Source organism: Pecten maximus, chromosome 1 (assembly GCF_902652985.1).
Source record: "Pecten maximus chromosome 1, xPecMax1.1, whole genome shotgun sequence".
Classification (NCBI taxonomy): domain Eukaryota; kingdom Metazoa; phylum Mollusca; class Bivalvia; order Pectinida; family Pectinidae; genus Pecten; species Pecten maximus.
The window spans coordinates 36,122,538-36,194,626 of NC_047015.1; the positions used below are offsets into that span (position 1 = coordinate 36,122,538).

Here is a 72,089-nt window from a genome sequence, read left to right on the forward strand (position 1 = left end):
GCTGTACATGTATGTATTATGTAGGAAAACTATGACTGGTCATTTAGTAATTTATAATTACAGGTGAGGGATTGAAAATATGCAGTGTAAATTGTAGGGGGTTATCTTCTGATCCAATAAAAAGAAAGGACATTTTTGAAAGGTATAAAAAGAAATATGACATAATTCTTTTAATTGATACTCATTCAACGAAGGAAGTAGAAGGCCAATGGAAATTTGAATGGGGATATGAAGCCTTGGTTTAATTCTTATACCTCAAACAGTAGAGGTGTTGCAATTCTTTTTAATAATACATTTGGCTATACACTATTGTCAACATCTAATGATAAAGCAGGTAATATTTTGATATTAGATATCAACATTTCTATAAGCAACAGAAATCTTACTCTTGTAGCAGTTTATGGTCCAAATGAAACAAATATTGAATTTTATCAGTTTTTATCAAATCAATTACAGCTACGTCAAAATACATCAGTGATTTTAGGCGGGGACTGGAATGCACCACAAAATTATATAACACACTAAAAATTATGCCAATAAAAATAATGAATCTAATCGTAAGGAAATTTTATCTATAATGGAAAAATTTGATCTAGTAGATATATGGAGGGAGCAAAATCCAAGTAAGACTTTATATACATGGTATGGTCCTCATAAAAAACAGGCTAGGCTTGACTATTTTTTAATTTCAACTGATTTATACCCTTTTGTTAATAAATCTGATATTGGTGCAAGCTATAGATCAGACCACTCTCCAATTTTTGTAACTATAAAACTTATTGATCAACCGAGGGGAAAAGGTACATGGAAATTTAATAATAGTTTATTGAATGATATTGAGTATGTTAATGTTGTTAAAAAATGTATTAGTGATGCTATAAATAGTTATGCTACTAATCCAGATGAGGAAGATATAAACCTGATTACTTTTTCAATTAGTGATAAACTGCTATGGGAAACACTAAAATTAATGATTAGAGGGAAAACAATTGCCTACTCGACTTTTAAAAATAGAGAAAGGGATAAAATAGAAAATGAACTAGAAAATGAACTAGAATCAAAACTAAAAAAATTACAACAACAAGAAGATAGAGACTTGAAGGAAATTGAAATAGTGGAAAATGAGTTAATGTTATTAAGAGAAAGTAAAATGAAGGGAATTATTTTGAGAGCAAAATCAGTGGAAAGTAGAAGGTGAGCGGAAAAATTGATTCCAAAACTAATAACAGAAACTGGTGAGGAAATAACTGACATTCAAGAGATTTTAGAAGAACAGAGAATTTTTTACAAAACCCTTTACACCAGTTCAGATGTAAATGATAATTTAATTAGTGATGCATTTTTTGATGTTGAAAATCCTTTTATAAAAACATTAACACAAGAGCAAAGTAGTCAATTAGAAGGAAAAATTAATTACCAGGAATGTCTTAAATCGATAAAAAATATGAATGAATAATAATAAGTCTCCTGGAAAATATGGTTTTACTACAGAATTTTACAAATTTTTTTGGTTAGATATAAATAGGTTTTTAATTAATTCACTTAATCAATCCTATGATGAAGGAATTTTATCTATAACTCAACGTCAAGGCATGATTACATGCATTCCAAAAGAGGGTAAATCTAAATTGTATGTAAAAAATTGGAGGCCTATTACTTTACTCAATGTTGATTATAAAATTGTGTCTTCAATTATTTCCAATAGAATCAAAACAGTTTTAAATAGTGTTATAAGTGAAACACAAAAAGGATTCCTTAAAGGTAGATACATTGGTGAATGCACTAGGTTAATTTCTGACTTAATAGATGTTACTGAAAAAGAAAATATCCCAGGATTACTGTTGCTTATAGACTTTGAGAAAGCTTTTGATTCCCTAGAGTCTAATTTTATCTTAAAAACACTTTCATTTTATGGTTTTGGTCCTTCTATTTTACAATGGATAAAAACTTTTTATAATGATAATTCATGTTGTGTATTGAACAATGGACACTGTTCTACTTTTTTTGAGGTATGCCGTGGAGTTAGACAAGGTGATCCTATCAGTCCTTATCTTTTTATTCTTTGTGTGGAAATTTTAAGTTCAGCAATTAAAATTGATCCTAATATAAATGGTATCAAAGTTAAAAATTCAGAATTCTTGATTAATCAATTTGCAGACGATACTTCTTTTACATTATCGGACGATCCAAATTTTTTAAACAATGTTCTTAAAATTTTAGATGATTTTGGTAAAGTATCTGGGCTTAAGATAAATATGGAAAAAACACAAGCAATATGGATTGGGGCAAAACGGGGTTGTGGAGAAGAACTTCTTCCAGACAGAAAATTAAGCTGGAATCACCAGGGGAAATTTAAACTATTAGGTATAACTTACAACTTTCAAGCAGAAAAAATTTTTGAAGATAACTTCAGACAAAAGTTAATTGCTGTCAAAAAATTATTGAATAATTGGTCTTTTAGAAATCTTACATACATTGGAAAAGTAACGGTCATAAAATCACTGGCATTGCCCATTTTTATTCAAACGTTCACTGTTTTACCAGATCCAACAAATGAATGTTTGTTAGAGTTACAAAAATGCTTCTTCCAGTTTTTATGGAATGACAAAATTGATAAAGTTAAGCGAAATGTAATGTATGGGGATTATAATGAGGGAGGACTACGGGTGCCTCATATAATTTCTTTTTGCCATGCTTTAAAAATGTGCTGGATCAAAAAATTACTTGACCCTTTGAATTCTTCTCCTTGGAAAACACTGATTCTAGATAAAATTGAACCATATGGAGGAGATAAAGTTTTTAAAATGAAGAGGGAAGGTCTTTTAAAAATTTCTAAATCATTAAATATTTTCTGGAGTGAGATATTTAATGAGTGGGCTGAACTAAATGGTGATGATCTCCCCACAACCCCTGAAGATGTGGCCTCTCAGCCAATATGGTTTAATAACTTTATAAAAATTGACAACAAGATCTTTATTTATAAACATTGGTGTGAAAAGGATATTTTCTTTATCGGTGATCTTGTTGAAAACAACAGTTTCTTAACACATCAATACTTTTGTGAGAAATTTAATTTGCAAATTAATTTTATTGAATATTATGGTGTTTTGAATGCAATTCCAAAGTCATGGAAACTTATACTTTTCCGAAGAAATGAGCGGATTGAAGCCAAGCAATGCATATTTATAGAGTACTTGAAGAAACATGAAAAGGTAACAAAATATTTTTATAAATGTTTAGTAAAAACAGTAACAGAGGTACCAAAGAGAAGTCAGGAAACATGGCAGGAAATTTTACATGTCAACATTCCCAAGGAATCTTGGAGTAAGTTTTATTTAATTCCAAGATACATAACTGATGACACAAAACTTCATAACTTTCAATTTAAAATTCTTCACAGAATAGTATATACTAATACAAAATTAATGCAATGTAAGTTGATTGAAACAGAAAGATGTTCTTTTTGTGGGGATGGGAGAGAAACATTGATTCATTTATTATGGGAATGTTGTCATGTACAATCCCTTTGGTCATCCTTTTTGGATCTCTTAAAAGCAAAATTGGGTATAGTGATTGCAAAAGATCCTGTCAACATGTTGTTTGGTATTTTTGAATCTGATCATGAGTGTGAATTAAATTTTTTAAGTTTATTATTACGATATTATATCTACTTGTGTAGAACAAGGGGTAAAATTCCAACAATCATGGAATGGAAAACATACATGATCTATTATAAGAAAATTGAAGAAATTGGACTCTCTGCATGTCCAAATAAAACAAAAGTTATGATAAATCAGAGATGGAATACTTTTGAACGACTGTTCATGGATACATGATCTATATAGGTACATGTTTATATTTAATTTAATTCCATACATTTAATGTACAAATACTCATTTGCCTAAATCCCCCTAAAAGACGATATACCAGTACATACAGTGGCCTTTTACTCCTTATTTATTATTATACCAAATTTAAGTATAACATTATATTATGTATTATTTGTAATAAACATATGAAATGTGACAACAAAAACCTGAAATAAAAAAAAAAAAAAAAAAAAAAAGTTTGTTCAAATGAATAAAATTTACCTTTATTCAAGGTAACAGGGGTCAAAAAGGCTAAAATCTTTAAACGACTTCTTCTCAATAACCAAACAACCCAGGGACTTGATGTTGGGTCTGTAGCATGCTGGGATGAAGGGCTACAAAGTTTGTTCAAATGAATGACTTTGACCTTCATTCAAGGTCACAGGGATCAAATAGCCTGAAATCTTTAAACGACTTCTTCTTAATAACCAAGAGCCCCAAGGTGTTGATATTGGGTCTGTAGCATGCTGAGATAAATGGCTACCAAGCTTGTTCAAATGAATGACCTTGACCTTCATTCAATGTCACAGGGATCCAATAGGCTGAAATCTTTAAACGACTTCTTCTTAATAAACAAGAGTCCCAGGCAGTTGATATTGGGTCTGCAGCATGCTGGGGTGAAGTGCTACCAAGTTTGATCAAATGAATGACCTTGACTGTCATTCAAGTCACAGGGATCAAATAGGTTGAAATCTTTAGATGACTTCTTAATAACCAAGAATCCCAGGGAGTTGATATTGGGTCTGTAGCATGCTGGGGTGACGGGCTACCAAGTTTGTTCAAATGAATTACCTCGACCTTCATTCAAGGTCATAGGGATCAAAGAGGCTGAAATCTTTAAACGACTTTTTCTCAATAACCAAGAGTCCCAGGGAGTTTGGTTTGGTTTATTTAGTTTAACGTCCTATTAACAGCTAAGGTCATTTAAGGACGGCCTCCCGTGCGTGCGACATGCAAGCGTGTGGTGAGTGCGTGTGTGGGTTTTAGGAGGCTGCGGGTATGTTCGTGTTAAGTCTCCTTGTGATAAGCCGGAACTTTTGCCGATTTACAGTGCTATCTCACTGAAGCACACCGCCGAAGACACCCAGCAGCACACCCCGCCCGGTCACATTATACTAACAACGGGCTAACCAGTCGTCCCACTCCAAATATGCTGAGCGCTAAGCAGGAGTAGCAATTACCATTTTTAAAGACTCTGGTATGTCTCGGCTAGGGGACAGAACCCAAAGCCTTCCTCACAGCGGCGAACGCTCAACTAAAGGCCAAAAGTGAGGCATTGTCAAGGGAGACATTAGGAAAAAGAAAGTTGTTAAGAAGAGAAAAGATAAGATCCCAAATTTAGTCTCCTCTTGAAACTTTAGACAATAACCATATTATAACCTGTGGAGATTGGAATGTGGCCTTGAATTATGAACTTGATACTATTAATTATCAGCAGAAAAACAATCCTCGAAGTCAAGCAAAAGTTCATGATATTATGTCTTCCTTGGATATTTTAGATATATGGAGGGAAAGAAATCCGGATATTAAAAATATACTTGGAGAGGCCCTAGTAAAAAGCAGGCTAGGCTAGACTACTTTCTAGTATCCGCAGATTTAATCCCGTTTATTGTAAATACCGACATAAGCTACAGGTCGGAGCACTCTCCAGTATCTATATCGCTTAAGATTCCTTGATCAAAAACGAGGTCGCGGGACATGGACATTTAATAATAACTCTCTATTATATGATAAGGTATATATTACACAAGTTAAGGAATGCGTTATTGACACCCTAAATCAGTATAGAAATAATGATAATACCATAACAGAAGAATATTTAATAGATAATCAGTTACTATGGGAAACAGTGATGTTAATGATTAGGGGGCCTTACCACAAAATATTGCTCCCATAAGGAAAAAACCGTGAAAGCAAAGAACAAGAATTAGAGTCAGAATTAAAAGACTTGTATTGAGGTGCGAGCGAAAATACAAATGAAGGAGCGATAACTAGAGTAGAGGGAGAACTTAAGAAAATTAGGGAGGAGAAAATTAAGGGTATGATAATTAGAGCGAAAGCTAGATGGAAAGTAGAAGGAGAGAAAACTTCTAGATATTTTTGTAACTTAGAAAAGAGACACTTCACAGAAAAGCTTATTCCAAAACTAATAATAGAAGGAGATAAGGATATTTTAGAAATAGATGAACTCATGGAAGAACAGGTCAATTTTTTTACCAAAATATACAAAAGTATAGAGACTGAAGTAGAAGATACACATATTCAAAGATTTTTTGATGAAGAAAATCCATATAACTATAAATTAACTACTGAGGAATCTGGCAAAATGGAAGGTATACTCTCCAGATCAGAATGTTTAAATGCTTTGAAGAATATGAAAAACTGTAAATCTCCTGGGCTTGATGGATTCACAGTGGAATTTTTACAATTTTTTTGGAATGACCTTCACCAACCACTTATTGGTTCCTTTAATGAATCTTTTAGAAAGGGTCAGTTATCAATCTCTCAACGCCAGGTATCATTCATTGTATACCAAAAGAAGGTAAATCAAAAATGTTCTTAAAAAATTGGCGACCCATAACTCTTTTAAATGTTGACTATAAAATTGCCTCTGCTTGTATAGCCAATAGAATTAAACCATACCTAAGTCAACTTATTAGTGATTCACAGAAAGGATTTGTCAGGGGTAGGTACATAGGAGAGTGCACCAGATTTATTTCAGACATTATTGAGAAAACAAAAGAAAGCAACATTCCAGGGCTCCTTATGTTGTTAGACTTTGAAAAAACCTTTGACTCACTGGAATGGAAATTTATTCAAAAAGCGTTAGAATTTCAGGGTTTCGGGCCTATGTTAAGACAATGGATAAAAACTTTTTATAATAATTGTACAAGTTGCATTACCAATAATGGTCATATTTCCCAATTTATTGATATTGAAAGAGGAGTAAGGCAGGGGACCCTTTGTCTCCATATATTTTTATTCTATCGGTCGAACTATTAAGTTCATCACTTAAGTTTAATTCTGATATCAAAGGCATTAAGATTGACCATTCTGAATACATGCTGAGCCAATATGCTGATGACTCATCTCTATGTTTAGACTATGATGAAATTACATTAGAGAATGTTTTAAAAACTCTTGAACTCTTTGCACAGTGCTCTGGTTTGAAAGCGATAAGACACATCTGTTATGGATTGGGGCTAAAAGGGGTTGTGGTGAGGAGAACTTGCAGGAAAAGGGGCTCCATTGGAAGCACAATGGAAAATTTAAACTTCTGGGAATTTCTTATGATATTAGTAGAGAAGATTTCACTAAACAGAATTTTGAAGAAAAACTGGTTTCAGTGAATAAATTACTGCATGACTGGTCATTTAGAAATTTAAGCTACTTAGGAAAGATAACAGTAATTAAGTCTCTAGCTCTTCAAATATTTACACAATTATTTTCATCTCTTCCAGACCCTTCAGAAACTTCTTTTTTCAAAATCTACAAAAACAATTTCTTTAAGTTTTTGTGGTCTTGGAACAATGATAAAAAAGAAAAGTAATTTTCAATACATATGAAAATGGTGGGTTAGGAATGCCAAATGTTAAGGCGTATTGTCAAGCACATTAAGATATGGGCCTCCTGTAGGAAGTCACCTCCCACAACCCTAGAAGACATGTTAGTTCAACCATTATGGTTAAATAACGAGATAACGATCAATGGTAAACATATTACATATTATAAGTGGATAGAAAAAAAATGTTTTTTTTCATTAATGATTTAATAAATGGCAGGAAAAGGGGCTCCATTTGAAGCACAATGGAAAATTTCAACTTCTGGGAATTTCTTATGATATTAGTAGAGAAGATTTCACTAAACAGAATTTTGAAGAAAAACTGGTTTCAGTGAATAAATTACTGCATGACTGGCCATTTAGAAATTTAAGCTACTTAGGAAAGATAACAGTAATTAAGTCTCTAGCTCTTCAAATATTTACACAATTATTTTCATCTCTTCCAGACCCTTCAGAAACTTTTTTTTTCAAAATCTACAAAAACAACTTCTTTAAGTTTTTGTGGTCTGGGAACAATGATAAAAAAGAAAAGTAATTTTCAATACATATGAAAATGGTGGGTTAGGAATGCCAAATGTTAAGGCGTATTGTCAAGCACATTAAGATATGGGCCTCCTGTAGGAAGTCACCTCCCACAACCCCAGAAGACATGTTAGCTCAACCATTATGGTTAAATAACGAGATAACGATCAATGGTAAACATATTACATATTATAAGTGGATAGAAAAAAAATGTTTTTTTCATTAATGATTTAATAAATGAAGTAGGGGAGTTTTTCAATCTAATTAAAATCTAGATGGCCGTTCTCACTACGTTATTGTTTAAAGATTTCAACCAGAAGTTTGAAATTAATAATAATATTGTAACTTATCAAGGAATATTGATGGCTATTCCAAGAGCTTGGAAACAGAGAATAAACCAAAATGGTGGAAATCTTGATATTATTGAAACAAATCTTATATGTGCCTTAAAAACAGAAAAAAGGGTTTTAAAATGTGTTTATAACTTGTTGGTAAGTGAATATGTATTAGCTCCTGTTAAAACTATAGAAAAGTGGAATGATAGATTAGAAAAAGAAATAACGGTAGAAGATTGGCAGTTGATTTATAGGGCACCTTTTCTCATGACAGACGACTCAAACTTACGAACATTTCAATTTAAATTGCTCCATAGGATTCTTTATACAAACACCAGACTTCTTAAAATGAAAATTGTAGAAAGTGAGCTATGTTCCTTTTGTATGGCTGGTAGAGAATCCATGGAGCATCTTTTCTGGGAATGTGAATTTTCCCGGGTTCTGTAGGAATTTTTAGAAAATGGTTTCTTGTCCAAAACCAATATCAACTTCCCAATGATGTGTATTTTGGTTCTTGTAGGTAACAACAATGATCCTCAATTTGAAGATATAAATTTCTGTATCTTGCTTATAAAAAAGTATATATATACTTGTAGATGCAATACTACTAAGCCATCAGTTGAAGGAGTAAGAGCAGTGCTCATATAGTACAAGCAAGTTGATACTCAGAGTCTATTTTATTACTCTCGGCGAAAGGCAGAACTAGTAAGGAGACGATGGTCAAATATAGATCTAGCACTTCAACTAGAACAGTAAATAAATAACAACTTTACATGATTTCACAACTTAGAATTTAATGTAGTTAAGGTCATTTGCTATACAAAGTGTTTTCATTATATATATATATATTAAGTTACTGTTGTATTGGCATATGGTTCTATTGAAATGTACACAATGTAATACAGGAATACTGTGGGAATACGAATGTTACTATTGTACAATAATAGTTACAAGATAAATAAATATTATTTCTAACAAAATAAGGCAAAATGCCATATAGTAAAAGTGAGGTCCAATAATAAAGAATTGCTCTAAAATACACATTTAATTGTTGGAAGTTACACTTTTGCTTTGACCATCCGGGTTAAGTACTTGAATGTAATATTGTTTGGTGAACTTGAAAAATAAAAAAAATGTTTTACCAGCAGGGCAGTCCCAGGGAGTTGATATTGGGTCTGTAGCATGCTCGGGTGAAGGCCTAACAAGTTTGTTCAAATGAATTACTTTGACCTTCATTCAAGGTTACAGTGGACAAAAAGGCTAAAACCTTTAAACGACTTCTTCTCAATAACCAGGAGTCACAGAGACCTACTATTTGGCCTGTAGCATGCTGGGATGAAGGGATCCCAAGTTTGTTCAAATGATTGACCTTGACCTTTCATTCAAGGTAACAGTTAAAAAATGCTTAAATCTTTGCACGACTTCTCAATAACCAAGATTCCCAGGGGGTTGATATTGAGTCGGCAGCATGCTGGGGTGAAGGGCTACCAAGTTTGTTCAAATGAATGACATTGACCTTCATTCAAGGTCACAGGAGACAAAAAGGCTAAAACCTTTAAACGACTTCTTCTCAATAACCAAGAGTCCCAGGAAGTTGAAATTGGGTCTGTAGCATGCTGGGATGAAGGGCTACCAAGTTTGTTCAAATGAATGACCCTGACTCACATTAAATGACTTCTGAATAGCCAAAATGCCGAGACATTATATTGGCCCTGTAGCATGCTTTCAATAAACTGCAGGATCCATATATGAAAAGATCACTGCATTGCAGGTGAGCGATTCGCCTCCATTGGGCCCTTGTTTCGTAAAACGCAGAAGAAAGAGTCCCCAACCAGCTTACGACTATATTGATAACTTTAACATGTTTCTCAAACTTTTAGTTAACGTTATTTTTATGTCTTTATTTATGTACCGATTTAATATCAAATGCAAATAAAACATCTTTCAACTATTGTGTTCCTCATTGTTTAAAATGCAAAATGCTACTTGAGAAGTACGGTAACACAGAGTAGACGGCGAGCACACACCATGCTGCCCTGCAGGTAGGGCGCAAGAATTGTACCTGCTGCCCCCATCGCATGATCGTAAGAGGCGACTAAATTTGGGATCTTATCTTTTCTCTTCTTTCTTCTTCCTAATGTCCCCTTGACAATGCCTCACTTTTGGCCTTTAGTTGTGCGTTCGCCCCTGTGAGGAAGGCTTTGGGTTCTGTCCCCTGGTCGAGACATACCAGAGTCTTTAAAAATGGTAGTTGCTGCTCCTGCTTAGCGCTCAGCATACTTGGAGTGGGACGACTGGTTAGCCCGTTGTCAGTATAATGTGACCGGGTGGGGTGTGCTGCTGGGTGTCTTCAGCAGTATGCTTCAATGAGATAGCACTATAAATCGGCAAAAGTTCCGGCCTATCATAAGGAGACTTAAGACGAACATACCGCAGCCTCCCAAAACACACATACGCAATCACCACACGCATGCATGTCGCACGCACGGGAGGCCGTCCTTAAATGACTTTAGCTGTTAATAGGACGTTAAACAAAATGAACCAAACCAAAGCACACACCATGTTTATAACGTGAATCATTATAGCAAATAGCACAATGGGACTTAAAGAAACGTTTCAAAAGGTTTGTTGTCTTTTCATGGTTTGTACGGTAATAACACGGAAAATACATATTTTCATGCTCGCTGGACTAAATGCAGGCATGTCAGTGCATTAGTCAGCCCAGTTAATGAACATGAGGATAAACCACGCATGGTGCTAAATATATCAGAAAATGCAGGTTGCAACTAAAACAACTAAACTTTGTGAATGTGATGCTTATAAAACCAAATATTCATGAGGTGACAGGTGTGTGCCAAGAGTGTCCAGCAAAACTGGCGACGGCAATTCGTGAATTGTTTATGTTTTCAAAATCACGTTTTTTGGGAGTTGATAAAACAGTCTGATGTTAAGGTGCCTAACTAATTGCAAAAAGATGGAGGAAGTCCCATCCAAATCACCTCGGAAGCCCAGATTGAAGCAAAGAATCAGCTTTGAAACAATTCCAAAAGTTCCGAAAAGTGACTCTAGCAGACATTTTGATATAAATTTGCAAGCAGTATGGGACTCACTGGTCACAGGTAACGGGTTGGCTCACTTGAACGAGTTCATGGTATACACCGACACAGCAGGTATGAGTGAAAAGACCTTTCATGCCATAGTTAGTTATTAGTTCTTAACGGACCATTAACACTATTAAGGTCATAAGGACCAAAACATGTACAAATTATGAATAAAATTAGCAAAAAAGAAAAACGTCAAAGAAATGAAGCATATAAAAATCAAATATGTGCACTAACAACAGTTTAAAATAAAAAAAGTGGCTATGGCTATTCAGATGTTAATATTTGGTTTGGTTTGGTTTATTTTGTTTAACGTCCTATTAACATCTAAGGTCATTTAAGGACGGCCTCCCGTGCGTGCGACATGTATGAGTGTGGTGAGTGCGTATGTGTGTTTTGGGAGGCTGCGGTATGTTTTTGTGAAGTCTCCTTCTGATAGGCCGGAACTTTTGCCATGTTAATACCATTGAGCGAGACAGAAATATGTAGTGGGCAGAAGTGCTGAAGTCAGTCTTGGAAAAAGCTAATGAGGAAGAAAAACAAATGGCAAATCATACTGGCAATTTTCATGAAGGTAATACTTGTTAAAGCATCAAGCCCAACATTTAACTACCAGATATGTTCTACAAAACATCAGTACCACAGCTATAATAGTATGCTAATATATCACATTATCCATTGGAAACCACAATAGAAATTTACATTTGCAATAATGAACTTGATGCTGCGACAACGAAATTTGTCGCCAAAAATTTTGAGAAAATGCCAAAGAATTGGAAACCATCAAGGCCAGTACAAAGATTTAGTCAATAAAGGAGGAAAAAAAGGAGATTAGGAGCGTAAAACTTGTGTCCTAAGAAGAAATCTTTCCATCCCGAAACATACATACGCACTCATCGCACGCACGCGAGACCAGCCTTAAATGACCATAGATGTTGAGAGGACATTAAACTAGTAAATAAAGTGTTATATCACATGGGCAAACGCTCAACTAAAAGCCAAATATAGGCATTTTCCACAAAGACATTAGGAAGAAGAAGGGTTGTTAAGAAAGAAGATAAGATCTCAAATTTAGTCGCCCCTTACGATCATGTAATGGGGATAGCTGCTACACTCACTGCGTCCAACTAACAGGGCATTTTTGTTTATCAACAGTTAATGATCTTCGAAATTCTTCGCCCTTTAATGAGTATTATGAGTATAAGATAACATGATAGCTGATTATGATATAGTATCGCCCTAAAGTTCCGGCCTATCACAAGGAGACTTAACACGAACATACTGCAGCCTCCCAAAACACACATACGCACTCACCATACGCATACATGTCGCACGCACGGGAGGCCGTCCTTAAATGACCTTAGCTGTTAATAGGACGTTAAACAAAAAAACCAAACCATTAAGGCACCAAATCAATACTTTGATAATCAACCATTTTGGAAGGAATTATTTGATAGTCATATCCTAAATTTAATATTGATTTTAACTGCTGCACGTATTTAAGGTATCAATTCATTTCAAATCTCTGCTGATACTTCGTATGGTCGATACTGCAGAGGCGATGTACATAACATTCACTTTTCCGTATTTTTTGGTCCCAAAATGTTGAGTTTTATTCTGCTGAAAATACTTCTATATTCACGTAATTCATCATATGTATACTCTCGTGCGTGTAAATATGAGGCTGGTTTCCAGTTCATTGACGGTTTACTTGCATTTACAAGCCTCTGAAAAAACAAAAAGTAATCATATACCTCGTAAAGTTGTGTGCCGACTGACTGAAACCACAATGGAGAAAATAACGATGATTGAACAATTCAGGAAGCGTAAATCGAGTTTATTCGGTAGAAAAAGCTATGACTGCATAATACAAATCCATGCATACAGTTTTGATACCAAAATGTCCATATCGAAAAGCAAAACAAGTAATATGAGAAAAAATCTTGTATTGATATCTTTATTATCAGTACGCTTTAAATATACAGTGTAATATATATTTGAAATATAAGTATTCACGTATATAAGTATTATAATTGAACATACAAACCTTGAGGAAAGTTTCTCCTTTGGATCTCCGAATTGCTTTAACTGCTCCGATAATGACGGATGTAATTGGCAATAATCCAAAAAACAGGCCAACTATGTGGATATATGGAGGAAAGTGGTATTCACCATATACAGGAGCCTTATAAGTTGTAAGGGTTGAAACAGCAATTATCTAAAATGAAAATTATCAGGAATTTAGTGTTAAGGGGTCTATATCACAACCCTTGTTTAGCGCTCAGGACATAGGGAGGGCACGACTGGTTCGACCGGTTCATTATAATGCGACCGGGTTAGGTGTACTGCTGGGTGTCATCGGCTGTATGCTTCAGAGAGGCAGCACAATAGATCGACAAAAGTTCCCAAAACACACTTTTGCATGCACGAGAGGCCGTCCTTAAACGACCTATAAACGACCTTAGTTTGATGAGACGTTTAAGGGTAATATATATAGCAGAATAATGTTGAATTTCAAACACGAATAAATATCTAAACATTTGCATAAAACTATACCAAAAAGTTTGTCTGGACATGTAATTCCTTAAAATTACCACTAATTTCCTGTAGATCCTAACAGTTTCTTCTGTAGAGTTACTTTGTGGTAAGATGTAGCACAGACTAATTCTAAATTACACAAATAACCAAACCTAAAACTGGTTCGCCCGTTGTCAGTATAATGCGACCGGGTTGGGTGTGCTGTTGGGTGTCTTCAGCAGTATGCTTCAGTGAGGTAGCACTATAAATCGGCTAAAGTTCCGGCCTATCACAAGGAGACTTTGCCTCCCAAAACACACATACCCACTCACCACACACATGCATGTCGCACGCACGGGAGGCCGTCCTTAAATGACCTTAGCTGTTAATAGGACGTTAAACAAAATAAACCAAACCAAACCATGCTCACAAGTATCTGTAGTACAGGGTAGGAACATTTGTTTGACTGGATTTGACTTTATGTACGTATAAAGACTTGTTCGGTTTTGACCGTGAAATGCAAATGGCGGCTTTGAATAATGTTACACAAGTATCTGTAGTACAGGGTAGGAACATTTGTTTGACTGGATTTGACTTTATGTACGTATAAGGGACCAACCAACCAATTGTTTTCCCATAGACTTTAGTGTTAACGTTTTGGAGTATTTCATTCAAATTCTTGAATTCAATATGACAATTATGGTTTATAACAAAAGTTTAGGGTCTGATATAACACCTTATCGAAAAAAAAAAGTTGGGTCCTTCAGCTCAAATTTTCTCCAGGGTAGCCATTTTGAAAATTGGTGAATTTCACAGTAAAAATTCCCAAATCATCAATGTTTACCTGTTAATTATTATTACCTGAACTTTTTTTGGGGGGGGGGGGGGGGGGGGGGGGGAATCAATCGGACTTACGACATTTATATCAACATTTGTTATTGATAGTTACCTATCAGGCTACATATCTATTTTCTCGCTTCATAACATACTGGCCAATCAGTGGCTGCCCGACATTTTATCCTTGGCTCAACTTACTATACACAGGGGCTGTTTCAAAAATCTGTTTTTTCAATTGGTTGGTTGTTCCCTATAGCATCTTTCACATTTTTCAAATATAACGTTTCTGGAACAGGATAGAACCATAGTATATGCTATCAAAATATGCAGTGCCTGACTGTAAGTCTTAGGCTGGTAGGTTAATTCTTCTATTGGTACTGGAGATGAAATTCCTTAAGAAAACGACATTAAAATTGAATTAATATTGAAATCTTAATTTTAATATCTTGGTAAGCTTTGAATTTAAAGTGATGGCTTTTAGTTAATAGCCGAGTAAAGATATCATGCTACTCAGAAATATAAACAAATGAGATATGTAATAAAGATCAGGGGGAGATAATACAATGTTATCTCCTCCACCCCCTAATTTCTGGACTTAATGTAAAAAATGAAAGAAAAGAAGGCCGGGCGAGAAAAAAATCAGGATTAGAGCCATTATTTAGATAAAAAGAGTCGAACACACAGATACAGGACACGGAACCGGTCTAGTGACAACAAAACAACCAGATATATCACCAAACACTGAACTGGGGTAGTGACAACAGAACAACCAAACACATCACCGAATACCGAATCGTGTTAGTGACAACAGAACAACCAGACACACACCCATACATTAAACCGGGGTAGTGCCAGGAGTACAGACATACCACCGGACCCCGAGTCACGCTATATACCGCTACCATTGAAATACAAAATGTATGTCCGTATCTTCCCTGGTCTATGGTCCTCCTTGTAACTCTACATGGGTCATATTTTCATTATAAATCCCCCCTGAATCTAAATTCCTCTCTAAATTCTGCTACAATGCCTCCAAGATGAGAATCCCATCCGAAAATGTGCTAGTCTGTCCCATCATCTGGTTTCCAGGGACGCTGGATGGCACAAAATGTCATATGCGGTAGCTCGCTATAGGGACCAACCAACCAATTGTTTTCCCATAGACGTTAGTGTTAACGTTTTGGAGTATTTCATTCAAATTCTTGAATTCAATATGACAATTATGGTTTATAACAAAAGTTTAGGGTCTGATATAACACCTTATCGGGAAAAAAAGTCGGGTCCTTCAGCTCAAATTTTCTCCAGGGTAGCCATTTTGAAAATTGGTGAATTTCGCAGTAAAAATTCTCAAAAATCTTAAATGTTTACCTGTTAATAACTATTACCTGAACTTTTGGGAAAAAAATCAATCGGACTTACGAAATTTATATCAATATTTGTTATTGATAGTTACCTATCAGGCTACATATCTATTTTCTCGCTTCATAACATACTGGCCAATCAGTGCCTGCCAGACATTTTATCCTTGGCTCAACTTTCTATACACAGGGGCTGTTTCAAAAATCTATTTTTTCAATTGGTTGGTTGTTCCCTATAAACACTTGTTCGGTTTTGACCTTGAAATGCAAATGGCGGCTTGGTTTGGTTTGTTTTTGTTTAACGTCCTTTTCACAGCCAGGGTTATTTAAGGACGTGCCATGTTTTGGAGGTGGAGGAAAGCCAGAGTACCCGGAGAAAAACCACCGGCCTACGGTCAGTACCTGGCAACTGACGTAGGTTTCGAACTCGCAACCCAGTGGTGGAGGGCTAGTGTTACAGTGTCGGTACACCTTAACCACTCGGCCACCGCGACCCCATCAAATGGCGGCTGTGAATAATGTTACACAAATATGGCATAAAGGGATGCATTTCAATCAATAAACATGCTCCTGCAGTAAGAAGGAACTTTTTAAGATAAATTGTTAAACTGGTGAGATTGGGGCCTTTTTTCAGAAATATACATATTTTTCATAAATGAAATGGTTGAATTTTTATTCTCTAAAAGCAGTCCTCTTGCCATGTCTAGAATTCATTCAAGTATCTATCAAGAGCATTTTTGATGTTTGAAATACCTCCTTATACGTCAAATTGTTTTTGATATCATTCATAACCGCGTTTCACATTCTTAACACGAACATACTGCAGCCTCCCAAAACACAAATACGCACTCGCCACACGCCTGCATGTCGCACGCACGGGAGGCCGTCCTTAAATGACCTTTGCTGTTAATAGGACGTTAAACAAAATAAACCAAACATAACCGCCATTTGCATTTTAAGGTCTGGATAATAACTGTGCTTAAACATATAATAAAAAAAATCCGGTCAAATCAAAGATCCTATTTTGTGCTTTAGATACTTGTTAGCAAACCGACATCACTGTTTGTACCATAAGCTATACAAATGAGCTGATTATGTCCCCTGAAATATGCATTTTTCTAATGTTTTGTGAAAGGACCTGTTACAGGTTACATTGATTTTTGCCCACGAGCCAATTTAATAATCAATTCCTAAGCCTATAGATTCCTACTTTGGTGCAATTTAACAGAAATAACTTGATGAGCTTTTAGCATGTATCATTACAAACCGTGGGACATGCTGTTGATATGTAATTTGTTAAGGTGTTTGTAACGGACGTGTTACAGGTTACATTGATTTTCGCCCACAAGCCAATTTTAATAATTTAATAACCGGGTGATATTTGTAGTACTATATGAAACAACCCATGAAATATGTTTTAAAAATTCAAAAGGTCCCAGGGGCCTGTTCCATGACCAATTTAATATCACCCTGCATGGGAGTGTGACAGTGTTCCATTTTTAGTCAAAATAACGCACATTTAACTCTTTTTGCTTCAAAAAGTTATCATTTTCTTTAGAGTGATATTTACTGCAAATCATAGATGCATTTATGCACCAAAAAAAATCTATTAAAAATATTACACAATCTTAAACCCCAAAAATACATCAATTTTTAAGCCATGTTCACTTTTTATGGAATTGGTACAACTACTTCCTGTTCTTGTACACCCAAAATATTTCGCAATCATTTGGACCATCATGTTAAATATCTAAGGTGAAAATTGTAGAAAAATTGAAAACTGGTAAAATTGTCACATATAAAACAATCTGCAGGGAGGTACTTTTCAAATTAGACCTGCAGGTTGGGCGTAAGCATTGTACCTGTTGCCCCCATTGCGTGATCATAAGATGCGCCTTAATTCCGGATCTTATCTTTTCTCTTCTTTCTTAGCAACTTTCTTCTTCCTAATGTCTCCCTTGACAATGCCTCACTTTTGGCCTTTAGCTGAGCGTTCGCCCCTGTGAGGAAGGCTTTGGATTCTGTCCCCTGGCCGAGACATACCAGAGTCTTTAAAAATGGTAGTTGCTACTCCTGCTTAACGCTCAGCATATTAGGAGTGGGACGACTGATTCGCCCGTTGTCAGTATAATGTGACCGGTTGGGGTGTGCTGCTGGGTGTCTTGGGCAGTATGCTTCAGTGAGGTAGCACTATAAATCGGCAAAAGTTCCGGCCTATCACAAGGAGACATAACACAGACATACCGCAGCCTCCTAAAACACATACGCACTCACCACACGCATGCTCTGAACATCTCCCTTGTGTCCAAACACCTTGGTATAAATCATATAACACGCACGGAAACAATGCACCATAACACAGTGTTTACAAAACATTTTTGGCGACAAAGCGAGTGTAATCCTAGATGGAACTTACATTTACCTCAACAAAAGTTCGCAACATGCTTTTCAGAGGTCATCAATTTGTGGACAGAAAAAAACAAATTACCTCATGTTGATGTCCATTGTTTTACCAGATGGCTATGTATTGGACACTATTGGACCTTACTTCGGAATTGTCAATGATGCGTCAATTACCAAACTCATCATTGACAATGTTGAATTGCTGAAGGCTTGGCTTGCCAATCATGACAATGTCATAGTTGATCGTGAGCTCAGGGATGTCCTGGATGTTCTTGCTGATTTGGGGTATGATACAAAGATGTCATCCTTTCTGCCTGCTGGAAAATCCCAGGTTGATACATTCCAGGCAAATGAAGACAGAACGTGTACTAAAACTCGTTGGGTTGTCGAGGCATACCATGGTCGTTTGAAGAAATGGACTTTCTTTAAAGAAAACTTCCTTCAAATGTTCTCGTGCCAGTTATTGGCAAACGTGTTCGCATTGCAACTGCATGGGTTAATGCTTTCAGAGTACCAATATATAGTCACGATCCTCTTAGAGAGCAGCGTGACACAAAAATGGCCCAACGCATGATTTCAATGTCAAATAGTGACAATGCATTAGCATAACGTGTCGCAAATGATCCAAACAGGACCCGTAGAGTTATGAGTGAGGGCAAAAGCTGGAGGCCTTGAAAATTTCATTGATTGTGTAATAGATATTTTTTGTTGCATAAAGGCATCTATGATTTGCAGTAAATATATATCACTCTAAAGAAAATGATTTTGAAGCAAAAAAAGTTAAATGTGCGTTATTTTGACTGAAAATGGAACCCTGTCACACTCCCATGTAGGGTAGTCCCTGTAGGTAGGGCGTAAGAGTCGTACCTGCTGCCCCCATTGCATGATCGTAAGAGGCGACTCAATTTGGGATCTTATCTTTTCTCTTCTTTCTTAACAACTTTCTTCTTCCTGACGCCTCCCTTGACAATGCCTCACTTTTGGCCTTTAGTTGAGCGTTCGCCCCTGTGAGGAAGGCTTTGGGTTCTGTCCCCTGGCCGAGACATACTAGAGTCTTTAAAAATGGTAGTTGCTACTCCGGCTTAGCGCTCAGCATAAAAGGAGTGGGACGACTGGTTCGCCCGTTGTCAGTATAATGTGACCGGGTGGGGTGTGCTGCTGGGTGTCTTCGGCAGTATGCTCCAGTGAGGTAGCACTATAAATCGGCAAAAGTTCCGGCCTATCACAAGGAGACTTAACACGAACATACCGCAGCCTCCCAAAACACACATACGCACTCACCACCTACATGCAGGTTGCACGCACGGGAGGCCGTCCTTAAATGGCCTTAGCTGTTAACAGGACGTTAAGCAAAATAAACCAAACCAAACCTAACGTCTCCCTTGACAATGCCTCACTTTTGGCCTTTAGTTGAGCGTTCGCCCCCATACCGCAGCCTCCCAAAACACACATACGCACTCACCACACGCATGCATGTCGCACGCACGGGAGGCCGTCCTTAAATGACCTTAGCTGTTAATAGGACGTTAAACAAAATAAACCAAACCATGTAGGGTGATATTAGAATGGTCATGGAACAGGCCCCTGGGATCTTTTGAATTTTTAAACATATTTCATGGGTTGTCTCATATAGTACTACAAATATCATCCAGTAATTATTAAATTGGCTTGTGGGCAAAAATCAATGTAACCTGTAACAGGTCCGTTACAAACACCTTAACAAATTACATATCAACAGCATGCCCCACGGTTTGTAATGATACATGCTAAAAGCTCATCAAGTTATTTCTGTTAAATTGCACCAAAGTAGGGAAAATCAAGGCTTTGACTTGATTTGCTGTTTAGATGCCCAGATGTTAGATGTTTAACAATGATAAATCAAACCCAAGGCTACTAAAATAGGCTAGTTATGTATTTCGTTTGTTTGATTTTCGTTTGTTTCGTTTAATACCCCCCCTTTTTACGTAACATTTATTGGCCTTAATGGCCTTTTTCTGTGTTTAGGGGCTGTTGATAATGTAATGATAGTTATTATATATGATCACGTCACGAGTTCTAGAAACGCAAGGGTATCAAAATGAATCCTTATCCTGGATTTACTGACCAGAAGTGTACTTGGGGCAATGAAGCAAATCGCGATCCGCATGAGGACTGGAATGCCACGTCCAAGCATTAACTCCGCATCCCGGGAAAAACGTTCAGCTCCTGCAGTAACAAGCACAAATTATAGAGACCAACCAACCAATTGTTTTCCCATAGACCTTAGTGTTAACGTTTTGGATTATTTCATTCAAATTCTTGAATTGAATATGACGATTATGGTTTATAACAAAAGTTTAGGGTCTGATATAACACCTAATCAAAAAAAAAAGTTGGGTCCTTCAGCTCAAATTTTCTCCAGGGTAGCCATTTTGAAAATAGGTGAATTTCACAGTAAAAATTCTCAAAAATCGTAAATGTTTACCTGTTTACTATTATTACGTGAACTTTTGGGAAAAAAACCAATCGGACTTAAGAAATTTATATCAACATTTCTTATTGATAGTTACCTATCAGGCTACACATCTATTTTCTCACTTCATAACATACTGGCCAATCAGTGGCTGCCGGACATTTTATCCTTGGCTCAACGTTCTATACACAGGGGGTGTTTCAAAAATATATTTTTTCAATTGGTTGGTTGTTCCCTATAGCATCTTTCACATTTTTCAAATATAACTTTTCTGGAACAGGATAGAACCATAAGCTATGCTATCAAAATATGCAGTGCCTGACTGCAAATCTTAGGCTGGTAGGTTGATTCTTCTATTGGTACCGGATATGAAATTCTTAAGAGAAAACCACATTACAATTGAGTTAATTTTGAAATGTAAATTTTAATGTCTTGATAAGCTTTGAATTTAAAGGGATGGCTTTTGGTTAATAGCCAAGTATAGAAATCGTGCTACTCAGAAATATAAACAAATGAGATATAGAATAAAGATAAGGGGGAGATAACTCAATGTTATCTCCTCCACCCCCTAATTTCTGGTCTTTTTGTAAAAAATGAAGAAAAAAAGGCCGAACGAGAAAAAAAAATAGGAGTAGAGCCATTATTTAGATAAACGAGTCGAAACACAGACACAGAACACGGAACCGGGCAAGTGACAACAAAAAATAACCAGATATATCACCAAACACTGAACTGGGGTAGTGACAACAGAACAACCAAACACATCACCGAATACCGAATCGGGGTAGTGACAACAGAACAGCCAGACACACACCCACACATTGAACCGGGGTAGTGCCAGCAGTACAACCAGCACACCACCGTACCCCGAGCCACGATATATACCGCTACCATTGAAATATAGAATGTATGTCCATATTTGTCCGGTCTATGGTCCTCCTTGTAACACTACATGTGTCATATTTTCATCATCAATCCCCCCTGAATCTCAATTTCTCTCTAAATTCTGCTACAATGCCTCCAAGATGAGAATCCCGTCCGAAAATGTGCTAGTCGGTCCCATCATCTGGTTTCCAGGGACGCTAGATGGCATAAAATGTCATATGCGGTAGCTATATGTAGAGACCAACCAACCAATTGTTTTCCCATAGACCTTAGTGTTAACGTTTTGGATTATTTCATTCAAATTCTTGAATTGAATATGACGATTATGGTTTATAACAAAAGTTTAGGGTCTGATATAACACCTAATCAAAAAAAAAAGTTGGGTCCTTCAGCTCAAATTTTCACCAGGGTAGCCATTTTGAAAATAGGTGAATTTCACAGTAAAAATTCTCAAAAATCGTAAATGTTTACCTGTTTACTATTATTACGTGAACTTTTGGGAAAAAAACCAATCGGACTTAAGAAATTTATATCAACATTTCTTATTGATAGTTACCTATCAGGCTACACATCTATTTTCTCACTTCATAACATACTGGCCAATCAGTGGCTGCCGGACATTTTATCCTTGGCTCAACGTTCTATACACAGGGGCTGTTTCAAAAATATATTTTTTCAATTGGTTGGTTGTTCCCTATATTGGGAGGATGATTGACACCATAGAACAGAACAAGGGCCAGATTCCAGAAGAACTAACATGCGAAATACAAGTATGAAGTTTTGACTTACCATATATCCATCCAACGATTATACATTCGATGAAGGCAAATAAGGGAACAGCCATAGCTACATACCAGTCCATTACTAAAAACACATACATTCCTCCCTGTTATAAAGAACAGTGACAGTTAAATCAAGAGGCCCAATGGGCCTGTATCGCTCACATGGCTCTACAGCAAATTTGCAGTTGATTGAGGTCATTTCTACAGATACTATGCTGATAACCACTTTATTTGAATAGAGTAAACTAGGTTTATTCATGTCAATATATTTTCTAGTCCTTCATTCCAGCATACTATTGGCCTAAGATCGTGTCTTGGTGACTCTTGGCTCTAAGCATGCTACAGACAGGCCAAATATCAATTCCTGGGCCTCTTGGTTATTGAGAAGAAGTCGTTTAAAGATTTTAGCCTATTTGACCCATGTGACCTTGACTGAAGGTCCAGGTCATTTATTTTAACAAACTTGGTAGCCCTCCACCCCAGCATGCTACATGTCCAATATCAAGTCCCTTGGCCTCTTGGTTATTGAGAAGTCGTTTGAAGATTATAACCCATTTGACCCATGTGACTTTGAATGAAGGTCAAGGTCATTTATTTTAACAAACTTGGTAGCCCTTCGCGCCAGCATGTTACATGCCCAATATCAAGTCCCTGGGCCTCTTGGATATTGAGAAGAAGCTTAAATGAAAAAGTTGACGCAGGACGGACGGACGACGGACGCCGCACCACGGCATACGCTCACTTGCCCTTCGGGCAGGTGAGCTAAAAACAACTCGAAATAATTAATACAAAACAAGAACAAGATAAAAACGGAAAAATACATGGATAAAAGTAACGAAGTAGAGAAAGGATACGACCGAAGTGTAAGGGCATTGTATTTTGCTGGCAATTTTTGTGTATAGATATTTGTAAAATAGTTTTTGTAATGAATATAAAATATTAATAAACGCCAATATAGTTTCAGACTTTTATTTGACATTACGAATGAGACACGTGTAAACTTACTTGAGTGCACAGTATCAGTCCTAAAAGGTACCAGAAAAAGCAACCAATACCCTGAACGAGGACCCGTCTTCGACGTAACACGGGGAAATGGTCCAACACAGCTGATATCACGGTCTCAACACAAGATAACTGAGGTTTTGTACAGAAGATAGTATTTAGTGATTACAATGGCGGAATTCAGAAAAATCGCAAACAATATTAAACATTACTATACTAAATATATCTCAATAAAACGTTTTGTACAACTGGAATTAGAAACTGGAAAATCCTTGTTAGAATATACATATTTTTCATTGAATTGACTTAATTTATGATCAGTAATCAATAAACAATTGTGTAATCAGGAAATCGTTCAACAGAAGCCGCTTAAAAATAAGCACATGGGTTTTTCTACTTCCGAGATGCCGCTTTAAATTATACATAGTTTCTACAGATCAGTTAAGATTCTTTCGTTATATAAGCATGTAAAACTTTGACGTAGAGTAATATATCTATATATTCGTTAACCGTAAACATACATATGGTAATGTTTGTTTTAGAGGTATTTGTGCTGAAAACATTAATTAGCTGTTCTCAGTTCCGCTGTGCTGCTGGTAGCGCGTAAGAACTCCGCCACCTGCCCTTATTGCATAATTTTGAGAAGCGGCGTTCTCCCCTTTGTAAACGATTTTTATTTCTGGCAAAGAGATACCGGAGTTTATGCTTAGGGCTCAGCATTTTGAGAGTGGGACGACTGTTTCAGTATAATGTTAGTTAGTTGGTTAGTTAAAATGCTTCACGGCCCATCAACACTATAAAGGTCCCTAGGGCCAAAAAATGATGTAAAAATGTAGTGGTGGATGAGGTGTCATGCTGAATGTCTTAGGCAGTATGCCTCAGTGTGGTAGCACTATAAATTTGGCATCATTATTGTCATTATTTACAGAGTATTAGTACGTTAATTATAACCTTACCATATTTGATATTAAAACAAGAATCACATGGAAGTTATATATTGATGACAGTTATCGCACAGAAATATTTTCTTTTATTAGTAACAGTGACCTTAAAAAGTTCAGACCTGAAATGCAAGCCAAAGCAATCCCCTTTAGTAAGGAAGGTCTGTATGAAGTTTGAACTTTATCAGCCCAAGGAACCGGAGTGATGGCACGGAAATTAATTTTGTATTTAAGTAACCCAGACTTTGACCTTGAAGTCTGAAAAACAATCCCATACAAGCACTTTTTGTAAGAAATGTATGTATGAAGTGTTAGCTTGATCAGCCCAAGGAGTCTTATCGCACGGAAACCTATTCTATTTATAGTAAAAGTGACCTTGACCTTTAACCTCCGAACATGAATTGCGAGCCGCTTTGTTAAGGAAGGTCTGTAAGAAATTGGTACTTGATTAGCCCAGGAAACTTGAGCTATGGCACTGGAAACAAATTTCTTTTTTCAGTAACGATGACGTTTGACCCTCAGGCCTGAAAAGTTATCCCATGAAAACTGTGAAGGAGGCCTGTATAAAGTTTGAGCTTGATCAGCGTAAGGAAAATTGAGTATGGCACGGGAATTTATTTTCTTTTTTAGTTACCTTTGACCTTCTGGTCTAGAGAGCAATCTCATGTAAGCACTTTTGGTAAGAAATGCCTGTATGAAGTTTGGGTTTGATCAGCCCAAAGAAAGATTAGTTGTCCCCCGGAAACCTCTTGTGCGGACGCCGCCGCCGACGCCGACAGGCGACACACATATATAATACATTACCTGGCTGTCCATGCCCACTGTAACCATCATGACAAAGAATAGCACTGTCCAAAAATTAGGAATAGGGAGATGTGCGAGAGCTTCAGGGTAGGTCATGAACACGAGACCAGGTCCTAAGTGAATATAAAATTAGGTTTGTCATCATTTATATTCTATATTTGTCTTACATAAGTCAACAAAAATTCCGTAATATTGCAATTTACAACCGTTCTCAAACATTAAACTTCACAAATAACATGTCTTTTATGTATCCTACATAAAGAATTTCAAAGACCTTGTCAAAGCCCTTGGTTCTTCAAAATCTTCATACTAACATAAATATTTTCTTTCTCTACTCGTACAATACAACTAACTCTGACATTACGAACGCTGAATATGTAATAAGAACATATTTTAAAAGCGATAAACTGTCTATTTTGATTTTTAAGTCAGCAAGTTTGAGACATTAAAGCTCATACATGTAATAAAATCACAGGTAATAATGGCTGCCAAATAAATGACCCTATCAAAGAATGGTGAAGGAACCTAAAGTTAATATCATGCGGTATTCTTGTACCTATCCTATGTATGTAGATTGACCAAAATAGCACAGACGTTTTCTGAATAAAAGTGCCCTCGAGCTGTCATTTTCCTTGGTGGCGAACATGGGAATCACTTCCAAATGGAGATGTACCTGTGTACTTTAGGAGAAATCTGTATCATGTTAATGAGGTGGAAGAGTGATGTCTCACATACCTGACGTAACGACATCCGATACGTGCATTCCTGTCTGCTGGGCCATGAACCCGAGCACAGCAAATACGACAAACCCACCATAAACACTGGTCCCTTCAGAGATGAAAACCATCAGGATGGAATCTCTATAACCGACGAATAAAAAATGGATCACAAAGAAAGTATTTTACTTTTCTATTGTTTACTATCTATATTCATCTATGGAATATGATTAAAATGTTGAACTCGGTTGAAAACCTTTTTGAGTTCTTTGATTTTCCATTATACTCAAAACAATCTTAACTAAAATCACACTAACTTGAATGCACTTTGATGTAATTTTTTACTTCATATAAAAGACATTAAAAGGTATTAATTAATCGTTTCGAATTGGAAGAAATAAACATTTCAGTTCTTGACTATTTTTTATCATAGCTAGCATGGCTATATTAAAAAAAATATTTGACCGCGGTGAAGTACGATTAAATACCTGAAGCAGTTGTTATGGAAATTGTTGTAACTAGCTAGGGTGATCAAAGGTCCCCAGCCGGGTCCTAATGAATAGAAAACTTGTAGCGATGCCTCCAACCATACCTTCAATAATATGATACTGAACGGTATAAACTTAAATTGATATCAATACAGTAGTGAAATAACTAAAAAAAATATCAACAAACATATTATATACACCAGATACAATTATTAAAATATCTAACAGAGTTGTCTCATTTTGATATAAGTACTGGCTTTATGCGCGGCGGTAGTCACGTGATTTTCTGCAAAGGTATGCATTCAGGCTTCCCCCGTCGGTAGCAACCGGGCAGAAATATTGTCTGCTTAAAGCATTTTGCCATCTAACAAGCATTGATGCGTTGAACCAGGATATGTTTTGGACGGTAGAATAGTTAGTCGGTATATCTTTGTTAAATGTAAGATTTTTTCCGTTTCTGGGAATTTAAAGAAAGCCAGAACGTTGAAGAAGGCGGCTGCAAAAGAACTTAAGGCAAAATCAAATCACGGAGTCTGCCCGCTCCACTTTATCCAGTCACTACACTTTCTGCAGAAATGATTTTAGGTTACAAAAAGCAGTCACAAAAACGACCTCTATTACAAAACGACAGGTAATACCCCTTCCAGTGAAACGTATACTGTAAAATTTCTATACCTATGCCGTCTGCGGGCAATCTACCGGAGCGGGCAATACGCAAGAAATTACGGTACGAATTTCTGCATAAAGTGAGTGTATGTCTTTGATGTTTCCTTAAATGCATTTTTGCTCAACATTTATTTACCTGTTATATGGTGATGGGTCTTTAAAAATGTAATAAAATAACAACTGTTTAATAACATTGCATACTTATGTTGATATGTTAATAGCTAGTCGGTAAGACAGATTTCATCAGACAGCTGTGGGTGGATATTTTGCTGTGTAGACAGACTTATTCATGTGCGATAAACAAGCTTTTACACAGAAACTAGCAGACCTGAAACAGAATCTAGGAGACAAGGATGTCACTCTGCCTATTTAAAGTATTTCCATTAGCAATTAGAGTTACGAGAAAATTATAGACACTTTAGCTAAAAAAAATGTATAGATAAACACGTAAATGCAAACCTCGAATCTAGTAGAGACTCCATCCAAATAAGTTTTTTTTTAAATCCTGTCAACATGTTTCCAAATGTTTTTTCAAAGACAACATGTATAATTGATTGCACAAAATTCCTTTTTTTTTTTTAAATGTATCATTGTTCATACAAGCAACGGAACACTTTCAAAGCTCTGAATAGGATTGTTCCGCTGTATCATAATTATCATCATTTTCGTTCCATTTAGTTTGATCAATTTTATTTCAACTGTATGGAGTGGTGATGCATCTCGCAAGTACAAAAAAAGTGTATTTTTAGTAGATTGATACAATGAAATTTGAAAATGTTGTAGACATGTTTCTTTTATTTGAAATTTATTATTAAACCTATCTGGCATTTGGAATATCTGTTACGTGTGTGTATAATCTTCATGTAATATTGGAGGAAAAACTATCAATCGTAATATATATTTATCTGTCTGTCTGTCCATTAGCATTTCAATGTCAAACATAATAAATGTTTATCCTTTTATAGAAGCCAAATCCGGTCAAACAAATGTCCCTGCTGTGGAAACCTATGAGCATAAAAACATGGTAAATTTGTGCAATATACATGATGCAAATGAGTCTACTGTGTTCTCCTTAAACGTTAAATTTAACGCATGTTTTGCCGCCATTAACAAACAGCTTTACAAATAACATGTAAACAGCGAGGTCAATGGTGCTGCATAATAACTATTAATCAAGTTGATTATTTTCTATTGCACCAGAATAAGGATTTATAAACTTTAGAAAAACTGTAAGCTAACCCATCCTCTGCTGTCCATGAACCTCTATGTACCAAGGCAAATATGTTTTTGTTAGTCTTTGGCACTATTCTTCAGTGAGGTAGCACTATCAAGCCGGCATAAAGGAGATAAACACGAACATACAGCATGCAAAGGAGACCGTTTTTAAATGACATTGGCTGTTGATAGGACGTTAAACAAATAAAACCAAACCAAATCTTGCCGAGACGCATCACTGACACGATGGTCCACGCAGAGTTTGTAACCATTATAGTTTTTTTTTTTTTTATTATTGCTTTCAGAAAAAAGCTGTCATTCATACTAGCCGCAAACGTTCATGAAACACCCGAGTATGACAGTTTCTCAATTAGGGGTAGATGTCAGATCATATAAGACTTTAACTTGCTGATGTCATCCAATACAGTTGAATTAACAGAACGTCCGAGGACAACATTCAAGTCCAACACGTTGGCTAGCGTGCACAGTCCAAACGTTATCGTGTTTACGGTAGGATATGCATGTTATACATCTCTTTTGCAAATAATGTTTAAACAATATTCGCAGGTCGAATACCATATATTGTTATATCCTTTGTTAGGGCCCCGTATCTGATACGGATGCCTTATGGCTATCGCACAGTCTGTTCAATTGCCTATCTTTTACTCTTGACTATAAAATTGGTATTTATTTACCGATTCACATAAAACTTCTAAAAGTCTAGATGTTCTTTTCACAAACATGCACACTAATCTAAAGAGTCAAGGTCATTAGGTTCAAAGGTGAATGTCAAATTTTGCATCTTTTTTCTGATTAACATTTTGTCAGGAAATAATAAAACAAGGAGTCTACTTACAGAAGTTCAAAATCATCTGGTCAAAGATCAAGGTCAAATTTTGTACCTTTTTCGCGATATTCAAGTCTACCAAACGAAGTGGGGGATTTATTGATTTTGCTCCGTTTCTTCTTCTTCCGCCGTGGAATTTTGTCCGGATTATTTAGGTCACCTGAGACAAAGTCTCAAGTGACCTTTGTCTGTCGTCGTGCGTCCGTATTTACATTTTCAACTTCTCCAAAACCACTACACCAAATTCAATGTTTGGCAGAAAGCTTCTATGGGTGAATTATATGCCCCCCCCCCCCCCCCAGGGGCCTGAGGGATGGGGCCAAAAAGGGTCAAATTGACTAAAACTTCAAAAATCTTCTTCTCTACTCTGAGGGGGCCGCGGTGGCCGAGTGATTAAGGTTTCCCGACACTTTAACACTAGCCCTCCACCTCTGGGTTGCGAGTTCGAAACCTACGTGGGGCAGTTGGCAGGTACTGACCGTAGGCCGGTGGTTTTTCTCCGGGTACTCCGGCTTTCCTCCACCTCCAAAACCTGACACGTCCTTAAATGACCCTGACTGTTAATAGGACGTTAAACAAAAGCAAACCCTGGGGAGGGGATAAACTTTACTATAGGTTATATAGGGAAATCACATTTTTGACTATTATTTGTTAGATTTGTATTGGAATTCATTCTAACCTGGGTCGGCCCTGCAGGTAGGGCGTAAGAATTGCTGCCCCCATTGCATGGCCGTAAGAGGCGACTAAATTTGGGATCTTATCTCTTAACTTCTTTCTTATTCCTAATGTCTCCCTTGACAATGCCTCACTTTTGGCCTTTAGTTGTGCGTTCGCCCCTGTGAGGAAGGCTTTGGGTTCTGTCTCCTGGCCAAGACATACCAGAGTCTTTAAAAATGGTAGTTGCTACTCCTGCTTAACGCTCGGCATACAAGGAGTGGGACGACTGGTTGGCCCGTTGTCAGTATAATGTGACCGGGTGGGGTGTCCAGCTGGGTGTCTTCGGCAGTATGCTTCAGTGAGGTAGCACTATAAATCGGCAAAAGTTCCGGCCTATCACAAGGAGACTTAATACGAACATACCGCAGCCTCCCAAAACACACATACGCACTCACCACACGCATGCATGTCGCACGCACGGGAGGCCGTCCTTAAATGACCTTAGCTGTTAATAGGACGTTAAACAAAATAAACCTAAACCAATGGTTTATCACCCCGTAAGCAGATCGCCACGGGTAAGGAGTATCAAACCCCTCGCCTTCACCTGAATTTTCACTTGAGGTTCTATGACCAACAATCTTACCTAGTGAGATATTACAACCCCTTACTAGGTTAATGTCAAGGTCATTTGGGACGAAAACTTAAAAACAAAAGTGGATCTTGTGGAATATGGCCCTGACCATTGATGGGGAGGTTTAAAATATCTAATCAAAGCGACAACTGAAGATTGCATCAGTACTTTTATTTCTTTTACGCATCACTGTTATATTGTCCTCCATTATATAGGCACCTTAACGTCGACGCTAATTTTCCATTGTGTTTATTTTCCTGGTTACAATGTTGCACATTTAAAATGATAGTACACTTGTCCTTTGTATAACGACGGTCCTTTCAGGTCGCTTGCGTATTTAGTTAGGTCACATGATTGGTAAATGCAGCAACATTAACACCGTCTTATAATTTTGCAAAGTGTAACCTCTTAATAATTCCTTTTCAACAAGGTATCTGGGATCAATGGAAAGAGTATATCAATATGCATATGAAAATAATAATTTCCTATCCAAAACGTCTCATTTCATATTTTTAAAAGTATGATACAAGGTTGCACTTATTGAAAAAAACTATGATCGATATCCGGATACTGGAACTCCCGAAAGGCGACATAGAAACAAACAAAAATCACTACACGAATGCAACGAATCATAATTGATTAAATATGATATTTATAGATAATTTTCAAAGACATAATGTATTATGTCGAACGTTTTCAGTTATACGAACAAGTTGGTCAATTTAATATTGTGCTAAAAACCACGGCCTCAAGCGTTAGCTGTTAATAGGACGTTAAACAAAATAAACCAAACCAAACCTCAAGCGTTGTCATGACAGTCGATCCCGGCTTTGATCTTAAGCTAAACGGGCAGATTTCTTTTTAATTTTTGCCCTTGCTGACTTGCCATTGTTCTAGTATTAAAATACGATTTACATCACCTTAATAATGGCTATCTTGCATGCTATCAATGTAATTTTTCACTACAAAGTCAATGAAAACAAGTTTAAAATCTTCCATGATATAATACATTTTGGAAAAAAACAGTTTTCAGAGAAACAATTTTACATCATGACTCCAATTCATTTATCAGTTTCAAAGAAAATAGTAGAAAATATTAAGACCTAATTCAAATACTGAAATAAACCAAGGGCAATAACTTTTGCAAAAATAGTTGAATCAAAATTTCCGGAGAAGCACAGCAATATATCATGTTTATTAAGCTTACCAAGTTTCAAAGAAATTGGTTGAAAGATGGAGATGATTTCCGAAAAAAAAAAAAAAAAATGAAATAAACAGAACTTCATACACTTGGAATTCTTTTCGATAAGACACAACTTCATATCAGTACAATAATGTCTTTCAAATTTCAAAGAGATCACTCAATAAATGAAGGAGATTAAAAATACTGAAATAAAAAAGGGCAATAACTTTTCCAAAATAATTCATTGGTAAAATGTAAGAAATATAGATAAACCCAGGTTCGAACTCTGATAACTCTAAACGCTTACATGTCTTCCTTGTTGGAAGGACGTTCAACAATAACAAGAGGCCCAATGGGCATGTATCGCTCACCTGGCTCTACAGCAACTTTGAAGTTGATTGAGGTCATTTCTAAAGATACTATGTTGATTACCTCTTTATTCAAATATCATTGTAAGCTAGTTTTATTCATATTGAAAATTTTCTAGTCCTTCATTCCAGCATTCTATTGACCTAATATCAGGTCTTGGAGGCTCTTGGCTATCGCAAAATTATTGTTTACAGATTTAAGCCGATTTCACCCCTGTGACCTAGAATGTAAGTCAAGGTCATTTATTTGAACAAACTTTGTAGCCCTTAACCCCAGCATGCTACAGGCCCAATATCAAGTCCCTGGGCCTCTTGGTTATTGAGAAGTCGTTTGAAGATTATAGCCTATTTGACCCATGTGATCTTGAATGAAGGTCAAGATCATTTATTTGAACAAACTTTGTAGCCCTTCACCCCATCATGCTACAGGCCCAATATCAAGTCCCTGGGCCTCTTGGTTATTGAGAAGAAGTCGTTTGAAGAGTATAGCCTATTTGACCCATGTGACCTTGAATGAAGGTCAAGGTCATTCTTTGAACAAACTTTGTAGCCCTTCACCTCAGCATGCTACATGCCCAATATCAAGTCCCTGGGCCTCTTGGTTATAGAGAAGAAGTCGTTTGAAGATTATAGCCTATTTGACCCATGTGATCTTGAATGAAGGTCAAGGTCATTTATTTGAACAAACTTTGTAGCCCTTCACCCCAGCATGCTGCACCCCTTATATCAAGTCCTTGGGCCTCTTGGTTATTGAGAAGAAGTCATTTGAAGATTATAGCCTATTTGACCCATGTGATCTTGAATGAAGGTCAAGGTCATTTATTTGAACAAACTTTGTAGCCCTTCACCCCAGCATGCTACAGGCCAAATATTAAGTCCCTGGGCCTCTTGGTTATTGAGAAGTCATTTGAAGATTATAGTCTATTTGACCCATGTGACCTTGAATGAAGGTCAAGGTCATTTATTTGAACAAACTTTGCAGCCCTTCACCCCAGCATGCTACAGACCCAATATTAAGTCCCTGGGCCTCTTGGTTATTGAGAAGAAGTCGTTTGAAGATTATAGCCTATTTGACCCATGTGACCTTGAATGATGGTCAAGGTCATTTATTTGAACAAACTTTGTAGCCCTTCACCCCAGCATGCTACAGGCCCAATATCAAGTCCCTGGGCCTTTTGGTTATTGAGAAGAAGTTGTTTGAATGAAAAAGTTGACGCCGGACGGACGGACGCCGCACCACGACATAAGCTCACTTGCCCTTCGGGCAGGTGAGCTAACAAACCAAACCAAAATTAACAGTTCTGACAGTGACATTTCCTTATAAAAATATGTTCGGTTACATCGAACACCGACATTATGTATTACTTTCGTTACAAATGCAACATCTGATTAGTTAAATGAAGTGAATTACAATATTGTTCTTATATACGGAATTGGCACTGTAGCTGTTTTGCATTTTCAACTAAACCAATATACTTTTTGTATATTGTTACGTTTTTTTTTCTCGTTCTTAACCATTTTAGTTAGCATTATTGCCTAAATGACACCAAGTGTTAATGGGCCGTTAACAACTATCAACTAACTAAAGCAGAGAACATACGATACGCTAACAGAGACAATGGTTTATTTCTAACAAATTTACCTGTGGTTCTACAAGTTTTTGTAAGTTAGGTGTGAGCAAGTAGAGAATGCCTTCCCCTGCTCCTGGAAGGAGAACGGCCCGGATGAGAATTGCCGTTAGGATGACGTAAGGCAGCAAAGCAGTCACATACACTACCTAAAAGTAAGCATACAAACATTTTCATGCAAGTCGATGCATACAACAACTAACGTGACAAAACCAATTATTAACTGACGCTCTCTCAAGATGTGTTGCGGAAGTGTAAACCGTATGTGTACGACGTGTTGCCCCCGCTGCGATGTCTTTTTCACACTATTTATTGCGTGAAGAACTCGTTGTAAAAGAAATACAAAATGGAAATAGGAAGCAAGATTACTCAATTTGTTCAACATCGATTTAGATTTTGCTGAGCACCTTGTAACGCTCCGGAGCGTATTCTTTAGCACAATATTGTATGAACTCTGACATCGTCATCGGATTCTTTCTAATTAATTTGGTAACAATGGCATTCTTTCAAACAGATAAATGTAACCTGCGTGTAATGACTTATTGGCCGTTAAACGCGTTTATTGGTTTGCATTGATCTACAACTTACAGAGTTTTTACAACAGCATAGCAAGTGTAAAAGTTTTTTTTTTTTTTTAACTTTTAAAAAATTATGAATTATCTAAATGCTGTTAGGCGTGTATTACAATATTAGAGTAAGCATTGCCACTTATTTCATTTTCAACTTAATGCGAGTTTACCAATATGTATTTGCATGTTTCGTTGGTTTGATGTTTTTTTTTCGTCTTTTGCTCATTTTACTCCTACTTTTAACTAACCATTGTTTGGCTCTAACAATCTAATTAACATCTAGATAGTCATTCTCGCTACGTTACATGAACATCTAACGACACCGCATAAGGTGTAACGTCAGGATGACCTTTTTGATTAACCAATCAAATTACTACTCACAGAATATTGGAAGTGAATTACCGATGTGCGAAATAGCGTGACTCGAGTGCATATCTTGTATAATCTGTCAATCTGTTTCAAGTAATTTCACCTAACAAATCATATAGCTATATGCATGCTGTACCGAAACGGTAAGCTTCAGATGCATGATGTGACGAATGGGTGAGATCGATGGAATCCAAAAATTGACAGTTAGACCTGAAAGTGAAATATTGAGATAACAAAGGTCATCTTGACGTGACCCCTTTAGCAATGTCGTTAGATGTTCATGTAACGTAGTGAGAATGACCCATCTAGATTTTAATTCGATTGAGGCTCTGATGACCAATAGGGATCACAGAACCAAATCAAAAATAGATTTGGGGTTTTCCTCGTTTTGGTAGATTAAATAGGAAGGTGATTGGGTATTCAGGTGAGAAACGTTTCCAAAGTTTTATGTGTTGGCTGGGCAATACATGTACATGTAAAATATATCGAAAAAAAAGTTAATGATTTTCTAGCCTGTTTTTGTCAGGGGGAGTTAATTAAGTGTGTAATTTGTTGTAAATTTAGGTAAATTTTTGGTGCTGAATTTAATACAAGATGGTGGCCCCCATATAAAAAAAAGTTCAAATTGGTAGTTTTAAAACATTCTAATGCAAGATGACATTTTTCAAAATTAGGGCTAGTGGACCAGTGTTGAAAACTCCCCTTAAGCAGGACAGTGGTTAACGTAACATTATCGTCAATGGAAACTCATCTGGTCCAGCGGTTCCTATAGTGATAGGCCGTAAATAATTTACTACTAACTTATTACTGGCCTCCAATGCCCCCTGGACAGTTTGGTTTGGTTTGGTTTATTTTGTTTAACACCCTATTAACAGCTAAGTTCATTTAAGGACGGCCTCCCGTGCGTGCCACATGTATGCGTGTGGTGAGTGCGTATGTGTGTTTTGGGAGGCTGCGGTATGTTCGTGTTAAGTCTCCTTGTGATAGGCCGGAACTTTTGCCGATTTATAGTGCTACCTCACTGAAGCATACTGCCGAAGACACCCAGCTGGACACCCCACCCGGTCACATTATACTGACAACGGGCAAACCAGTCGTTCCACTCCAACTATGCTGAGCGCTAAGCAGGACTAGCAACTACCATTTTTAAAGACTTTGGTATGTCTCGGCTAGGGGACAGAACCCAAAACATTCCTCACAGCGGCGAACGCTCAACTAAAGGCCAAAAGTGAGGCATTGTCAAGGGAGACATTAGGAAGAAGAAAGTTGTTAAGAAAGAAGAGAAAAGATAAGATCCCAAGTTTAGTCGCCTCTTACGATCATGCAATGGGGGCAGCAGGTACAATTCTTACGCCCTACCTGCAGGGCAGCCCCCTTGACAGAGAACATGGGGTAAATCATATGCAACCACACAAGGGATTGAGGTTGATTTAAGAATAAGTCGCATCGTACGTACAGTGAGATACAGCAGTTAATTTCGTAGATTTAATGGTTTTAAAGGATAACGGAGCTTTGCCGTGTCATATCACAAGGGTACAGAGAACATAATTTAGCTGTAGACATATGCTGTTTCGCTATTTACCTTTCCTGAGGACCGGACACCTCGGATCAAACAAAGGAACGTCAATAACCAGGCGGCTAGGAAACACACAACTAGATGCCAGGGCATATTGCCTATTTCTTCGATACCAGGCGATATCTCTAGTAGCCGGTATCTGTAAAACCAACATTACTTCCGTGAAAAACATAGAACCTAAAACAAATCTGACACTTTGAATTAGAGGAGATGATATGCTCTAGCAAAGTCCTGTCCATTGGAATTATCATAACTTTGATAAATACAACTCCCCTTTCATTCTTTTCTTGTGGATATCAGACCAAAAAGACAATGTCCTTTAACGTGATATATCGATGTAAAACGGAGGTTGTTAAACATAGGTTTATATTTAACTGAATGTTGACTACCTAATTCAACAAGGGCCCAATGGGCCCAATTCGCTCACCTGCAATGCAGTCATCTTTTCATATATGGATCCTGCAGTTATTTGAAACCATGCTACAGGACCAATATAATGTCTCTCCGCACTTTGGCTATTCACTAAAAGTCATTTAAATATTTAAGCATACTTGATCGACGTGACCTGGAAAGTCAAGGTCATTCATTTGAACAAACTAGGTAGCCCTTTACCGCAGCATGCTACAGACCCAATATCAACTCCCTGGGAATCTTGGTTATTGAGAAGAAATCGTTTAAACATTTTAGCCTTTAAGACTTGTGACCTTGAATGAAGGTCAAGGTCATTCATTTCAACAAACTTGAGAGCCCTTTACCCCAGCATGCTACAGGCCAAATATTAGGTCCCTGGGACTCTTGGTTATTGAGAAGCCGTTTAAAGATTTTAGCCTTTTTCACTCCTGTGACCTTGAATGTAAGTCGAGGTCATTTATTTGAACAAACTTGTCAGCCCTTTACCCCAGCATGCTACAGACCCAATATCAACTCCCTGGGACTCTTGGTTATTGAGAAGAAGTTGTTTAAAGATTTTAGCCTTTTGGACTCCTGTGACCTTGGATGAAGGTCAAGGTCATTCATTTGAACAAAACTTGGGAGCCCTTTACCCCAGTATGCTACAGGCCAAATATTAGATCTCTGGGACTCTTGGTTATTGAGAAGTCGTTTAAAGATTTTAGCCTTTTGGACTCCTGTGACCTTGGATGAAAGTCAAGGTCATTCATTTGAACAAACTTGGGAGCCCTTCACCCTAGCATGCTGCAGGCCAAATATTAGGTCTCTGGGACTGTTGGTTATTGAGAAGAAGTCGTTTAAAGATTTTAGCCTTTTTGACTCCTGTGACCTTGAATGCAGGTCAAGGTCATTCATTTGAACAAACTAGGTAGCCCTTCACCCCAGCATGCTACAGACTCAATATCAAGTCCCTGGGTCTTTTGGCTATTTAGAAGTCTTATTTCTTTTAGCATATTTGATCGCTGTGACCTTGAATGAAAGTCAAGGTCATTCATTTGAACAAACTTGGAAGCCCTTCACTCCAGCATGCTACAGACCCATATCAAATCCCTGGGGCTCTTGGTTATTGAGAAGAAGTCGTTTAAAGATTTTAGCCTTTTTGACCCCTGTGACCTTGAATGAAGGTCATCTTTATTCATTTGAACAAACTTGGTAGCCCTTCACCCCAGCATGCTACAGGCCCAATATTAGGTCTCTGGGTGTTTTGGTTATTGAGAAGAAGTTGCTTGAATGGAAAAGTTGACGCCAGACGGACGGCCGGACGACGGACGCTGCGCCACGGCATAAGCTCACTTGCCCTTCGGGCAGGTGAGCTAAAAATGGTGATGTCTGTATCATCACACGCATTGAAAATCATATTACAGTGTACCAACTAGATTATACTCCTCATACATGAGTTTTTAGCTCACCTGGCCCAAAGGGCCGGCGGGCTTATGCAATAACGCAGCGTCTGTCCGGCGTCAATCGTCCGTCAACATTTTCTTTAAATTGCTACTAATCCTAAAGTATCGAATGGATTTTCACCAAATTTGGTCAGGAACATCCTTGGGGGAAGGGGAACAGAGTTTGTATACATCTGTACTCTTAACCCCAAGGGGCCTGAGGGGCGGGGCCAAATAGGGGAAATAGGGGTTAATCCTTTAACTCGCTACGAGTCATAAAGTTATGAATGAATTTGATCCAAATTTGGTCAGGAACATCCTTGGGAGAAGGGGAACGAAGTTTGTATAAATATTTACTCTGAACTCCCAGGGACCTGAGGGGCGGGGCCAAAAAGGGGAAATAGAGATTAGTCTTTAAATCGCTACTAGTCAAAGTTTTAAATGGATTTTAACCAGATTTAGTCAGAAACATCCTTGGGAGAAGGGGAACCGAGTTTGTATACATTTTTACTCTGAACCCCCAGGGGCCTGAGGGGCGGGGCCAAATAGGGAAAAGAGAGATTAGTCTTTAAATCGCTACTAGTCATAAAGTTATGAATGCATTAGAAGCAAATGTGGTCAGGGACATCCATCGCATAAGGGGAACCGAGTTTGTATAAATGTTTACGCTGAACCCCCAGGGCCCCGAGGGGCGGGGCCTGACAGGGGAAATAGGGGCTAATCATTTAAATCGCTACTAGCCGTAAAGTTATGAATGAATTTGAACAAAAATTTGGTCAGGAACATCCTTGAGAGAAGGGGAACCGAGTTTGTATAAATTTTTACTCTAAACCCCCAGGGCCTGAGGGGCGTGGGCCAATAGGGAAAATAGGGGTTAATCCTTTAAATCACTATTCATAACGTTATGAATGGATTTGAACCAAATTTGGTCTGGAATATCCTTGGGGGAAGGGGGAAAGAGTTTGTATAAATATTGACTCTGACCCCCAAGGGGCCTGAAGGGTTGGGCCCGATAGGGGAAATAGAGATTTGTCTTTAAATCGCTACTAGTCATAAAGTTTTAAATGGAAATCAACCAAATTTGGTCAGGAACATCGTTTGGGGAAGGGGGAAAGAGATTGTATAAATTTTTACTCTGACCTCAAGGGGCCAAAGGGGCAGGGCCCAATAGGGGAATTAGAGGAAATTCCTTTAAATCACTACTAGTCATAAAGTTATGAATGGATTTGAACCCAATTTGGTCAGAAACATCCTGGGGGAAGGGGAACAGATTTTGCGTAAAGGGTGACTCTGATCCTCAAGGGGCTAAAGGGGTGGGGCCCAATTCGGGAAATAGAGGTAATTCCTTTAAACCTCTACTTGTCATAAAGTTATGAATGGATTTGAACTCAATTTGGTCAGAAACATCCTTGGTGAAAGGGGAACATATTTTGCATAAATGGTTACTGTGACCCTCCATCCCATAACCATGTATAGCATCGCTGGACGTTAAGGGATAAACACATTTCTTATGTAAAAATAGGTCCAAGGGTTTTTCCCCACCCTAAGGGACTTAGTTTCTTTAAACACAATCATGTCGTCAGAATAATCCGTAGGGTCTTCAGTCCCTTAGAGAGTATATGTATTAACAAATTGGACATGAACATTATTTTGACATTTGGTCAAATCCAACCAGGTGAGCGATACAGGCCCATGGGCCTCTTGTTTTATTACTGCTTTAGGAACAAAACACAAAATAAAACAAAACGAATTAGCAGCTTAACGAAGACAGACTTATTGCATGCATAACCATATTGCGGGATATTGTTTCGCACATTCATGCCTGTTACTTACCGCCAGAACTCCTCTTCTGAAGTTACGAGCTTAAAATTGCTAGACGTTTGAGAAACATTAGTTGTGTTAGATCCGTTAGTATACTGATGGACCTTCTCGAAAGATTCTCCTGTTCTGTTAGTGCTACAGTTAGCCGTGTTCCAGTCATTTTCACAGGACGTCCAAGGTAATGGAGAAAAGAAGGAGCATCCCAGGTAAAACAGCGTCCATGCAATTATCAGGTTGTAGTAGGTGTTGACGACAAAAAGAACGAAGAGGGCTCCAGCGCCTATACCTAAAAAAAACGGTTGTACGAGGGTATGACATTCTTATTATTATTGTATATATGTTTTTCCAGGGTGCTCATTGTAGATTTTGAATATTTCTTTGATTGGCGATTTTCATTACTTAATAGCCCGTCAAAATACACGACCGAATGATAAACAGAATATCCTGTGGCAAGTTAAAAATAGTTATCCCTACTGCAAAATATCGACATGCAACAGGGGTCCTTAGTTCTACTGTAGATGAGCCGTTAATAATATAATAACTTAAATTTACTAATATAACAACTGATGTGGAATAATTACACTTTCTGATTTAGTGACTAACATTTAAAGCTGATGCTGTTCACATTTCAGTTACCTTGCAGTAACGGACATATTTGCCATGCGTGGAATGATGTTTTGCCCGAGAACTGTCCCATCACTAGGTCTATAAAGTACGTAGGAATCCCACATATCACCAAGATACAGAGGAAAGCAACAAGGAAGGACCCTGCAAAGGGTTATTAAAATAAAAAGTACACCTTTTTTTTTGATCTAAGACACATAAATACATATTATATTAAACACATATTACAAACAAATATGAATTGTATACCGCAAAATATTTCGACCTTTAGGAGTCCACGCATTGATGCTAGGCGCAAAGAAAGTGCAAACATCCTGAAAAAAGTTTTCAAAATATAACAGAATCGACCTAAAGTAATGTTGAAAAATAATGTGGAATGAATTCCACAAAGTTGTAGAGCACTGGAGGTGAATATCGAAACAAACGTTGACAATATGTTATAAGGGACATCTATAAAGTAACCAGGAATCACAAACGAATAAGTTCTGAATCTTTCCGTGTTTCCTATCTATTTTGATTCAGAAATATGTGACACATAAAATGTCATTGTAAATTATACATTCAAATAGTATACTTCCTACTTTGTAGTCGCCCCTTTCTAGTTTTTCCAAAACTAAATCTTTGAAATCCGCTTAATTAGCTTCGTGTGTATAAACAATATATACAGGAGTTTCCATTTCATGAAATTTATAAACTTAGTCTTTAGTTACTTTTCTTAATCTTTTGTTTAGAAAATAACAGGTTAATTGGTAGTGCAATGATACAGTGCGGGTCTTAGGAATGCACACAAAGTTACCATGTGCCCGCGTCTAATTTTCTGTTCAAGGGGTCAATCACCGCGATTTATCACCCTAAATCCCTATCAGGGATGATGAAAACGGCGTCATCGCGATCCCCGGTGGTAAAGTGTTCATCAAAATTCGCAGTGATCGTTTCTCTGCGAAACATCAAAGCAATTTGTCCGCCGCGAATCTTGATGATGCAGCCCCGGAGAGCCACGATTACATTCAGCACTCGGTTTTACCTGTGGTGGTGTGGCTCTTATTTGACCATTATCGACCCTTATCGTTGTATCAATTGACCAAACGAAACGAAGGTTAGTAACTCCTAGCTGCGATAACGTACGTAGCTCTGGACGACGGACGGTCAATTTCTGACAGATGGTCGTCGTCAGAGCTACGATTCCCTCCCATTGCTCGTAATGTAGCAAAACAGTGAACCTCGAAAATGCTACATGTACAAATAGCGGATATCGTTTAACTTTGGAGTAATAGTTCGTATAATTAAACATTTCAAATACAATTTTGCAATGTATTAGCCTACCGTCTAATCTAGAAATCTTAAATTCGCATATTCCGATATACTGCTCGGAGTTGTCTCCGTGATCCGCCATGATACTTCTCGAGGAACTCTCGCGAGGATTCTTACCCAAATATGGAACCCGTGATCCATATGGATGAAGCTACTACGATAAATAAATACATAATCAGAGATATTTAACCACTGTTTTGTAACTCTTGTGAAGAAAGCGAATCTTAAATTGCGTGATTAAATAATTCAGAATGAATTGAAGCTTCTTCACCGAGGTATATAACTCCGAATCTGTTTTTCTGTTGAATCTCATTAGCATCAATTTATTTTGATTTCCTTATAAGGAAATTGGCCTTTACACTTGTATCAAAGATTATAGCCTATTTGACCAATGTGACCTTGAATGAAGGTCAAGGTCATTTATTTGAACAAACTTTGTAGCCCTTCACCCAAGCATACTACAGGCCCAATATCAAGTTTCTGGGCCTCTTGGTTATTGAGAAGAAGTCGTTTGAAGATTATAGCCTATTTGACCCCAGCAAGCTACAGGCTCAATATCAAGGCGCTGGAATCCGAACTCCGAATCTGTTTTTCTGTTGAATCCCATTAGCATCAATTTATTTTGATTTCTTTATAAGGAAATTGGCCTTTACACTTGTATCAAAGATTATAGCCTATTTGACCCATTTGACCTTGAATGAAGGTCAAGGTCATTTATTTGAACAAACTTGGTAGCCGTTCATATCAGCATGCCACAGGCCAAATATCAAGTCCCTGGGCCTCTTGGTTATTGAGAAGAAGTCGTTTGGAGATTATAGCCTATTTGACCCCAGCAAGCTACAGGCTCAATATCAAGGCGCTGGAATCCGAACTCCGAATCTGTTTTTCTGTTGAATCCCATTAGCATCAATTTATTTTGATTTCTTTATAAGGAAATTGGCCTTTACACTTGTATCAAAGATTATAGCCTATTTGACCCATTTGACCTTGAATGAAGGTCAAGGTCATTTATTTGAACAAACTTGGTAGCCGTTCATATCAGCATGCCACAGGCCAAATATCAAGTCCCTGGGCCTCTTGGTTATTGAGAAGAAGTCGTTTGAAGATATAGCTTATTTGACCCATGTGACCTTGAATGAAGGTCAAGGTCATTTATTTGAACAAACTTTGTAGCCCTTCACTCCAGCATGCTACAGGCCCAATATCAAGTCCCTGGGCCTCTTGGTTATTGAGAAGAAGTCGTTTGAAGATTATAGCCTTTTTGACCCATGTGACTTTGAATGAAGGCCAAGGTCATTTATTTGAACAAACTTTGTAAGCCTTCACCCCAGCATGCTACAGACTCAATATCAAGTCCCTGGGCCTCTTGGTTACTGAGAAGTTGTTTGAAGATTATAGCCTATTTGACCCATGTGACCTTGAATGAAGGTCAAGGTCATTTATTTGAACAAACTTTGTAGCCCTTCACCCCAGCATGCTACAGGCTCAATATCAAGTCCCTGGGCCTCTTGGTTATTGAGAAGTCGTTTGAAGATTATAGCCTATTTGACCCATGTGACCTTGAATGAAGGCCAAGGTCATTTATTTGAACAAACTTTGTAGCCCTTCACCCCAGCATGCTATATGCCCAATATCAAGTCCCTGGGCCTTTTGTTATTGAGAAGAAGTGGTTTGAACGAAAAAGTTGACGCCGGACGGCCAGACGGACGGACGGACGGACGGACGGACGGACGGACGACGGACGCCGCACCACGACATAAGCTCACTTGCCCTTCGGGCAGGTGAGCTAAAAAATACTCAATGACATGATATAATGTGAAGACATAAAACAGCCGGTACATTTAAGGCAGAGAACATCCATATATGGGTGCCCTTAGATACGATATATTGCATGCTTTTGACTATGCAACCAGTACCATTAAACATAATTAGTGTTATTCCCATTTTTGATCACTTTCATATATGGAATTAGCCAGAGTTTCTATTGGCCTCCTCTGGCGCACTACGATATGAAAACGTGGAATTCTCCGACATCTCAGGTCCTGACATGTGGCATGTCGCTAAGATTTTGGTCCTAATACAATAAAATCGGGAGTGACATAACACTTCCATATATGGATAAATGAGACATTTATTTACCCCAGTATACCCATTTAGTCCCACCTTGGTGTTTTATTCAGTCCTTATAGACCCTCGCTTTACGCTAGTCAACATTTCATACTGGACTCGACGCCATTTTGCTAACTATGTAGGTGGCGGTCGGCCTAATTACCTAATCAATGCGCGATGGAGTGAAAAGAAAAAACTACAACTTTTATTTCTATAGATTTTACCGGTTTCTGCCCTGCAGGTAGGGCGTAAGAATTGTACCTGCTGCCCCCATTGCATGATCGTAAGAGGCGACTAAATTTGAGATCTTATCTTTTCTCTTCTTCCTGAACAACTTTCTTCCTAATGTCTCCCTTGACAATGCCTCACTTTTGGCATTTAGTTGAGCGTTCGCCCCTGTGAGGAAGGCTTTGGGTTCTGTCCCCTAGCCGAGACATACCAGAGTCTTTAAAAATGGTAGTTGCTACTCCTGCTTAGCGCTCAGCATATTTGGAGTGGGACGACTGATTCGCCCGTTGTCAGTATAATGTGACCGGGTGGGGTGTGCTGCTGGGTGTCTTCGGCAGTATGCTTCAGTGTGGTAGCACTATAAATCGGCGAAAGTTCCGGCCTATCACAACGAGACTTAACACGAACATACCACAGCCTCCCAAAACACACATACGCACTCACCACGCGCATGCATGTCGCACGCACGGGAGGCCGTCCTTAAATGACCTTAGCTGCTAATAGGGCGTTAAACAAAATAAACCAAACCAAACCAAATTATAATTAAGAAATAATGGATTTTTGAATTTAATTGAACAGGTTTTAGGAAATAATAAGCTTAGTTTTCTTGATTTAAACTACGTTAGAAGAAAAACACAATAAATTATATGTGGTCTTTTCGGTCCATTGCGTTCCGATTCGGGTGGTTAGTCGTACGGTCACTTACAAAATGGCAGGTCAATAGCGTGAAATTTTGACTAGCGTAAAGCAAGGGTCTATACTGACGGAATAAAACCTCTAGGTGGGACTAAATGGGTGTTCTGGGGGTAAATAAATATCTCATTTATCCATATTGGTAAGATACGTGTGATTTCACACCGGTTTTACTGTATTTACACCTTACATCTTAGCGACACCAAACGGTGACGGAAAATTCTATGTTTTCATAGAGTAGTGCGTTCTGGCCCTACAGCAGACATGCAAATTATATCCTTACTTGGATGAAAGTTGTTCGAAATGTCCATCAATCCGTGATTCTTACATCTACTACACAAGAAATAACTTCCATCAAATCTACTTTCTTTTACCGGTCAGCGACACACAGCGGAATCTTTACAGTTCTTTATATCTAAATATACTACACATTATCTATGTCCCCTCTAGACTACGACTATAGTGACAAAATAAAATAAAATATCACATATTTTCAAGCTAAGTAAAACTGATGTTTAATTCTACGGCATTTATAAGAGCTGGAAACAATTAAAACCAATGGTAAATGTAAAGTTTCCATTACGTTATACAGTACGTCCCTGGTCACATCGATCATAGCGTTGATAGGTATCAGTTATATACATGTGCAGGGATCACCACAATTTCAAAATGATGGGTGGAGGAAATTTTTTTGAAAATTTCTTCTGAACATGTACTTTTGTGGATGTCATGCAGCAACGCGGTGCGACGTTTCGAGAAACATCATCAATTATGACATTAAGAATAGAGATTTAATTATGTTTTATAGATATGCATTTTAATCATTTGCTCACTCTCTGCCATATATATCTTTTAAATTAAAACAAAATAACAGCTTATACCATTACTTGAAAAAACTACAAACATACATTCCTCATTTTGACAATCATCAATTTATTTTCACAAAACCATTTCAACCTCAGTTCTTCAATATAACAACATTGAAAAAACAAACCTCAAATAGCATCTTTTACTGTTATAAATATGATAAACATTCACATCAAGATCATAATGCATTGTCAAGTATTATAAGTTAAAACATTTCAATTATAAATTTAATAAATTGCACTATAATATTATCAGTGAACATATTAATAGCATCTACAAATCAAACTAAATAGCAACTTTTACTGGACATAATATCAGAATGTACAAGAATATTTAAAGTATTTAAAGCAATGCACAAGCCACAATATAATTTCAATTAAGATATCAATTCAACACAGTCACTATAATTTTCTCCTGAAAATAGTCTTCATTATGAACAATGGAAGCCAAACACACTTTGTCTCTCCAAATGACATGGAAATTCTGCTGTTGCACAGTCCCTTCCAGAGAGAAGCAGCTTTCTTGTAGGGAACTCCCTAGGTAGACACCATCATCAGAGAGTTCAAAATCCTCTGAGAGAGCCCGTTCCTGCTGGTGGTAATAAATAAATAAATAAATATTTTTGAAAAGCTTAATGAATCTTATTGTGGTCATTACCATATTATTAAAAAAAAAAAAAAAAAAAAAACCCAACCAATTTATTATATTTGAACAAATATTTGCATAATCAAATTAGTACATATTAATTGCAAATGTGTACATGTTACATTGTATATACTCGAGGTGCTAATTAACTTATCTTTATTTAATAATAATTAAAGAAAATAAAATACCTAGATAACACTTATCAAATAATAAATACAGAGATTTAAGAATGATTCTGAGACAATCTAATTAAAATCTAGATGGTCATTATCACCACGTTACGTAACGTAGCGTAGTGAGAATGACCATCTAGATTTTAATTAGATTGGATTCTGAGATTATTTATATTATTGGACGTTTTGAGATCGTTTTTGGAAGGGAGATCACTCTAATAGTACTTTCTAAAAATAGCACGTGACAAGAAAACTAATGCACGAGATATTCATAAGATTATTATCATTATCTATCAAATCAAATAAGGGTTAATTTTAAGCTTACCTTCGTCATCTTCATACACAACTTGTGCGCATTTCTGTAGCCGTGGCTTGCGCGATGTATGAAAGATTTCAGTCTGTTGGCTGCAGGTGTGGCGATCGCATGTCGTTGGTTTTACAAAAAAGGAGCTGATGCTCCTCTCTTCATACAATTGTAGTGACATTGCCGTGAAGTTTTCAAAAATGAATCTATGCTTATCAAACATCGGCTTAGGTATTGATATTATCAGTCTGTTTATCCCAGCTCAATATTAATTCTTGTGAAAAAAAAATCTTGTCGGACCGTCGGTTTTTTCCGATGTCGATGATGGTAACATTTTCTCTGATGTCCCGATCGACTGAAACCATACAATCACATCTGTTCCCATGGTCAGAACAGTACCTTCTACTATTGATTAAGTATTACCATCGATAGGTGTAATCAAGAGATCAATCGACCGTATCAAAACATAACGGTGAGGCACCTTACCGAGATCGCAATTCGTCAATTAGGCCTAGTTCACCTGTAAAAACAGGGACCATAGGTAATGAGTATCGGACGCTATAGAAACGGGTCAGTTTTCTGCTTGAAATCGATACAAAATAGGGGTGTTAGGTAACAATTACATGCGTGGCGGATCGAGTGAATTTGGTTGTGTAAGCGTGGCGGTACCCAGCTAAGGGTGGCGGGCCGCCACGTTAAAACAGGCAATGGTGATCACTGATGTAGTTACTCCATATCGATCCATATTACAGGTAAATTTGATCGCATGAGTAAGCACCGATGAATCCTGCTGATCCACTGTGATTCTCTGTGATCCTTTGTCTCGATCGCGGAGGTTCACCGCGGCACGCTTGGTCACCGCAATCTTTGATGATATAACCCCGGTGATTGATTGGCATAATTGGTCTATCACTAGGAAACACGGTGATTATTTCTCCATGTACACTCGTCACCATAAATCGCGGTGTGGGGGGTAGAAGTATTAAAAGCTACGGTCCTTACTGTACATGCATTTTGAAACTATTTCCATTGCAGGTTAATGAATAATATAATAGCATGCTAAGTTCGCACCAGTCTGACTACATCAATGAAGAGCATTGTGAGTTGCATAGCTATCCATTAAAGAATATTTTTTTGTATAATATTTACTGTATCAAAAGTAATTTCTTATTAAAATGTGAACTGTATCTTTTGTACAAACCTTTAAATGCAAATATCATGATACAGCAAACACAAAAAAGCATTTATATATTTGCACATGAGATCTGTGCAATTAAAAAAAAATACAAATTTCATAATAGAATATTGTTGACATTTACATACCTCCACCGTTTCGCATGCAGAAATAAGGAAATCTCCAGATATTTCCATAGCCGACACAGTAACCAATCAGGGATAAAAACGAGTCCGCTTTGCTGGCCCAATGTCCTCTTTTACGTTCATCAGCGTCCGAATCAACATGATCTGTACATTCTCCAGTTACCAGGTCAATGGTTTCAGTGATGTGTTCTGTTGTGTCCATTATCGGTGATTTCCTTTCCGTGTTCGATACTTCCTTGTCTTCGTTAAACATGCAGAATGATTTTTGACACACCTGTATAATTGCTCTTATAGCCTGTTTCGATTTTGTGTGCTGGTCTTTTATATACTCTGAATGCCTCTTATCGTAACGACATGATTGAATGTTTTATGCCTGAATGCTTATGCGAGATGGGAACTAGGCTTATATATACGATAGCAAAACCTTCTGTCAGGTGTATAGACATTAAATTTGTAACACACAATATGACACAATTTTCTATGTTTTGCCTGTTGCCTTACCAGTGTTCATCGTCTCGGACCACTTACTACAACTTGTCAACGAAACCGTTTCCCTCTCATAGGGGTGCCCTGTATTCACGCTGACTTTCCATAAAACCGATTTACACGGAATTTTGAGAAATGTTCAGTTTACAAAAGATACGCATTTAGGTAAAAACAAATAAAAACAAGAGATCCCAGAGGGATCTTGGCGCCCACCATTGAACGATCTTTATAGGTTCCATGTCAGATTGATCTTTTCTCTATTTTTCCCTTCCTTTTACTAATCTTTGTAAATTGAGAAACATCCCTCTAGTACTTTTCAAACAAGGGGAAGCTATATATGAAATTTGAGAAAGATCCCTTCAGTACTTTCTGAGAAATAGCGATAACAATCTTCAATTGTCAAAATCCAAGATGGCTGCATGTCGGCCATGTTATTTTCCGATTGGTCTCAAAATACAATATGCATAACTAGGCACCAAGGGGAACCTACGTATGAAATTTGAGAAAGATCCCTTCAGTACTTTCTGAGAAATAGCGATAACAAACTTCAATTATCAAAACCCAAGATGGCTGCCTGAATACTGATACACTTCTGCTTCACTAGCTCTCCATTCCCATTGCTGCTGCCAGCACACCAGTAAAGGTGATTGCTGATGGATCTTGCCCACCGTCCGATAAGCTGGTGATGTCTCTTTTTCCCTGTAGCTTCAAGTTTCTTGTATACCCCCAGGGAACAATACTTTTACAAATTAAATTGATACTTTTGATTGATTTTATTTCATATCCTATTAACAGCTAGGGTCATTTAAGGACTTTGAGTACATGAAGAAAAAACACTGACCTATGGCCAGTACCTGGGAAGGGCCCCAAGTGGGTTTCTAACTCTCAACCAAGAGGGCTAGTGATTAATAAATTAACACCAACTTATATTAAATTAAGCCCATGCACAAAGATATCTGAAAGAACTTCAGTAAGATATCTTTATAAAGGCAAAATCCTCAAATTTTGGACAGTCTGAACTCAAAATATACCAAAAAATTCAATACCCAGAAACCAAACTTTTACAATAAAAAGTAAATATGGATAAAGGAAAGTACGATTCTAAATGCATTTGATGTCTAAACATTCATTTCTTAAGATTTTAACCTATTATATGACATTAGATTCACTTAAAATTGGTTTTAAAAAAGCGTAATCTTCATTGTTTTAATACCTTTTGCTACATGCCAAACGTCAAACCAATGGTTAATACTTGGATGATCCGTTTGCATGTACTTCTTGATCTGGCTGTGTCGATCCGTTACTAAATCTGTAACATTAATGCCTTCATTGGTCAAGAACTGCAGTCCACGCTTTAGCCCTTCTAGCTCCATGCCATATGAATTTTTGACTTAATTTGACTGAAAATATATATACAAAGTGAGGAAATAATGCTAGGAAAATTGTCAAATCACATATCCTGATTTGTATTGTTCAAAAATATGTTAATTATATGCCAATGCTCGGTGTAAGATTTTTCAGGCAATAAATGATTGATTTTTCAACTAACTGTTGCATTTTTAACATTAAAAATTCATTTAAGACATTTAATTAAAATTTTAAAGTTTTCCCAATTTTAACTTAGATGAGCTTAACTTTTATCAGCCTTGTCATGCAATACAATCCTTCAGTAGAATTTCTTATACCAGTAATTTGATTTTTAGGTTTAAAAATGTTTTCAAAATACAGTGGAACTTCGTTAACTCGAAGTCGACGGGACCACGAAAAAACTTCGAGTTATCCGAGTGTTTGAATTAAGCGAGTTATCGTTTTTAGTGAAAAGTTTGGTCAATATTTGTCAACATTATATAATCATTATAACTTCGCTCTGTCGCTCATCAGTTTAGTGTGAAGACTGGTCAATACATGTAAATATATATGTAATGTTTCGTTATGTCACTTGTTATTTGGTGTAGTTTTGCCGATATACAGTCACGATAAAGTTTCTTTCACTTAGTCATTTCAATAACGATCTGATGTGCAAGTCATGTTTGCAAAAGGTAAACGATAAAACGGAATTCGACAAAATAACAAGTTATTAATGTCAAAACAAATAACCGTTTAAGTTTAACACAGATTGCATACAAAACGTAACAGAACCATTACCTTTTATTGGATATATATAAAATACTGTTTGATCGGCCTACTTACTTTTTATTGATAACCACGCCATTTCCATGTGTATTAGCACCGGAAGTTGGGCTGCGCATGTGCGTATAAAATGTTACTGTAACTGAGTTGGCGTTTTATCCGATTTAATAGACAGCACTGACCGTTACAGTTGTACTCTGAACACCTCGGCAGTAATTACGCTATTGTTTCAGCAGTTTAAAGATTTAATAGGCGCCGGTGACTGTGTCATTTCTACACCTGTAAAAACATCAGCCGGGTAGATCTACCGGTGTGTCAGAGATTAGTTCCGCTTGAGCGAACGGGTAGATGAGTTGTTGACTATCGTGTGTACTGATATCGGCGTGGGAAATTACCTGATGTAAGTAAAGCAGTACTTTTTATCACCAAGACTTGTTGTTATAAGATTCAACCGACAATTTCTTTTATGAATTTATGAAACACTTATAATAGCATGTAGGTTAGTAGTGCCGATATGTTCAGTATTACAAACGGAATTTAGCTCTTAAAAAATGTCGGCGTTTGCCACCGATCGACGAAAATTATACTTCGAGTTATTCGAACATTTCAAGTAGGATTTTTATTGTTGGGACCAAATTTTTACTTCGTATTATCCGAGTTTTTCGAGTTATCCGAATTCGAATTATCCGAGTTTTTTTTACCTGCACAAGTTGAATGTCAATGACCTAGTTTGTCTGTACATCCATCAAGGTATATGATCCATATTTGGCTGTGTGAACTGGTGATGAACATCTAGCATCTCCACTCAACTTCAAGTCCCTGCCAACTGATCCGATGCTTTGTAAAAGCCCCTCCTGCTTAGACTGCCATACAAACTCAATCCTGCTATTCTGGCACTTTTCAGAAAATTTAAAGTTTTTACAGGACTATTCCCAGTAACAAACAACAGCACCTGCAATGATCAGATTTCCCCATGGCATTGATTTGTGAAATGGCTGACTGGACCAGTTTTGTCTAAATCAACAATCACAGACTGAAAGTACACTCAAACATGTGTCCAGCTGTGTCTTGGTGTGGTCTAAGTTTCCCTTACCACACGCATGGCACAAATCAAGCAATTTAAATAAAGAATGTTCAAAAACAACATACTTTCTGGCTTTGTCTGGCTCTGTTTCTTCCATATCAAATATTGTGTTATCATTGGTTTCATACTCCTCCTCCTCAGCCATAGGGGTCCAATCAGGGTCATTTCCATTGATGTCTTCATCAGAAAGGAGAGACAAACTGTCAAGATCACTGACAGAGGAGTTGAGCTCTGGCTGAGTATACAGGGTCCTCATACTCTGTGTAGCAACAGATGACTAATCAGGAGTTACCTGCATTCCACAAGATTTCACAGCTTCCTTTATCTCATTCCGTATACATACATGTCGTCTTTGCTACAACAAAGTATTATTAATACATAACAGCATTACCTTGTAAGCAAATGGAAAAGTTTAATGTTTTCAGAAATCCAATTTATATAAAATGTGTCATGACTTTACAAACAATGATACTGACATACAAATGACACTTTTCAAGTGGTGCATACCCTGGTTAATGGTATTTAAAATTCAATTACCACGATTATAATAACAATTTGCAACCCATTCGAGTTTTCATCTTTTCATACAGTTTAATTGGCTACATGAAATATTAAAAAGCAGTTTAATTGGCTACATGAAATATTAAAAAGCAATGCTACGCAATCTTTAATTTCATTTGCAGATGAAATATATTCTTACCACAAGATTGTAGGATGTCTGACAACCCAAAGAATATGTCTGAATAGATCTAGATGATTCAGTGCCAACACAGCTGTCCACAGTTTCAGGTGAAGTCTGTGTTGACACATGGACCTGGTTCACTTTATACACTGGCTCCTTATAGGACACTTCTGTGGTTGGTTCATCATGATCAATGCATTCCATTTCAGCATACATCTTTTGAAATGAAATTGCAAAAACATATCAGTATACATTTTCATTAGATAATATTATGTCATGTTTGTCATGCTGCATTTTGTGCTACATGTAGATTCTATATGTTAGATTCAGATAATAATTATGAATATCAATCAATAATTCATATACCCATGAACAATAAATCTGACATGGACTAACATTAATAAAATTTAATTGATTTATTAATTAAATTTAATGAATTTTAGCTATATCTCTTTATAATTATTGTTTTGTTATTTAGATACGTGTTCGTGAGGGAATGGGTTGTGGCCAATAGTCATCAACACTGGATAACTGTTTATAACTATCCAGTAGATATCTATGTAATTAAATACATTTACGTGATTTTGGAGTTCTTGAATAAAAAAAGTTATTCTCAGAAACAAATCTAATTAAATTGGTTGTTTGAATATTGAATTAAACTCCCATATATATGATATCATCGCAGACATCACGTATCAATCGGTACTGTATTGATTGTGTGATTATGACACGCCTACCTCCTCTTCAAGAATGCACTTAGATTGGTTAGCTGTCGCTTCTTTACTTCATGAGTTTTCATGTCTCCAAAATTAAATAGTGTAGAAAACACATCAGGTTTCAGTCGGAGTAACTTCGGCTCAAAACCGATTCTCGCCATCAATCTTTTGTAAAACAAAATTCGGGTTCGAAGTGCTCTCCACACAACCTCGAGTGAAATGTCGGAATAAATCTAGCCCGTTTTACCTTTGATACCCAAACTGACCTCAACTTTACATCTTTCGGAAACGAATACAGTGCTATTCCCTGTCCACTTTTGTTTGTGCAGTTATATGCAGCACATTGCACCATGATCGGTCCATGCACTGCTGGTTACTAATGTAAACAAATTTGCTCTCGCAGACGTTTGACATATCCCGCGGCGATGTTGGCATAGATGACGTCATAGCTAAAGGGAGGCTACCTGTACACGGATTGCCCATTCTCGCCCTTTTCAAATAAAACGTGTATTTTTGTGTCTTTTTTTTTTACAATTTAGAGAAAAAAATACGAGTATGATTCAAATTGAGGTTTGGTTTGGTTTGGTTTATTTTGTTTAACGTCCTATTAACATCTAAGGTCATTTAAGGACGGCCTCCCATGCATGCGACATGTATGCGTGATGTGAGTGCGTATGTGTGTTTTGGGAGGCTGCGGTATGTTCGTGTTAAGTCTCCTTGTGATAGGCCGGAACTTTTGCCGATTTAAAGTGCCATCTCACTGAAGCATACTGCCGAAGACATCCAGCAGCACACCCCACCCGGTCACATTATACTGACAACGGGCCAACCAGTCGTCCCACTCCAAATATGCTGAGCGCTAAGCAGGAGTAGCAACTACCATTTTTAAAGACTCTGGTATGTCTCGGCTAGGGGACAGAACCCAAAGCCTTCCTCACAGCGGCGAACGCTCAACTTAAGGCCAAAAGTGAGGCATTGTCAAGGGAGACATTAGGAAGAAGAAAGTTTTTAAGAAAGAAGAGAAAAGATAAGATCCCAAATTCAGTCGCCTCTTACGATCATGCAATGGGGGCAGCAGGTACAATTCTTACGCCCTACCTGCAGGACCTCAAATTGAGGTATGTTTGGATAACATTGAAGCATGTTTCTAGCATATTTCCACAATTTTTATATCACTTCTGTTTTTAACCCTTTAAATGACAGCAGGAAAACACTGGCTCTTCAATATGCCGCCCAATTGAAATTCAACCCGAAAAATCCGGCTTTTGATCTTGTTGTCAATCCGCAATACAAAAACATATTTACTCAAAACCAAAAACTCTTACCAACATTTGGCATTAGAATTTCTAACTTTCTTCAGGAACTTAACATCAGTTTAGACAACATAGGCGAGTACATCGTAACTGATGTACCACTGTTGCTTGTCGAAACAACTGATATTAACCTTACTCTACACGAGAGGGCAAAGTCGAGTGTATTACTTGAATATCTCGTATTTTAAAAAAATGCAAAATAACATTACATTGGAGTCCGAGCCATGTCGAATTAAAGGCAACGAAATTGTTGACCGCCAAGCAAAATATGCTTTAAATCTGCAACAAACAGATATCAAAATACCATATACAGATTTCAAACCTATAATTAGTTCTGCCATCCAGAGTAAATGGCAGCAACGCTGGTCCCTCGAGACGAACAACAAACTTTTTAAAATACAACCGAAACTTAAAGCGTCCACTCCGGGTCGGAAGGATCGAAGAAAGGGAATAGTCCTCTCTCGGCTCCGTACTGGACACACATATCCTACTCATTCGTTCCTTTTAAAACGAGAAGATCCAATATGTCATGCATGTGATGCTCAATTCACAGTGGAGCATTTTTTAATAGAATGTTCCGATTTCAAACATATTCGTTATAAATACTTTCGAGTCCCGGATATGAAAACTCTATTCAGTTCCTTTGGTTTGGTTTATTTTGTTTAACGTCCTAAAATACTTTCGAGTCCCGGATATGAAAACTCTATTCAGTTCCTTTGGTTTGGTTTGGTTTGGTTTATTTTGTTTAACGTCCTATCACAAGGAGACTTAACACAAACATACCACAGCCTCCCAAAACACACAAACGCACTCATCACACGCATACATTTCGCACGCACGGGAGGCCGTCCTTATATGACCTTAGCTGTTAATAGGACGTTAAACAAAATAAACCAAACCAAACCAAATCATAAATACAAGTACATATAATATAATATAAAATTGTGTACCTTTGTAATAGTATCTATCCGATGCTCGACACATACAGAAAATAATCATGCTTCTGTATATACAATAACTGTTTACCTATTTGACCCGATAATAATGAGGATGCGAACTCAATACTTAATTTGTATATATCTTCTACACTGTATTTAAACAAGCCGCAGTGACTAGAAACTCCATATCGTCTATTTCCAATAGACAATTTTGAATGATAAGAATAAAGAAAGTTTTCATTAAAACAAGAATATGAATTAACACTTAATCAAACATTTGTTTAACGTTGCTAAGGTATAGTGTGTACTATATTCCCATAAAGCAATATTTTTCGGTGTGATGTTTCCTTTAAAACCTATCGTAAACCATATTTCTCTTTCTTGGTGCCAGATCGGAGAAGCCAATTCCGGGAGAAGGCCTAAAGAATGAAGATCATTTACATAACGAGCCTGTGAGGAAGGCTTTGGGTTCTGTCCCCTGGCCGAGACATACTGGAGTCTTTACAAATGGCAGTTGCTACCCCTGCTAAGCGCTCAGCATTTAGGAGTGGGACGACTGGTTCACCCGTTGTCAGTATAATGTGACCGGGTGGGGTGTGCTGCTGGGTGTCTTCGGCCTTCGGCAGTATGCTCCATTGAGGTAGCACTATAAATCGGCAATAGTCCCGGCCTACCACAAGGAGTTTGGTTTGGTGTATTTTGTTTAACATCCTATTAACAGCTAAGGTCATTTAAGGACGGCCTCCCTTGAGTGCGACATGCATGCGTGTGGTGAGTGCCTATGTGTGTTTTGGGAGGCTGCGGTATGTTCGTGTTAAGTCTCCTTGTGATAGGCCGGAACTTTTGCCGATTTATAGTGCTACCTCACTGAAGCATACTGCCGAAGACAACCAGCAGGACACCCCACCCGGTCACATTATACCGACAACGGGCGAACCAGTCGTCCCACTCCAAATATGCTGAGCGCTAAGCAGGAGTAACAACTACCATTTTGAAGACTTTGGTATGTCTCGGCTAGGGAACAGAACCCAAAGCCTTCCTCACAGCGACGAACGCTCAACTAAAGGCCAAAAGTGAGGCATTGTCAAGGGAGACATTAGGAAGAAGAAAGTTGTTCAGAAAGAAGAGAAAATATAAGATCCCAAATTTAGTTGCCTCTTACGATCATGCAGGGGGGGGGGGGGGGGGGGGGGCAGAAGGTACAATTCTTATGCCCTACCTACAGGGCAGCACGAACATACCGCATCCTCCCTAAACACACATACGCACTCACCACATGCATACATGTCGCACGCACGGGAGGCCGTCCTTAAATGACCTGTTAATAGGACGTTAAACAAAATAAATCAAACCAAACCAAAAACATAACGAGTTTTAAAAATTGAATGGCATGTGAATTCAATAACACGTAGATTTTCTAGTAGATATTTGAATTGTGTGATTTTAATGAAAATATAATTTTGAATATATATATATATATATATATGTATATATTCATTTAATACGGTTAATGGTTTTACTTTTGTCGCACAATTAAACTTTATGAATGAAAATCACACCAGACATCATCATAGACCGTACAAAATAAAAGTCTGCTATGTGTAATAACCCGTTCAGTCGATGTGCATATTATCAGTGATTATCTGTAAAATGTGCAAATCTAATATGACAACTGAGTTTTTTTTTTAAATTGAAATAGCATTTTCCTAGTGTATATATATAACTTATACATTCACATCATGTCAAGGGTTTATTCTGCTTTTCACTCGCCGCTTCGCTTCAGCTATCTCAGCATTCCGTAGCTTGGTGTGGTTTAGTTTTATTTTTTTAACGTCCTACCAACAGCTAAGGTCATTTAAGGACAGCCTCCCGTGCAAGCGATATGCATGCGTGTGGTGAGTGCGTATGTGTGTTTCGAGAGGCTGCAGTATATAATGACAACGGGCGAACTAGTCCCAATCCTAGTATGCTGAGCGCTAAGCAGGAGTAGCAACTACAATTTTTGAAAACTGGTATGTCTCAACCAGTGAACAGAACCCAAAGCCTTCCTCAAATGGGCGAGCGCTCAACTAAAGGCCAAAAGTAAGTATGGAATGCCAAATTAACATATATTCAATTAATTGAACCTATTTTCAATTATTTGAAGATAAGTACAATTGCATTGAACCTATATTTAATTAAATTGAACCTATTTCTTATTGAATTAATACCGCTTAATTAATTTATAAATAATTAAACACATTTATTTTGGATTTTCGTTCAATCTGTGGGAGTAATGGGGTTGGCGATAATGAGTTAATTAATTGTTTCTGTGACGTCATGTCTGAGGTCATCTGTGACGTCATCTGCTGACGTCACGGTGAATGCAGTAGCTAGCGCTCTTGCAGCAATAGTCATCGGAAAGTTCAGCCGCCATCTTGAGAATTTTGTGAATTGTGGAAATAATTATTCAAGTTTTCGGAAGATTATGCCAGTTTACAAGAAAGTGTTACCGGGGAAGAGGCCTGCTGGAACTCCATCGAGGGCGGCAGGTCAGAGGAAGAGGAAGAGGAGGATACCGAGCAGATTGGCTGATTCATGTGATGCGGCTACGACTGAGTCGGGGGATACTAGGCCTACTACTTCGTCCGATGTTACGGAGGTCGACCAAGTGGACGCTGGGGGAGATCAGATACAGGAACGACATGCCCAGGCCCAGGATCAGCAAACGCCCGTTGATAATGGTAATGTTAATTTACCTGATGTCTGGGGAATGGCTATTAATCAGAACGTTAGCGGGGAGGTCTCGCAGTCTAGCCTTACTGCTATGCCTAACGTAACACTTGGTGGGGGAGTGACGGATAGTTTGTTAGGATTCCTCTGTACCTGATTTGATCAGTTGCGTAGACGATGATGTTGCTGCTCATGTGCCCATTCAGCTTCGACAAAAAATATGGGCTAATCAGTACATTAATTTGGCATTGTTACTCAAGGGTTGCACAGAGCTTCATGATTTTTATGCTGGGAGTAATTTGTTTGTCAATGATCATGGGGTTATAGAATCAAGACCAAGAGTGCTGAAGGATAGAATTCCCAATATTGAAAAATGGTCTGACGCGTTTTTAATATATATGCACATTTACGTGCGGAAATACCCCGAAAAGACTCTAGAGCTGATACAGTACATGACTGTTATTAGGGACGCAGCCAGTAGATGCCAGGGGGCAGGCTGGCGTATCTATGACGAGCAGTTTAGACTACGTCAAGCAATCTGTCCTCAACCATGTGCCAAACTAAATTCAGACCTGTGGCTGAGGTTGATGTCGGTACCGCGTAATACAAATGGTTCAAATCCTAGTTTCGCTACGGGTTCCAATACACAGACTTACAAACAAGGCGTGTGTAATGCGTACAACGACAATAGATGTAAATTCAACCCATGCCGTTTCAAACATGTTTGTAAAAAATGTAACGGGCCTCATTCACAAATGAATTGTAGTTCTTTTCGTGCCAAACACTACGCCTCAGCCTCACAACAGTTGGGAAGCCAGGGAAATAACGGAAAGGAGCTTAGACTCAACACCAATAAAACTGATGTTTTAGAAGTCTTACTGAAAGATCATCCAAATAGAGTTTTAGTCACCGAGTTGGTTAATGGTTTTAAACGCGGTTACCCGCTACATTATACAGGTCCCCGAGAAACAACTCAAGCAAATAACCTCAAGTCTGTACGCGAGAATGACCATATTGCTAGGGAAAAAATTAGGAAGGAGATTGAGCTAGGTAGAAAAGCAGGTCCATTCAAAACGCAGCCTTTGCCTAACTTGGGAATTTCACCCAATGACTTAGTACGCAAGAAGAACACTGGCCAATTTAGGCTTATTCATCACTTGTCCTACCCTACTACAATACATCCGTTAATGACTTTTTTTCTGCCCTGCAGGTAGGGCGTAAGAATTGTACCTGCTGCCCCCATTGCATGATCGTAAGAGGCGACTAAATTTGGGGTCTTATCTTTTCTCTTCTTTCTTAAAAACTTTCTTCTTCCTAATGTCTCCCTTGACAATGCCTCACTTTTGGCCTTAAGTTGAGCGTTCGCCGCTGTGAGGAAGGCTTTGGGTTCTGTCCCCTAGCCGAGACATACCAGAGTCTTTAAAAATGGTAGTTGCTATTCCTGCTTAGCGCTCAGCATATTTGGAGTGGGACGACTGGTTCGCCCGTTGTCAGTATAATGTGACCGGGTGGGGTGTGCTGCTGGGTGTCTTCGGCAGTATGCTTCAGTGAGGTAGCACTTTAAATCGACAAAAGTTCCGGCCTATCACAAGGAGACTTAACACGAACATACCGCAGCCTCCCAAAACACACATACGCACTCACCACACGCATGCATGTCGCACGCACGGGAGGCCGTCCTTGAATGACCCTAGCTGTTAATAGGACGTTAAACAAAATAAACCAAACCAAACCAAACTTTAGTGTTATAATAAAACAGTACTGGTATAAAGGTATTGGAATCCCTGTCATATTTACGGTACTCATTCTCAATTGTTAGACTCTCCAATTACTACTTACACTACATCTGACATACGGAGTTAAAACAAATACACTGTATCAAAATGATTTACTCTTGTGCACCAAGCACTAACATATGAACACACACTGCTCCATAATAATAATATAGTGTTTTAAACCCTATTTAAACTATCTGGTACATGCATTTTAAGCTACATATATGTAACAGTAGCAATATCATTTAATACATAATGTCTAATTTAACTATTTCTCATAATGTGCATCCTTTTGCTTTGACAAAATGATTGATACCCTTGTAGATCTACATAAAGAACATGTAAAGTAGTAATATATTCTTGGTTCCCAATTCTAATTAACACATGCATGATTTTATAAAGATTGTAAAGTTCATCTCCTGAGATCTAGATATTCAAATATGATATTTGATAACATATATATACCAAACATTATCTTAATGGAGACGGACGCGACAGATTTTTCAAATTAAAAAGCTGAGGGTTTCCACAGAGATGTTACAAAACAGCCAGTATATAACATGAAGAGTCTTTCTATTTATTTTTTTTAGTTTAAGGACATTGATATATAACATATTTCTGTATACATGACCAGTCTACATCTCAACTTCAATTTAATGTACTGGTGTCACAAAACTAGATATAAATCAGTCAGTTCACTCCTCTGGTTCACTTTCTCCATCAGTTTTGTTTTGTTTGGTTTATTTTGTTTAACGTCCTATTAACTGTTCTCCATCAGAATCATCCATCAGAACAGGGACTGCATCATCAGCAAGAAATTATGTCCAATTTCTCACCCCAGAGATTTTATCAAGGTGTCTAGCATACCCGAGATACCATAGTACAGAAGATACATGGGCACAAGCTCCAACAACACGTGATCCAGCTCGACATTGGCAATACAAAGACTTAACAAGTACCTGGTCATACTCAACCCACAGCAAATATTTTTTGGCAGAGATGAGGCGACTTTGAATAGACACACGAATGATACTGGAGATACTCTCATCAATCATTAATGTATAATCACCATTTTCTAAGTGTTCATGGGTGTAGCTGCGGGCCATCTTTAGCTGGTAAACACCTAAAGTGATATTACGCAGGTCATCCGAAGATAAGGAAGGGAAATCAACCACTGCATCATCTGCCTCTTAACTTTTCCATGATGCTGTTCTGTCTAGACTCTCTTCTCTAACTCGTTCCTGCAAACTGTTATTGTCCTTTGCCAGTACTCTCATTTGAGCAGCTAGGATCTGATCAGCATCATGGTCTGCACTGTTCAATGGAGGTCTGTATTTATTGCATAACGCTGCAACTATGCGGACAAAGTCTCCAATACAGGGAATCTGTGTTTTGGGTACAATGTTGGAAAGATATTTCCACTGTTTAATCCGACCGTTTACAGACTTTACCACCCAACGCATCTTTGTGACAAGCCGTGATGTGTTTGCCTCCACTGTAGTATACTGCTTTTGACCTTTAGGTAAAACACTGGCATCTCAGACTTAATTCCTAGGTCTTGAAGCATTTCTACTGCATCTCTGAACCCTCTGTCAACAACAATGATGTCTTCTGTTAACCAGTTCATCATGTTTTCCATATTTCCTTGTACTGCATGTTTAATAATTCCAGCATCATTATTCTTGGAATCGGATAAATAAGGACCCATGACAGACACAATATAGCCTGTTGTAGTCACATACACCATTGGCTTGACTAGATGTCGGTTCTTATAAGTTTTGTAACTACGTCGTTGAAACTGGAAGTTCCCACTCTTCTGGATGTAGATATATGTTCCATCTATTACTACGATAGCTGGAGGATTGCTAAAATTTCCAAATAGCTCTTGTGCTAATGGACGGGTATGTTTACTGATAACCTTTTCTCTGGATATGTGCTGGAATCCAAGAAATTTTGGTACAAAATTAACATACAATGCCTCTCGTGCTGAATGTATAGCCCGTCTTATCGATGATTTCCCAATGTTAAACATGGTTGACATCAGTCTATTGGACAATCTTGTGCGAAGTTAGACTAGCAGTACTGATAGGCAAGTTCGGCTTGTCCTATTCTTAGATGACTTCACGGTAGATATATACTGGCTTAGATCCTCAAAGTCATATTTAGTTTGGCCAGTCAGGCTAACGTAGTCCCCATCAGTTAAATAATTTGGGTCATCAAAGTCAATCCTCTTCTGTTCATTTCGTATTGCTATGGCACGAACATTGTCAATCAAACTGAAAATCTCGGTACGATTGAAGTTAGATTTTGCATTGTCAGCATCTTTGATTATACCTTTTGCTTCTGTTGAAAAGTAGCCATCAGAATTAAGATGATTGGGGCAGCATCTTGTTCCAGAAATGATAAGGTGTCCTTTTTCCACGAAAAGTCTATAACGTGATTCTAGAGATACAGTCACTAACTTTGGTCCCCTTCTTTTACATACAAAGCAAGTTGAATGACTATTTGGTGATTCAGCAATAGGTAAAATAATGTTTTTAGGACTCTGTAACGTTTGCATTGTTTTACGTTTCTTTGGTGGTTGATAGGTTGGGTCTTGACCCTCATGCTGTGATGGAAACTGACTTGAAATGTTGCTGTTATCAGATAGGGAAATATATCTGGTGTATTTCCTGTAACACTTGCTACAAGAAACATCATCTAGTGTAACCTCTACAAGGTAGTTCTTGGGACCAGTCCCAGGCTTTTCTGAAATAAACAAGTTTGTAATTTAGTTTACCCAGCTTCATAAAATATTTGTATGTACATGTAAATAATATAAATACTGTTATACATATAAATAAGTCTGCCTTTTCTTTTCAGTCCAACACCAGATAGAAAGATATCTGTATCTTAATTAAAGATCTGTTTATTTGAAATAGCATATCGGTATGATTTGAAGAGGCATCTGTATTTAGGAGAAAATAGAGAAATCCTTATCTTTATTAGAATAGAAATTTCAGTAGGTTGATTAGTTATCAGCATTTGAATAAAAAATGAATTACAGATATCTGTATTGCAAACAGAGATATTTCTAGTTGTTCGGGATATAAAGATATCTATATGAAATACAGAAACATCTACTTAAATAGATAATTTTGATACATTTATTTGGATAGATATATCTCTGGTATTTTCCATTCAGATATTCAATACATATTTTTATATCATATTTAATATCTGAATACAAATCTAAGAATCAATTAAGTAAAAATTACAACAAAATGCTTGTCATTTACATACTTGACGAGTATTTTGACATACAGGCGATTACCCCCCCCCCCCCCCCCCCCCCCTTTTTTTTTTTTTTTTACATCATGTCTGCTTGTCAAAATGTCTGTCTGGTATTGGGTCAAAGAAAACATGGACCATGTTATGATAATTGCTCACATGATTAATACAGTAATGAACAATTAATCTAACTGGTAAGAGACTAAATTTGAACATGTAATCTTGTTTCATGGGTATTCCAATAAGGTTAAATGACAAATTGTAGGAAATGATCCCTCTAAATACGTGTTTAACCAGGTTGTATGAAACATTTACCTAGATAATGCAAAAGAAACCTGTACCTTAATTATTGTCTGAATTTTAGTAATAAAGGTCAAAGTAAATGATGAATAAGTAGAGGTTGATATTTTGATTTAGTATAAACTATATATTGTACAATTAATGTCTAAATGATACACTGTTTTATCAGATTGTGTATTGCGCAATAATTTTATGTTTGTTCAACAAAGGTGTTTTTCTTTGGTATGTAAACTAGATTCTCTACATGGTTTTTTTCCCTATTTTACATGACTGAATAATTGAATTTTAATCAACAAATTGAAAAGATAAAAAAAATAATAAAAAAGGTTACATCCAACCGGCATCGAACTTCAGACCTTTGCTATAGCGAGCCGACTCATACACCAATGTGCTACACTGACTAACTTCCGGTTTCGAAGAAATATGTTTTTTTTTTAATCTGTAACGGAACCAGCCTAGTCAAGTACAGCTACGGATAATTATATGTAATAAGTACAAATCTAGGACCTGTCAGGGATAGGATTAATGTCTGTGAAACTTACTTACTTGTATCGCTATTAATTTACGGTGAATGGAGGACCGTTTTAAGCGTACGGAGACAGTTTACATCTTGGTAGTTCAAATACAGCGCTATAGGCAGCCATTTTGCGGGTCACTACTGTCAACGATATAAGACGTCGGCTGTGATTGGTGGAACCGTGGTCGCAACAAGCAGCGACAGCCATCGTCTCTATGGCGCGCGGGGTATAAATTTCGGGCATCGTGCGTTTTCCGACAGACTGACAGGACTGGTGAGCCAGTCCACTAAACCTGGTAAGTGCCAGCAGTCTCCAGAACGGGGACACTCTGGTGCCCTATGTCCCCATACCACCTTCAACTTCAAACAGGTTCCCAAGTTAATTTGATAATAAAAGTAAATACTTAGATTTAGACCCAGTCGCACACGGGTTAGTTATCAACTATGAATTAGGATTGTATTACCTCGGTCCGTAGTAAGCATGGGTCACGTTAGAACCTAGGCACGTGTATATTACAGCGAATATATGGGTAACAATGCCTAGTTCAGTGAGGATTAAAATACTTTGGTATATATCTTAACCGGTAAAGGATGGGTATGATACCGTCCATTGCTCGAGTTAATAATAAAGGCAGTTAGATAATAGCGAAGTCTGTACGCCAAGAGGCAAGCGCGTTGTTTGTCACGTGGTGCTGCGGGATGTACAGATTTACGTGTATTGTCATTAGTTGGAATATAGTAGGGGTGTGGGAGCGGTGACAGCGCCTGATATGAACGGGTGCCGCGATCTGAGGGTGGCAAGTAGGTTTAGGCTAGCCCTCAGACGTAGAGGGTGCGATTGGTTTTACCTCACATTTCCCAGCTATTATACTTAACTTTAAATAGTATTAATCTCAAATTATATATACTGTAGTCATATTATTACTGTACTCTGACGGCACGTATAGGCATTAGTTATGGGTCCAGATACTTGCTGGGAGCTTTATGAAGGAAAAAGATGGGGAGACATTACGCTTGAAAATATACAATTGGAACTATACTCTGTATGGGATTTCTAGGCCAGAGATATAAGTATTGTTAAGTTTAGGGATTTATATTATTGTTACATTATATTCGCCGTTACCTCATTACTTATAGTTACTCTATATTTTATACATATTTAATAAGAGTTACTTCCCTTTGTTCGTTGATCAGCTCTTTAGGGTTTTGTTTCTTTTAGGAATTTATGTTATTGTTTTATTGAACTCACTGTTACATTGTTACTTATAGTTACTCTATTTTTGGGACAGATTTAATAAGATAGTTACTTCCTTTGTTTTTGTTGATTAAATATTTCGGTTATGTTCCTTGTTTTTCCCATTTTGCCATAATTTAAGTTTATTCTGTTATCGTTATTGTTATTTAGGGCTACTCAAGTAGATTTTTGGGTTAAGTTTGTTGAGTTAATTTACACTATATTTGTTATTGTTATTTTGTTGTCAATTCAGTGCTTTAAGGGGTTAATTCCCCATTGTTTAGTTAAAAGGAAAGAATTGTTTTACTTATATTTTCTATTTATGTTAGTTTATCTCCAGAGCCCCTTACCTTTTGTTATGAACTTTTTACCTTTGTTTTAATAAATTATTAAATCTATTTCAATCTTCTGGTTGTACTTTCCAACGTGTCCCGCCGGGATTGGAAAAGAACATGGCCGTGGGGAGTGACGAGGAATGGGTGCGAAAACAGTATACAACAAAAAAAACACAACGCGAAGTCAAATTCCACTATACGGAAGCACCACCCATTCGCCAGGCCTCCCCGCCTGCTACAGTTTGGTGACATGACCAGGATCCCGGTTGCGGAGATACTTGGAAAGATTAACAACAAATAATTATTACAAAATCACTTTATTTCCATTTTAAACCAGTGAGGGTACATGTCTAATAACGTCTCTTCCATTTTCTAGTTTTAGAACCCTAGAATTGTCCTCTAGCGAACTCAAGTTGCCATACTAAGGTGTATATATAGTGCAAACATGGATTATAACTTTTCTGAGTCGGAGTCAAGAGTTTGAGGGCGATAGTGGTATCAGGTTCCGTAATACGGGACCATCTAGGGGAGAAAAGGCGACAAGGCAGGTACATTTTGATGAAATAGGGGCAATTCGGATTCACCATAATTTGAGGAAAGCAGTTGTAGTCATTCGGCCTATATAGGGAATAGAAATGGGAGGAAAGCTCATTTGTCATATGAGCATGTCTTGGAAGGAAGGGGGAGACGGGGTGTGTCAGTCCTTGAGGGGAGATGTGACAGCTTTGCAGACAGGGTGCACGAATCTGTCAGTCGATTGGGAGGTTCGTTAAGGACCGGTTGCCTACCATCTTATATACATGCTGGACGGGTTGAGTACGGCCAGAAGTTTGATCCTACAAAGAGGGAGGGACGCCAACCTGACTTAGGGCATCTGGACACCGAGGGAAGAACTGTACCGCGTTGGGTAAAGGTACCTAGGGGGATCAGACAACGGAATTGGTACGAATCCGTCAACGGAGACAGGACGAAACCGAGTTGATGAGGCCACATCTGCCAGGCCTCTCCACAATACATTTACCAAAACAAAACTGCCACGGAGAAGGACAGAGAGGATTTGGGGATAACAACCATAAACAATCCGGTCGAGGACCAATGAGCTCTCCTTGCAGTAGACCTGTCCTGTATAATGCTACACACCTACCAGAACGGGCTAGAAGAACACCAATGAGTAGACGTGAGAAGGAACCCGACAAATATGACGGGAAGTCAACAGACTGGTGTGCCTACCTAGCACATTTTGAGCAAGTGTCCACCTGGAATGGTTGGAGCCATGACGAGAAGGCCGCTCAGCTTGCCTTGAGTCTGCGAGGGCAAGCACAGGAACTGCTTGGGACACTTACACTGAAACAAATGACCGACTATGGAGCATTGAAGGGTGCCATTGAACAAAGATTCAAATCAAAAGAGTTGGAGGTAGCTCACCGGTGTGAGTACCGTAATAGGCGTAGGGAGAAAAAGGAGAATGTATCTGACTATGGCTATGCTATCAGAAGATTGGCACAGAGACCATACCCATTAACCCCATTTAGTAGCTTCGAAGCCCAAATCGTAGATCAGTACATTGACGGATTAAACAACTTCGAAATCAAGAAATATGTAGCCCTTAATAAACCAACCAGTCTGGACAGAGCCATTGCCCTGGCTACAGAGTACGATGCCATTGATAAAGCCGAGGGTGGAACTAGAAAACCCAGGCAAGATAGCGGGGTATATGCAGTTCAGAGGGAGAAAAATAGAGCTACAAGTCACAGGGAGGACAACCAAAAAGAGATAGATGATCAATTCAAACTAGGCTTGATAAAAATGGCCTCATAGAAGTTGATTTACCACGGGTTTGGAAATTATGGTGTCAGGTTCAACGAAGGTGTTTCCTTTGTTGTAGTCAGCAGAATAGACAATTTGCATGTCCAAAACATCAGGGTGAGTTTAAGTCTGAGGGGAAAGGGAACAAGGTGTTAAACTAGAGCGGGCTGGGAACGAGGCCACGTACTCAGCCAAAAGAGGTGACACCGAGACAGAAATGGTGTCACATGGGGCCAAACAAAACAAAGCAAACAATGACTCTACCAATGATGACAGCAAATCTGATTTGGAAACTATCAAATCCAAGGTACTCACTGAGGTAGAGGGGTTGGGTGTAGATAACGGACAGGCAAAACCAGATACAGGAAAAAGAGAGATAATTGAGAGGTTTAGCAACCTTACTTGTACGTGTACGGGTACGGGTAGCCTACACGTACACGTACACGTACACGTAATTCTTATTTTTGGTATTACAAAGCATATTCGTGTACTAGAACGTGTAAAGGAAGAACTGCTTTTATTGGTTGATTTTAACCAATGACGATGTGTAGTGCTCAGGGCAGAATGGCCGCGTATCGTCTGCTTGCTGCTATTGGAGAAGATGATGATCTTATGCTATTATCATTGAAAGGAGGTGAGCTCGAGACTGAAAAACCATTGTTTAATTTTGAAGACCTTACGAACGAGAAATGCAAAACTTTGTTTCGGTTTGAGAAGGACGATATTCCATTGTTGTGTCATGCTCTACAAATACCACCTAAAATTGAATGTACGAATAGGACGACATGTTCCGGCCTTGAAGGCATATGCATTCTTTTAAGACGCTTGGCATACCCTCACCGTCTAAGTGACTTGTATTCTCTCTTTGGAAGATCGTCCACAGCTATGTCTTTCATTATCAATGAACTCTTGGACTTTCTACATGATACGCACGGACACTTGTTATGGGATCTGAATAGATCATGGTTGTCAGAGCAAAATCTGGATGAGTTTGCTAATGCCGTCCGAGCACGTGAGGGGCCTCTTCCAAACTGTTGGGGTTTTATTGATGGAACCGTGCGGCCTGTTTGTAGACCCACACACCATCAGAAATTGATATACAATGGTCATAAGAGAGTGCATGCACTTAAATATCAAAGCGTAGTTACACCTAACGGCCTTGTCGTAAACATGTTTGGTCCTATAGAAGGGAAAAGACATGACGCTGGAATGTTGCGAGAGAGTCAGCTTCAGCAGCAGATGCGCCAGTACATGACAACGCCAACTGGAGATATGTATGCGGTGTATGGGGACCCGGCTTATCCGCTGACGCCGTACATCATCACACCATACAGAGGAGGGGTTGTTTCGGCCAACCAGGCACTATTTAATAAAAAGATGTCAGCTGTTCGTATATGCGTTGAATGGACATTCGGGAAAATCCTTGCCCTGTTTTCCTTCCTTGATTATAAGAAAAACCTGAAGTTATATTTGCAGCCAGTTGGCAAATACTATCTGGTAGGAACGCTTCTGACTAATTGTCACAGCTGTTTATATGGTAACCAGACTAGCCAGTTCTTCGGTGTGGAACCCCCAACTTTGCAGAGTTACATATCGGGATGATACTTGCAATGCATCCGATTTTTAAATTGGAAAATTATTTCAAAATGTTCAGTGACAAAAGTCAACAATGAAAATTATATATTTGTTTCTATTTATTTCATATTAAATTAACAATTTAACATAAAAAATATGTTTCCATCAAATGTGTTGTTCTTACATGTATAAAGTTTTGTCAAACACAACTTGTCTTACATGGACAAAGCTACATTGTAGTTTGCAGTACACTGTCATACAGTAAAAACTTATTAGTTCTTATTTATCAGTGCTTTCATTAGTTCGGCCATCATTTTAGCTTGTTGTTTTTCATTTTCTATTTTTTGCATTCTTTCATGCTTCTCCAGTTCAAATTTCTCCTTCTGGAGCTGTAACTCTTGTTTTCTCATTTCCAACTCCTGTTCCTTTATTTTATTTTCCCTTTCCATCTTCTCTCGTAAGTAGCTCATGGGGCTATTATCACGACCGGTTTTTTTGGTCGGTGTCTCTTCGTCACCTTAAACAGAAGATATACAAATATACACGAAACACGATTCTCCTTTTTTCATGGTAATTAAAACATATTATTTATCTCGGTCACCTTAAAAGAGCATAAAGCATTATGATTAAAGACCAAATTACTAGCTGTGAGAGCATTAATTGTTACATAGCATGATTAGCTTACATTTAGTAAGGTTTTCCATAGCCCTTTTCCTCCTATCTTTTACATTTTTCTCTTCTTTTTGCGATTTCTCCTTCTGTTCTGTTCTGGACCTTTCTTCTTCCTCGGCCAACTCCAACGCTTCCTCCATCAGTGTCTCCCTCTCCCCATAGACTTCAGCTACACCGGACCTACAGACACATACAACACAAATTACTGAAATTAGGGGCCCACGTGCACCATAACGTCAACGTAAGTTTAATGGATTTGTTTATCTGCATCAATCTTGTTCTTGCGATCAGTATAAGTAAAACTATTAGATGGGCTCATGAACATAGTAGAAATATGTACAATTACAACATTAAAGGATGAAGTATTAAGGATAGTGGATTAAATTACAATTTGTGTGCCTCCTGATTGTTTTCCTTATGCTGCGATATTAGTAGCATTGTCCTCTCCCGCGCTCTCCTCGAGTCGCACTCTATTTTGTGTTTGATGTTGTCAGGTATGGTAATCCACTCTCTTCTATTTGAGAAAGGATTCCTCGCTATAACTTCCCGCAAGAGGAGGATATCGTCTTTTTCTGTGAATCTGACTTGCTTTTTCCTTATAGAGCTCATGCTTGTATTGTATATTCCTTTAAAGAGGCTTTAAAGTCGCCGCTTTACAAGTTGTGCTGACTTGTAGAAAGTACGCGAACACGGAAAGTGATGACGTCACACACACGAAAAATAGGGAATTCCCCCTCTACCCGTACCCGTACACGTACACGTAAGGTTGCTAAACCTCTCTAATAAGACAGGGTAATATCCCAGGAAGTAGGGAATGTAACAAGGGAGGTAGTAATATTGTTGATAGGGCACGCAAAGAAATTCAAGACACAAGAACAGTGCAACTGAAGCCAAGGACACTGTCATGTTTATATGCCAAAGCAAAATATTGACTGAGCATATTATTCACTGCTGGTTGACTCAGGGTCCTCTGCTTCAATAATTTCTCACAAGCTGTTCGAACGGTTGGGTCTAGTTAAAAAAAAGTTTAAGGGGAACAAGACTCGTCCTACTGGCGGCAAATGGAAAAAAATGGGAATTAAGGGGGAAGTGAAATTGGATTTCACACTCAACAATAAACAGTTCCAACATAGGTTTGTAATAGCTGACATCAGGGCAATCACAGGTTTGTTGGGAACAGACTTCCTTGAGCATTACAATGGTATACTGCACGTAGCAAAGAAAAAGTTACAGACCAGCAAGGGGCAGGTGACGTTGGTGAAGCTCGATGACGTCAGGAAGTGTGCATGCATAAGGGTAAAATAAACTGTTAGGATACCCCCGGAATCAGAGATGGTCATAGAAGCTAGGCTAGAAGGAGAAACCGGAAGTGACTTAGCATGCATTCTACCAGGGAAATTTACTACTGACCACCAGCTATTGGTGGCTCATACTCTGTTAGGTACTGATAGGAGCAAAGTTTGTATATCATTAGTCAATATGGGGCAAAAATCTGTGCGGATACAGCAGCACACACAGATAGGTAGGGTGGAGACGATACAACAGGTGCATGAACACGTAACCGCAGAGCAGGGTAAGGCAAAGCTACCCGAACACCTAAAACCACTAGTTGAGAGATCACCAGTTGGTCTGGATGAAGAGCAAGCAGACGCACCGACTAAGTTGATAGCTGAGTTCCAGGACATATTTGTTGACACCTCCGGGAAGTTAGGACAAACAGACCTCACAGCTCACCGTATAGATACTGAGAGGGCAAAGTCAATCAAGATCCCACCAAGGAGTACCTTTAGTAAAAAAAGAGGTCATTGAGGCAGAGCTTGAGAAAATGCTTGGTGCTGGGGTAATAGAACCAAATGATAGTCCTTGGTCAGCACCCATATGTCTGGTGACGAAGAAAGACGGTTCATGCAGATTTTGTATAGACTTTAGGGGAATAAATGCAGTCACTAGAAAAGATGCCTACCCATTACCAAGGATAGATGACACTAGACACCTTGGCCGGAGCAAGATGGTTTTGTACCCTGGATATGGCAAGCGGATATTGGCAAATAAAGATGGACGAAGCAGACAAACACAAAACAGCTTTCTCCACACACCTTGGTTTGTTTGAATTCAAGGTCATGCCGTTTGGATTGGCAAATGCAGCAGCAACATTTGAGAGGCTTATGGAGATGGTACTTAAAGGATTAAACTGGAAAAAATGTCTCTGCTATTTGGATGACCTTTATGGTATTTGGCACAGATTTCAAGACCACACTGCAAAATCTGGAGCTTGTATTTCAACGATTTAGACAGGGCAACCTGATGTTGAAGCCAAAGAAGTGCGACCTTTTT

General features: G+C 37.9%; 3 protein-coding genes across 3 annotated transcripts; 1 reads left to right on the plus strand and 2 right to left on the minus strand.

Moving 5' to 3' along the window:
- Window positions 1-11,799: 11,799 nt before the first annotated feature.
- LOC117332100 (sodium-dependent proline transporter-like) lies at window positions 11,800-26,225 on the minus strand. The gene is made up of 7 exons (XM_033890988.1): window positions 26,106-26,225; window positions 25,371-25,483; window positions 23,629-23,757; window positions 22,631-22,727; window positions 20,609-20,709; window positions 13,437-13,607; window positions 11,800-13,116 (listed from the first exon to the last, which is right to left on the minus strand). The coding sequence occupies exons 1-7, from the start codon at window positions 26,215-26,217 to the stop codon at window positions 12,964-12,966; spliced, it is 876 nt and encodes a 291-aa protein (XP_033746879.1). The 5' UTR covers window positions 26,218-26,225; the 3' UTR covers window positions 11,800-12,963.
- A 5,201-nt stretch (window positions 26,226-31,426) lies between these two features.
- LOC117341077 (sodium- and chloride-dependent GABA transporter 2-like) lies at window positions 31,427-47,071 on the minus strand. The gene is made up of 6 exons (XM_033902947.1): window positions 46,912-47,071; window positions 40,573-40,704; window positions 39,949-40,222; window positions 36,290-36,422; window positions 33,784-33,918; window positions 31,427-31,483 (listed from the first exon to the last, which is right to left on the minus strand). The coding sequence occupies exons 1-6, from the start codon at window positions 47,069-47,071 to the stop codon at window positions 31,427-31,429; spliced, it is 891 nt and encodes a 296-aa protein (XP_033758838.1).
- A 20,980-nt stretch (window positions 47,072-68,051) lies between these two features.
- On the plus strand, window positions 68,052-69,110 carry LOC117341172 (protein ALP1-like). The gene has a single exon (XM_033903055.1). It carries the CDS (start codon window positions 68,052-68,054, stop codon window positions 69,108-69,110), a length of 1,059 nt encoding a protein of 352 aa, XP_033758946.1.
- The last annotated feature ends 2,979 nt before the right edge of the window (window positions 69,111-72,089 follow it).

What these genes read in the sequence shown, in the direction of transcription:
- LOC117332100 (XM_033890988.1), bottom strand. Translation starts at nt 26,217, where the DNA reads ATGGTTTTCATCTCTGAAGGGACCAGTGTTTATGGTGGGTTTGTCGTA. An exon ending in GACTGATACTGTGCACTCAA is followed by an intron (nt 22,728 to 23,628) that starts GTAAGTTTACAC and finishes TCTTTATAACAG; the next exon opens with GGAGGAATGTATGTGTTTTT. An exon ending in TTGCCCCAAGTACACTTCTG is followed by an intron (nt 13,608 to 20,608) that starts GTCAGTAAATCC and finishes TTTTCATTTTAG; the next exon opens with ATAATTGCTGTTTCAACCCT.
- LOC117341077 (XM_033902947.1), bottom strand. Translation starts at nt 47,071, where the DNA reads ATGTCACTACAATTGTATGAAGAGAGGAGCATCAGCTCCTTTTTTGTA. An exon ending in TGTGTATGAAGATGACGAAG is followed by an intron (nt 40,705 to 46,911) that starts GTAAGCTTAAAA and finishes AACCCTTTGCAG; the next exon opens with GGTCCTTCCTTGTTGCTTTC. An exon ending in TCAGAAGAGGAGTTCTGGCG is followed by an intron (nt 36,423 to 39,948) that starts GTAAGTAACAGG and finishes TTGGTTTTACAG; the next exon opens with ATACCGGCTACTAGAGATAT.
- LOC117341172 (XM_033903055.1), top strand. Translation starts at nt 68,052, where the DNA reads ATGTGTAGTGCTCAGGGCAGAATGGCCGCGTATCGTCTGCTTGCTGCT.